At 41.9% G+C, this 70424-nt stretch overlaps 2 protein-coding genes across 13 annotated transcripts in view; both read left to right on the top strand.

The window, feature by feature from the left end:
* UBR5 (ubiquitin protein ligase E3 component n-recognin 5) overlaps positions 1–22663 on the top strand; it is an 84664-nt gene extending 62001 nt beyond the window's left edge. For 10 of the 11 annotated variants that reach the window (XM_014879320.2, XM_014879319.2, XM_014879313.2 and 7 more), the window contains 31 exons: positions 464–610; positions 709–827; positions 925–1051; positions 1151–1280; positions 1504–1664; positions 2105–2344; positions 2497–2620; positions 3172–3283; positions 4271–4402; positions 5039–5296; positions 5637–5905; positions 7873–8084; positions 8450–8680; positions 10434–10507; positions 11090–11262; positions 11362–11475; positions 12023–12243; positions 12879–12999; positions 13105–13203; positions 13470–13713; positions 14266–14377; positions 14897–15041; positions 15336–15466; positions 16348–16408; positions 16697–16872; positions 17246–17330; positions 18228–18383; positions 18762–18875; positions 20131–20275; positions 20868–20953; positions 22043–22663. In XM_014879320.2, the coding sequence (XP_014734806.1) occupies positions 464–610; positions 709–827; positions 925–1051; positions 1151–1280; positions 1504–1664; positions 2105–2344; positions 2497–2620; positions 3172–3283; positions 4271–4402; positions 5039–5296; positions 5637–5905; positions 7873–8084; positions 8450–8680; positions 10434–10507; positions 11090–11262; positions 11362–11475; positions 12023–12243; positions 12879–12999; positions 13105–13203; positions 13470–13713; positions 14266–14377; positions 14897–15041; positions 15336–15466; positions 16348–16408; positions 16697–16872; positions 17246–17330; positions 18228–18383; positions 18762–18875; positions 20131–20275; positions 20868–20953; positions 22043–22255 (4732 nt within the window). In that variant the 3' untranslated portion in view covers positions 22256–22663. The remainder of the gene's footprint in view (positions 1–463; positions 611–708; positions 828–924; positions 1052–1150; positions 1281–1503; positions 1665–2104; positions 2345–2496; positions 2621–3171; positions 3284–4270; positions 4403–5038; positions 5297–5636; positions 5906–7872; positions 8085–8449; positions 8681–10433; positions 10508–11089; positions 11263–11361; positions 11476–12022; positions 12244–12878; positions 13000–13104; positions 13204–13469; positions 13714–14265; positions 14378–14896; positions 15042–15335; positions 15467–16347; positions 16409–16696; positions 16873–17245; positions 17331–18227; positions 18384–18761; positions 18876–20130; positions 20276–20867; positions 20954–22042) is intronic. The other variant, XM_088155128.1, reaches the window with a different exon arrangement.
* Positions 22664–28061: 5398 nt separating this feature from the next.
* Positions 28062–47741, top strand: RRM2B (ribonucleotide reductase regulatory TP53 inducible subunit M2B). Of its 2 annotated transcripts, none has more exons than XM_014879810.2 (9): positions 28062–28346; positions 32877–33032; positions 34551–34667; positions 35599–35732; positions 36230–36324; positions 38270–38403; positions 43691–43795; positions 44882–44995; positions 45469–47741. In XM_014879810.2, exons 1-9 carry the CDS (start codon positions 28239–28241, stop codon positions 45619–45621), a joined length of 1116 nt encoding a protein of 371 aa, XP_014735296.1. In that variant the 5' UTR covers positions 28062–28238; the 3' UTR covers positions 45622–47741. The 2 variants fall into 2 exon arrangements, with proteins under 2 accessions (XP_014735296.1, XP_088011316.1); XM_088155190.1 differs by lacking the exon at positions 28062–28346 and adding an exon at positions 29432–32771.
* Positions 47742–70424: the final 22683 nt, after the last annotated feature.

The following is a 70424-nucleotide window of genomic DNA, read 5'->3' as shown; positions in this document are numbered from 1 at the left end:
GAAGCTGCAAGTGTTCTGTGCTGCTGTTACAGGATGTAAAAGTTACAGAATTAATTCCTAACTATAGTAAGCTAACAAATACAATTATAAAGATATTCTCAGCACCGTAACAGTTACTGAGATTTTACTGCATGTTATGAGTATTTTCAGTTTAACTTTCTTGGATGGAGGCTGTTTTAGGGAAGAATAAATGATCTTGAATGAGTTTCACTAAGACAGTATGAAAGGATCTATAGTGAAACTCTCTCCTTAAGATGAGTGTAGAAAACATGGATGACAAATGTCTCATGCTGCACATAAAAAACCTGTATTTCTCTTTTTTAAGCTAGGTTTTAGCTAACTATCAGGAACAAAAAACTACAGAAGGAATCTTAAGCATGTATGCTAACACCCTCAGCTTATGTAGAAAAGATTTGGTATGTTACTGAGCAGTGTTGCAGTTCACCTTTTCTATTTCTTGTAGGCTCAAACGAACATCCCCAACAGCCTACTGTGATTGCTGGGAAAAGTGCAAGTGTAAAACACTAATTGCTGGACAAAAGTCTGCTCGCCTTGATCTCCTTTACCGCCTGCTTACTACCACAAATCTTGTTACCATGCCAAATAGCAGGCAAGTTCATATTAGCATTGACTAGGGCAGAATTTTTAAAATTATTTTGTAAATATATGTGATGTATTGTCTTTCCACTAAAATTTTTTTCATTACAGGGGAGAACATCTGCTGTTGTTTTTAGTACAGACAGTTGCTAGGCAAACTGTAGAACACTGCCAGTACAGACCACCTAGAATCAGGGAAGATCGTAATCGTAAAACTGCAAATCCTGAAGGTAAGAGCTGTTTCAGTGAAATAAATGGCAAATTTCATATTTCAGTACCTCTTCCTTATGCTTTTTTTTAATATTTGTTTTGTTTTTGTATTTCTAGATTCTGATATGCCTGATCATGATTTAGAACCTCCTCGTTTTGCCCAGCTAGCACTGGAGCGTGTTTTACAAGACTGGAACGCACTGAAGTCCATGATCATGTTTGGCTCCCAGGAAAATAAAGACCCGTGTGTATCTACACATAGTTGTTGATGTAAAGTTTGATCTGATATTTGACACCTGCTGACTTACATAAATTTATTTCCTTTATTTTTGTTTTTTCCAAGTCTTAGTGCAAGCAGTAGAATAGGTCATCTTTTGCCTGAAGAGCAAGTTTACCTTAATCAGCAAAGTGGAACTATTCGCTTGGACTGTTTTACACACTGCCTTATTGTCAAATGTACAGCAGACATTTTGGTAAGCACTCAGCCATGTTTTACATAGGTTTTCTGAATAATATGATATTATAAGGTATCTCAGGTCATATGCTTGGAAACTAATTTGAAAGTAACTTCAAGTTAATCTTGGTTTTATGAATGTATATTGCTATGACTGTGATCTCCCTTTGAGTCCTAATCTCTCTTATTTCATGCTTCAAGATTGCATGCAGTTAATGAATTATAATGACCTCTTTCTTCAGCTGTTAGATACTTTGCTGGGTACTCTGGTAAAGGAATTACAAAACAAGTATACGCCAGGACGCAGAGAAGAAGCTATTGCTGTTACAATGAGATTCCTGCGTTCTGTGGCAAGAGTGTTTGTCATTCTTAGTGTGGAGATGGCTTCCTCCAAAAAGAAAAAGTAAGTGGTGAAGATGTGTGTTGATTGTGGTGTTTTTTTCATTTATTTAATTTTTTTCCTTATAAAGTGAGTTTATAAAGATCAACAATAGACAGAAACATCTGAATTATTTTGTATTCTGTAGACAGATTTGGAAAGATGCACAGTAGCTGCTGGTATGTCATGTAACTTCTTATTAGGGTTTTTTAAACATATTAAAATTACAGTGTATGGTTGTTTGTCAGTAGTCGATTCAGATATCAAGCCTTAGTCTTTAATTATTGAATGATAAATGTTTTTCACTGACTTGAATAAGTGCATATTGTTTCTATACATGCAAATGCATGCATCTCTTAAAGATTATTTTTTGAGAAAAAAATTAGGACAATTAATATTACCATGAAGTTTTTTGGGGAAAAAAATATGTATTTGACATTTATCTTTCTGTATTTTTCCTCCAGCAATTTTATTCCACAGCCAATTGGAAAATGTAAACGTGTATTCCAGGCATTATTGCCCTATGCTGTTGAAGAGTTGTGCAATGTAGCAGAATCTCTAATTATTCCAGTCAGGATGGGAATTGCACGTCCTACAGCACCCTTTACCCTTGCTAGCACTAGTATAGATGCCATGCAGGGAAGTGAAGAACTGTTTTCTGTGGAGCCTCTGCCACCTAGACCATCATCTGACCAGTCTAGCAGGTAAAACTTGTTAAAGCTTACTATCTGATCTTTTTAAATACTTCTTAAAGGTGGTTTTATTTTGGAGTTTTTGTTAGCTTGCCATTAAGTGATATCCAGAGCTCCAAATCTACTTTTTTTGAGGATTTATTTTTATATATTTTTCTTTTAAGTTCTAGTCAATCTCAGTCATCTTACATAATAAGGAACCCTCAGCAAAGACGAATCAGCCAGTCACAGCCAGTTCGTGGCAGGGATGAAGAACAAGATGATATCGTTTCAGCTGATGTAGAAGAGGTCAGTTTTCTTTTTTGTTTTTTCTTCTCAGTATGGCACACCTAATGTATTTGCCCATGCTTTAACATCTGAACCTGAAATCCATGCATCTGATTTGAAAATGATGTTAGGTAGTACTACATGAAATCTTATCGTGCAGTAAGCATTTTTATTAGAACTTTATAATTGTTGTTTTCTATTTTATTTTTCCCTGTTAAAAATGTTTTAAAGTCTTTCAGCACATGGCAGGTTCTGTTACAAAGCTAGAGGGTTTTTCAGCAGATGATACCTCTTCAGTATTTAGGAGCTAATTATTGGTTTTGTAGACAATTTTATCCTTATAGCATTAAAAACTAATGTCCGAGGCTGTTTTATTTGTGTATGTGATTTTTTTTCCCCTGCAACACTATAAACTATATAGCCATGTACAGTAACTACTGTGGCTGTAAATTAATTTTTTGTTCACATCTGTTCAATTTTGAAGTAATCTTTCTAATATGCACTCTGATTTGGAAAACACGTAGATTCTCTTATATTGAAGAGTCTGGCCTAATATTACAAACTCTTTCCAGGTTGAGGTGGTTGAGGGGGTGGCTGGTGAGGAAGACCATCATGATGAACAGGAAGAACATGGTGAAGAAAATGCTGAAGCAGAAGGGCAGCATGATGAGCATGATGAGGATGGTATGTATAATGTACAGCCTGCACATTTACTGGTTGAGTGAGAAAACTATGCATCAAAAAGAAAAGCATCTTTAGAGCCACCAGTGATAATCTTATAGAAGGAGATGTGTAAAATTAGAGATAACATGTAGTAGTCAAATACATTAAGTTTTTCTGGTTGAGGAGAAATTACTAAGTTCTGAAAGGTAGCAGATGTCATTATATTCTTGGTTAACAATGTATTTTACCTTTTGTATTTGCTACTGTAAAATATTGTTGAGGGTTGGGCCAGTGTCAAGCCAGGAAAATGGTAGATGTGTTCTCAAATGCGATTTGAATCTTGGCAAGCTACTTCTCAAACTAATGACAAGATACTAAATTATAGTTCAGTATTTTGTAGACACAATCGATCAATCCTGTATGAAAATCTTTGAAATTAATATGACTTGTCTGGTATTACTTAGTTTGGGATTAGATGACTCAAAGCTATGATTTTAAAAAAAGTTATCTTTCTGACTGCTTTGTGTTTCCAGTCAATCAATTTACAGTACAGTAAATGTTTACTGATTTGCTGAATATTCAAACATTTCATTCATAAAGCTTAAAACTGGAATAGAACCTGTATATTTATTAAAGTTTTTTTTAAGTTTTCAAGTATGCATTAAATACTAGTTGACACAGCATATGGTAAATTGTCCTAGTACATGTCTATAAAGAGTTATGGAGTCTTTTGGCTGGAGCGACTTATTTTGAATCCTAAAAGCGTTTATTTTCACTGTGTGTTGAATGTACAATGCAGAATGAGAGTGGGTGGCTAATTGCTGGAAAATAAGAAAACATGCTCCTGGTGTTGTTGGGTGTCTGCACTGCTTTTATGACCCTCCTGCATATCCATTAACTTCTGCTCTAGTAAGAATGTCTGGCGTTTGTTTCTGTCTTACTTGAATCACTACAGTAATTATAATTTTGTCTTCTAAACATGAGATATTTTGTCCACTGTTTTTATAGGCAGTGATATGGAGTTGGATTTGCTAGCTGCTGCTGAAACAGAAAGTGACAGTGAGAGTAACCACAGTAACCAGGACAATGCCAGTGGGCGCAGAAGCGTTGTCACTGCAGCTACTGCTGGGTCAGAAGCAGGTACACCACATCTTTTTGGGTCTAATCTAGCTGGTAAAACTTAGATACTAGGAGTAAGTACCCTCCTCCTTCTCCAGATTTCCTGTTTTTCCTTTGCTCTAATAGTAAGGTATTGTGCAGACTCTTTGGACAAGGAAATGCATTAAGATGTGACCTACATTTTTCACTCTTACGGAGCATCTGCATGTGTTAGAAATGACCTTGTGCTCTTGTGTAGTGAAGTGAAATGTTCTCACATAATTTTAAGTGTAGAAGTTTAAAACAATCATTTATGGTTTAAATCAATACACAAAACCTGAGCACTCATTGTACAGGTTTTTGAGAACAACTGCCTTACTATCCAATTTGGAAACGTAATTTTTAGAATTCTTTTCCTAGGGGTAGAATCAGTAAAGAATTTTTAATCAAATTACTTCGTGATTTATATTTTGAAGTGTAAGTAATCATACTGCTTTTTCATTACACCTGTGGAGAATTAGCAGTATGTTATAAGGATAATTTATTGAACATTTTCAATAGTTGTACTTGAACCTTTTTAGTATAGTGTAGTCTCTCATGGAAGAAATCTGCTATGCAAGATACATATATACATGCACAGGTGTGGAGCTGTCAGTTATTGCTTATTTTTCTCAACAGGAGCTAGCAGTGTTCCAGCATTTTTTTCTGAAGATGACTCTCAATCGAATGATTCCAGTGACTCTGATAGCAGCAGCAGTCAGAGTGATGACATAGAGCAGGAGACCTTCATGCTTGATGAGCCTCTGGAGCGAACCACAAATAGCTCCCATGCCAATGGTGCTGCCCAGGCTCCCCGTTCCATGCAGTGGGCTGTACGGAATACCCAAAACCAGAGGACTACCAGCACAGCTCCCTCTAGTACGTCAACCCCAGCAGGCAAGTCTGAGTGAATTGCATGCATGAATGCCCGCTAGCTCTGGCTTTGTTCCTTCCTCTGCTTTTGTTTATTCTCTTAAGGATGAAACCTGAACTCTTTGTCACAGTGCTGACCTACCTTGACTGTTCAAGTTCTAGTTTTGAATTTAAAGGAAAAGATTTATTGCAGTTAAGATCTGAGTATGCTTACTGTAGTTAGTAATTATTTGCTAGTTGCAGTTGTGATGCCAGTAATATTTACAAGTTCATTTCTGTAAATCTTCACGAAGTCAATCCATATACAAACGACATATCAAAGATTAAATTAGTTCATTAATGTCATCTCTTCTTTTGTGTTTAGCAAGTTCAGCGGGCTTGATTTATATTGATCCCTCAAACCTACGTCGGAGTGGTACCATCAGTACGAGTGCTGCAGCAGCTGCTGCAGCACTTGAAGCCAGCAATGCAAGCAGCTATTTAACATCTGCAAGCAGCTTAGCAAGAGCATACAGTATTGTGATAAGGCAGATATCTGACCTGATGGGTCTGATTCCCAAATACAATCACTTAGTATACTCCCAGATCCCTGCTGCGGTGAAGCTGACTTATCAAGATGCAGTTAACTTGCAGGTAAGAACATGGAAATTTTCATAGAAAAACATAATTTCAGTACAGCTGGCATTTTCTAGGTAAAATTATAGAATTGTTGAGATTGAATGTGACTTCTGCATATTGGCTAGTCTAAATTTCTTTGAGGGTCAGGCTGCTCAGGATTGTATGGTTAGGTTTTGAATATCTCCAAGGATGGAGATTCCACAGGTGCTCTGAACAACCTGCTAAATAGCTCTCACAATGAAAGAGGATTTTTCTTGAGTTTAAAGGGACTTAGCAAGGATTTCAATTTGTACCTGTTGCCCAATTTGTACCCTGTTATTCACGGGGTATCACTAAGAAGGTCTGGCTTTGTATACTTCATACCTTTTTATCAGGTATTTGTACACACTAATAAGATCCTCCTGAGTTTGTTTCTTCAGTCTAAAGTGTCCCAGCATTCTCAGCCTCTTATGTAAAGAGAGAGTGTGGGCTAGAGTAACTGGTTACTTACTTCATTAAATTGGTAGTATTTAATATACATATATTCTTTAAAAAAAAACCCTTAAGTTGATTTTTTTTAAACAATGTCTAACTGGTACATAATTAGTTAAGTCAGAATTGACTAGGGATTTCTGCTAGACATCTATTGCCATATTCAATTTGACATGAACTATTGAGTCTATATAAGAAGAAAGTTAGTAAGGGCCAAGTAATTTAATGAGATAAAAGATTTGTACAGGTAAATGTACTGTTCACTGTCCCTTCCTTCAGGGACATGGTCATCCTTCCCATGTTATGCATATATTTTTTATACAGTGCTCTTGTCTGTTTTTTAAAGTTTATGTAAAATGCATCTGTAGAGAAAATATGTGTCAGACAGCAGTCTTCCCCTTCATGTATAGACATTAGTTTCAGAGACTGACAAGGCAGGAGGGATTCCAGAGTGTTCAGAAAGTATGTATCAACTTATACCTGGGCATAGTGTATAGGATAAAATGATATGTACTGAATTTAGTACAGAAGTCAGCTGTCAGAATAACTCAGCTGCTCTGTGGAGGCAGGAAATCAAGGGATGCTGTTTTCTGTTAGTAGTGCTGTGTAGGGATGTGGAAACCTGCTGACAGTATATTTACTTGTAATTGAGCCACATGGCTCTGCACAGTGTGATGGAAGGAAAAGACTTCTGATTTGGGAGAGAAAGGTTAGAAAGCTATTTTGGGATCAAACACTGGGATAAACAAACAGGAAAAGAAATAAGAGTGTAGTTTTGTTATGGAGGAGACTAAAATAATTTTCTGTTCAGGAGATTCTTAACAGGAAAAATGAAGAAGAGATCTGTCCAGCTGAGGCAGCAAAGCTGAACAGTGGAGGTTTTGTTAGGACACAGAAATGGGGTTTACAAGGCATTTTGTTAGTGCATTAGAAGTGTGAGGGATGTTTTTGAAGACCAGAATGCAGAGGAATGAAGAAAGCAGACTGATGTTGGATCAAAAAATCCCAACAAGTCAATGGAGTTTGCAGATGGCAAGAAAAGCAAGCTGCAGAGCCAGTAGTGGGAACAGGTGAAGCAAAGATGAGACGAGGAGGTGAGACTTGTATGCAGACATAGTTCTCTGTGCAAGTCTTAACTTTGTTGTCTTCACTGAGTAATTTGCAAGGGGTGAAGAATGGTGAAAGATCTGGCTGAAGAATTGCACAGCAGGATAAGGGCTATTAGAGCTGATAGAAAGTCAGGGATTAAGCTAGAATCACCAAGTTGTGAGCACCTGGGAGACACTGAGTGGTCATAAGGGGAGGAGTAGAAGAGATGCCCAAAAGAGAGAGAGAGATGGTGAGAACGCTTTATAGATATTAAAGTATTAAGTGATGAGAGCTGCGTACCACCATGGTAAATCAGCATTCTCAATGATCCGAAACTGATCATTGGTAGGGGATCAGGAAGATTTCATTCTCGTCATCTACTTCTATTGTTTGCAAAACCAGTTAAATCTCATTTTCTGTAGAATTACGTGGAAGAAAAGCTTATTCCTACTTGGAATTGGATGGTCAGTATCATGGACTCTACTGAAGCTCAGCTGCGTTATGGTTCAGCATTATCATCTGCTGGTGATCCTGGGCATCCAAATCATCCTCTCCATGCTTCTCAGAACTCAGCTAGAAGGGAAAGGATGACAGCCCGTGAGGAAGCCAGCTTGAGAACACTTGAGGGAAGAAGGTATGAAAATAGTTTGATTACTGCATGCAGTATGAATTATCAGTTTTATAGTCAAATCTTATTCACAGACATCTTAGGAATCTAATTTTGCAGCAGTGGAATGTTAGTGTTTTGATTTAAGTTGTTTTCCCGTGCTGTTGCTACTATTTGGTTTACTCTGACACACTAGATTCATCTTGAGCATTAACTGTTTACAATGTACTGCATCTGAACTGCCTGTTCTATGCTTGTAGCTTGTTATCACTATTTTTGTGTGGAGTTCACTGAGGTTTTACATCCAGATTTCAAATATAAGGCTCATAAATAAAGTGTGTGTTCTCCTGTGATGCCTGATGTCTCTGTGTTCAATCCTTTTCCTTCACTAGACGTGCCACTTTACTCAGTGCCCGTCAGGGAATGATGTCAGCACGTGGTGATTTCCTGAACTACGCACTGTCCTTGATGCGTTCTCACAACGACGAGCACTCGGATGTTCTTCCTGTTCTGGATGTCTGCTCACTAAAGCACGTGGCTTATGTTTTTCAAGCCCTTATTTACTGGATTAAAGCAATGAATCAACAAACAACGTTGGATACACCTCAGCTGGAAAGGAAAAGGTATTGAGGTTGACTCCTAGAAACAAAACTGAAGTAAAAGTTGAATAAGCTCTTTTTTTTCAGTCATTGGCATTGTTCCTCAGTAACTTTTGTAAATATATGCATTAATCTGTATGTATGTGTGTGGGTGTGTGTAGTAACATACATATTATAAAAAGAATTTCTCTGATGGTTTATAATGTACCTGTGCTTGATAAGCCTGTTGCAGTACTCTGTTCACTTATTTTTATGCTGTAAAATGTTTTCTTATTGTTGAAACTTGAGTTGGATTTTAACTCTGTAGCAGAGCCGCTAAAAGACACACTCAGGACTGTTTATCAGTTAATGACGAGAGACATGCACTTGACATGATTACAACTTACTTATCTGTCAAACATGTTAGAGATGACATTGGAGAAAATGTCATTGTTTGATATAATGGACTTTGTGGTTTTGTTTTCCATTTGGTTATGTGCATTTGAGACTCACCTGATACTTAAAGCACAGCAGGGAGATCAGTAGCTGAAAATCCTTGAGTTGAAAAACTGCTGTTTCAACTATGGCATTTATTAATTTTTAAGATGTTTTAGGATTTCTTTTTATATTTTTTTCATTTCAAATGCCAATTAATGCTAATAGAAATGTCCACATATTGGTAGTCTACACCATCTGTTCTTATTTCTTATTAAGTTTTTAGGTAATGTTCTCAAGCAGTCCTAGTCACCAGTTAAATGCAGATCTTTGCTCCTTTCTGCTCCAAATTTTCAATACTGCAGGTCAAGCTTAACTTTCGATTTTCTCTACAAATTTAGTAACTGTAAAATATGAGATATTGATATTTTAGATATATATTGGACTGCTACTTCAGTTGCAATACTACGTTCTGTTTATCTTGGTAATGTAAGGTTTGTTATGACCTCAAAGGTGTACCAGAGGAGGGGGGGTGTTATCAACAGTAGTTTCCTCAGAAGTAAGAATGATATAACGCAATAATCAACTTCTTGCAGTGTCTGACTTGAGTAGTTATAGCCACAGCTTTAGCCCTTTTCCAGGCAATAACATAGTTCCAGAAACTGCTTTTTAAAAAAAAATTCGCATAGGGAAATCTGTCAGATAACTAACTGTTCATTAAAGAATTGTGAAATTTGCATGAAATGCATTTAAAACTATGAAGGCCTAGACCTTTGGAATTAAAACTGAGTGGTTCAAACAGTTGCTTCTGTTAGATGACATAGTAATAGACTGAGTGAACTTTTATCAGTCTTCATCTGGTTTCAGAACATGTTTCCCAATACATAAACTGCCAGAAGTGAATACTAATCAAAGTTCTTGACAGAACAGTACTATAATACAGTGAAATCAAGGTTTTTAATGTGCAGCTTGCAGACTTACCTTCTGAAATTACATCAGTGAGATTATTTTTAAATTTTGGAATAGTATTCACTTGCATATTTCTTCCACTAATGCAGGGTTCCTAGGATTTTATATTGATACAGCATTTAAAACCAAGCACTACTGCCCAAAGCTGTAACTTTAAAAACCAAAATTGGTAGGTGGCCAAATGGCTCTAAGGGTAACTTTGTGATTGATGTAGTGAGTATGGAATGAGAAGTTCTCTACAGTGCTTCAGATTGAGTTTTATTTTTGTTACGTATAACTCTTAAGTACGCTTCCTGATTATGCTACAGATATAGATGTTTTGCATAATAATTTCTTCAAGATGATTGACTCTTTTTTTCTTTTCTTTTGTTGTTGTTTTGGGTGTTTTGTTAAGAACTCGGGAGCTTTTGGAACTGGGTCTTGACAACGAAGATTCTGAACATGAAAATGATGATGATACCAATCAAAGTTAGTATACAAAAATTGACATAGCATACCAAAATGCCAGACTTCCTTAGTGCTTTTACTCCTTCAGCTAGCTGAGACTTTGAATAAATTTTGCTGCTTGTATATGTAAAGTTTGATTTTGGTAAGATTTTCTTAGCATTGTTACTTTACCAAGTTTCTTCTGCCATTGCCTATTTCATTGCCTCTCATTTTGGGGCTGTCCTCTCATCTCTTTTCTCACTAAACTGCAGCATTTCTGCTCTTACCTACCATTCTACATTAAAATTTGAATCCTAGTTAAACTGATTTTTTGGATCTGATGAAATTGTGCTGAAAATGGAACACTACATACAATGTGGGAGTGCCTGTTCAGTAAAACTAGGTATCGTTAAAAAGAATAAAAATTATAACTAAGCAAATTAATAAGGATGCAAATTAATAAGGATAATACAGCATTTGCAGAAACATCCTGTAGAAGTATTAAATTTGCAGAGATTCTCCTTTAGTCAGGTAGCTCAGAGTGAGGAAAGATAATAATTTTTGACATTTTATATCCTTTGCTTTTATAACTGTGAAGACTGATTTGAAATCTCTGATATTTAGGTGCTACACTCAACGACAAAGATGATGACACCCTCCCAGCAGAGACTGGCCAAAACCATCCATTTTTCAGACGGTCAGACTCCATGACGTTCCTTGGCTGCATTCCACCCAATCCTTTCGAGGTTCCTCTGGCAGAGGCCATCCCCTTGGCAGACCAGCCACATCTATTACAGGTGACATCAGAGAGGGTGTTCTGGAAGAAAATTGCAGTTTGCTTTTTCATTCCTCACCGAAGTATATTATTGACCCAGAACACTTTTGTTGCTTTTCAGCCAAATGCTCGCAAAGAAGATCTGTTTGGCCGACCCAGTCAGGGTCTGTACTCATCTTCTGCCAACAGTGGCAAGTGCTTAGTGGAAGTTACAGTGGATAGAAACTGCCTCGAGGTAAATGTTGAGTTTTATGATTTGAAACAATATGGTCATTTAAACTAGAACCTTCATTCCTTAAAAAGACACTTTAATGTTTTTAGGGGGAATTTTATGTAGTTTTAGAATGATAATTTGAAAACCTGGTGCCTGTGAAAACTTGAGATCTTTATGAAAAGTATGCTTAATGTCGAAACTTGATGATTATTGATTTATAGCAGCTTTCAGGTAATATTATTAAATGTAGCAGTACAATTCTGAGTTAATTTTGGAATGCTAATTATAGAATTACTTTTGATAAAAAGATTTAACTCTTCCTATAGTCCAGTAGATTTGACTTGCCTTCAGACTGAACATTAATTGGCAAGCATATGAAATGCAAACATACAGTGGGGAAAATAATATTTTTTCTATATTTCTTGAAATGATTGAGGGCAGTGTTTTGTAACAGGTCAATTACAGTGTTTGCTTCTGTGTGATTTAAAATATACATCTATGAATATATGTACTGAAAAAGCATTCTTGGCTGCTTTGAAAGTGCAATTAAATTTTACTTCTCCTTCAGGTTCTTCCAACTAAAATGTCTTATGCAGCCAACTTGAAAAATGTTATGAGCATGCAAAATCGGCAAAAGAAGGAAGGTGAAGAACAAAATGTGCCAACAGAAGAATCTGAGAGTTCAAAACCAGGGCCTTCAGCTCACGATCTTGCAGCACAACTGAAAAGCAGCTTGTTGGCAGAGATAGGATTGACAGAAAGTGAAGGGCCACCCCTCACATCTTTCAGGTAGCTGAGTTAAAAATTACCCTTTGAAATGTTGTTGCTGAATATTACTACTGAAATATTACTGATAAATGGGTGTTTGGGACTCTGGAAAGTCTTTAAATTAAAATGGGTAGCCTAATTTAGTTTGCATTTCTAGTTTGTGATTAGTAGCTTCTAAAGTGAATAGTTCAAGAGTCTTCAAAGAGGTCTGTGCAAACTGTAGACAAAGTCCTTTACTCCCTGACTTCCTGTTGCAGACCTACTGTGATGTGCTGGGTAGCCAAGCCGAATAGTTGAAATCAACAGCTTGCCATCTATGTCTGGTGGTGCTGCCCACACTTAATGTGGCTATGGAGTGAACTGCCCTCCTTTCAAATTACAGCTATTTTAAAAGAAATCAAGTTCTTGGTTGATGGGAGAGTAACAGTGAATTCCACATAGCAGCAGAAGTTACATGTTTTGGAGTAATTACCCTTTGGAAGCAAGACTAAGCAGCTTCACGTGCTTTTGTCCACAGACTTAGTGTACTGTGTCATTTTTTATAGGAATAAAAAACTTAGTTAAAGGCAGAGGGTAAGAAAAAGCCGAAGTACACAAAATTAGTCTGAAATTTAACTTGATTCCACATATCTGTCACTTTTTCTTCTTTCTGTCAGGCCGCAGTGTAGCTTCATGGGCATGGTTATTTCTCATGACATGTTGCTGGGGCGTTGGCGCCTTTCTTTGGAGTTGTTTGGTAGAGTATTCATGGAAGATGTTGGAGCAGAGCCGGGATCGGTATGTATTTCTCAGTGTAAGGACATTTCCTCTTACAAATAAATTGTGATTCCCTCTGATTATTCTGATTTTGGGGTTTGTGTTTGTTTCTTTTAATTATTTTAGATCTTGACTGAATTAGGTGGCTTTGAAGTAAAGGAATCAAAATTCCGCAGGGAGATGGAAAAACTTAGAAACCAGCAATCAAGGGATTTAACACTGGAGGTAAAAAATGTTAGTTTACCTTTGAATAAACTTTAATTAAAAGTTGAATTATTACAGTAACTTGATAGGAGAAGTTGAATTTCATAGTCTGCAAGCAGGTGTCTTAAATCATACTTAGTGACTTACGTTGCAATTACTCTGTAGTTTTTCCCAGTCTGATTGGTATTTTTTGAATCTGTGCAGCAGTATCCAGAAATCATTTGTGAAGCTGAAAGTCTCTCAGTATGATAATTGGTAAAGAAAGAATTTTTTGTATTTTTTACTAGGTTGATCGAGACAGAGACCTTCTAATTCAGCAGACCATGAGGCAGCTCAACAATCATTTTGGTCGCAGGTGTGCTACCACTCCAATGGCTGTACACAGAGTGAAAGTTACTTTTAAGGATGAGCCCGGAGAAGGCAGTGGTGTAGCACGAAGCTTTTATACTGCTATTGCACAGGCTTTTCTGTCAAATGAGAAACTGCCAAATCTGGATTGCATTCAGAATGCCAACAAGGGTACCCATACAAGTAAGTGATGCACAGAAGCTAATGTACAGAAAATATTCATAAAAACCTTGGGTGCTTTTGTTAATAGAAGTACTTGGTCTTGTGCCAGAGACATCTCTTGTTAGCTTAGCCCAGAATCCATAAAAATTATGTGTTAGTTCTCTGGAGCAAGGAAATGGCTTCCCCATGCCACGTTTTCAGAAACAGGAGCTTCTTGTTTTTCTCGCAACAAGGATCTGCTTTACATGTGCTCAGATTTTTTGAGCATCCTTCTCTTGAGCAGGTAATAATTGTCAAGATTTTAGGTATTAAGAGTTTATACATTTTAATATGGCTGCTCCATCTGACTTGCCACAAATACATTTTAATGTTTTTGAAAGTATATATGAACTCTTGAAATACTTTGCCATTTTTAAGTTGGTACAAACACTTCAGTAGCACTTTCTTAAGTGAAGTGGTTCTTTCTCATTGATGTCTTTCAAGCTCTTCCAAAACTTAGACTTCTTTACACTGAAACTTAGGTAGGAGAGAGAAATATAAAGATGTTTAAGTTTATGTGTTTTTGCCCTTCAGGTCTGATGCAGAGATTGCGAAATAGGGGAGAGAGAGATCGGGAAAGGGAGCGAGAGAGAGAAATGCGGAGAAGTAGTGGCTTGCGAACTGGTTCTCGGAGAGACAGGGATAGGTAAGTGATAAACCTTTGACTTGATAAAGATATTTTGTCAAATAATTTCCTTGGATGTCATCAGGAAAAGATACTTCTAACACCTCCAGTTAAAGGGGTCTTTTTCAGGAAAAATTTGCAGGGTAATTTCTTGAAATTCAGTCTTTAGCTTTAATTATTTAAAGAATTACTAAGTTTACTTTAGCATTAATAGGTTATGTCTCCATCACAGGCCATCAGTCTCTTCTGTGAAAACAATAACAAAAACTTGTGTACTAGAATAAAATTGTGAGGTGGTTTAGAAACAACAATGCCATTGGTGGCATGTCTGACTGCTGTATCAAAAACAAGGGCAATACTAAAATCTCTGGTTCATTTTGATTCTCTTTCTGATTCATTCTCTTCAAGCAGCTATGAGCAACACTACTATTCCAGCAGTAAAGCTAATGCTAATTTGAATCTGTGTGCAAATAATATTATTCCAGAGGATCTTTGCATTTTTCCTCTGAAATGAGTACAAACTGCTCTGATTATCTTAAGGGACTTCAGAAGACAACTGTCCATTGACACACGGCCTTTTAGACCAGCATCAGAAGGAAATCCTAGTGATGACCCTGATCCTCTCCCAGCACACAGACAAGCCCTTGGAGAGCGGCTCTACCCTCGAGTGCAAGCAATGCAACCAGTAAGAATTCCCTAATACACTTAATGATTATTCTTGTCATCTTGTAATGTAAAAATTTATTTCCTTATCCACAATTGAAATGATTGAAACATAATTGAAAGTATTTGTACATGTGAGACTGATTTTATTTTCTTTTTAATTTTGTTAAGATTTTGTTTCTCTAGTTTATTGTTTAGCTTAGGAAGTATCTTGTTTTGTAATCTCTATTTAAAATACCAAAACTTTCATAAGATCATATTTGAAAATGAGAGAACTGGAGGAGAATAGTAAGACCTATCACTCCTTTATCCCCAGGCATTTGCAAGTAAAATCACAGGAATGTTGTTGGAATTGTCGCCTGCTCAGCTGCTTCTGTTACTAGCTAGTGAAGATTCCCTTAGAGCAAGAGTTGATGAAGCAATGGAACTCATTATTGCACATGGCAGGTAAAGTATCAAAAGTGAGAATTGATTTTGTGGCCAAAGAACTTGTACTGTTCTACATCTAACTCCAATATAGGCGTCTTATTCCTTGATAGTCTAGATATTTTTCTTTGGACAAGTAACCTTTTGGCTTTGGTTTAATCTATTCTGACTGGTTTCAGAATATGACAGTTCCTTATTGAGAGCAGCCCTGCTGAGAAGGACTTGATAGGTGCTGGTGGATGAGAAACTGGACATGAGCTGGCAATGTGCCAGATGTGTTCTGGGCTACACCAAAAACAGTGTGGCCAGCAGGTTGAGGGAGAGGATTCTGCTCCTCTGGTGAGACCCCCACCTGCAGTGCTGCATCCAGTTCTAGGGTCCCCAGCACAGGAAGGATATGGACCTGTTGGAGCAAGACCAGAGGAGGTCACCAAGATGGTCAGAGGAATGGAGTACCTGTCTTATGAAAAAAGGATGAGAGAATTGGAGTTGTTGAGCGTGGAAAAGAGAAAGCTTATGGGTGAACTAAGTGTGACTTTCCAGTCCCTGAAGGGAGCCAGCAAAAAGATGGAGAGGGACTTTATACAAGAGCTTGTAGTAACAATTCAAGGGGAATGGCTTCAAACTGAGAGTAGGTTTAGATTAGATAACAAGAAGAAATTCTTTACTGTGAGGATAGTAAAGCACTGGAACAGGTTACCCAGAGAAGCTGTAGATCCCTGAAGGCGTTCAAGGCCAGGTTGATGGGGCTCTGAGCACCTTGGTCTAGAGGAAAGTGTCCCTGTCCACAGAAATGGGGTTGGAATGATGATCTTCAAGGTCCCTTTCTAACCCAAACCATTCTATCATTCTGTGAGTCTATGATGGTGAAATTAAATCTGCCTTTTTATTCCCTTCTCAAGGGAGAATGGTGCTGACAGTATATTGGATCTTGGATTGCTAGACTCTTCAGATAAAGTGCAGGTAATGACCTGTTGCACAAAAATTATGTAAGATTCAGTTTTATCAGTTAATTTTAAAACCGGGAGCAATTGGAAGCTTTCTTTATCATGCAAGACAATGTTCTGTTTAATAATTTTCTTTTGAAAGGATTAACAGTAATTAGTCAAAAGTATACAATGTCATCATTAGAGAATATCACAGGAATTTTTAACCAATGGAACCTGAATCTTTGGGACTAGTAGCAATAGCTTGATGTGTGTCAGTAACTAGAACTAAGTGTGTTAATTGCTGTTTTGACTTTCAAAACAGGAAAATCGAAAGCGACATGGATCCAGCCGCAGTGTAGTAGATATGGAGTTGGATGATACAGATGATGGGGATGATAATGCACCGCTTTTCTACCAACCTGGAAAACGAGGTTTTTATACACCAAGACCTGGTAAAAACACAGAAGCAAGGCTGAATTGTTTCCGAAACATTGGCAGGTATGCTACCATTAACTTTTTATAGTCTGAAAAAATGTAAAAGACAATCATACACAACACATGGGAGAGTACCAATGATCCAGGCTGGACAAACAATTTTTTATTTTTTGTGGTCTCTATTTCTCACACTGAGCCTAAATAGTGGGGAATTTGCATATGTCAACTTGAGGTTTCTTTTCCTGTTAAATTTTTAAGTTTTTACCCTTCTTTTTTTAATTATGTATGTCCATGATTTTCATTTGTGACCAATAAATTTAGAAAGCTAGCTCCAGCTTAATTCTTAGAATATTTGAACTCTTAAATGTGAGTTTGTTGAAAGATCTCTAGTGTAATTTCTGCTGTACCAAAACAAACTCCAAATATATTTTTTCAGAATCCTAGGATTGTGCTTGTTGCAGAATGAACTATGTCCCATCACGTTAAATAGACATGTAATCAAAGTTCTACTTGGCAGAAAGGTAAGTTGAATATAAAAACTTAAATTTCTTGAAATTACTTATCATCTATAAAACTGTGTTTTTCCCCCAGGTACATATGTATTAATTAGCCGAGTTGATACTGGAACTGTATGGAGGTCTTTAATTTGAGGACTGTTAATTTTTTTCATTTCCTAGATTTTGAACAGAGTAGATGTAGTAGAAGTCAGGTATTTGACTAAGATGTAATGATTTGTAATAGGTTAGCTTTCAACTCTCTTCAGAAACTTCATAGTATCTCCTTTTTTTCTTCCTGAGACTCAGAAATGATAGTGTTAGACAATGCTAGGAAATAGCTTACATAAAAGCTTTTTTTTGGATATTTGAGAGAGCTCATGGAATTAATTTGTAACTAAAATTTTGTCTCAGGTGTAGGTATAATTTAATTGAGAGCAATAATTACCTAAACTTTTGACCAAAACTTCTACCCTGGCCCAGTAAAACCTGATAATGTACAGCACTTTTCATGCATTAGTCAACGGCATTGTAAGTTCTGTCTGATCCAACAAACTTAAACCAGGGTTTGTTACTGCTGGTCTTTCTTTAAATTCAGTTTTGATCACATAATCAATTATCCAACATGGTATAATCTTTAATGAAAAAGAGTTAATGGCAGAAACGACCTTTAAATACCCCTTGGTGACTTCAAGAGCAATTGTCTTGTAATTCTTCTCTTCAGGTTTTTTTTGTTGAATATGTATTCCTTCCACTATGCTAATGTACCTTCTAAAGCAGACTGAAAGTAGGAGTTTAACTGCATTTATTTCTGTGTGTTTGTATCCTTTGTTGCTAGTGCATAGATCTGGCACAGATCACATAATTTTGAACACATTCTTAAAAACACCCGTTATGTTTCAAACTTCTCTGCTATTTTTATAGGTGAACTGGCACGACTTTGCTTTTTTTGATCCAGTTATGTATGAAAGCCTTCGGCAACTCATCCTCGCTTCCCAGAGTGCAGATGCTGATGCTGTGTTTGCAGCAATGGATTTAGCCTTTGCAATAGACCTGTGTAAGGAGGAGGGTGGAGGGCAGGTAAGCATGGCTGAATCTGTGCTCTGTAGTTTTGAGTTCGACAGCTGATGCAGGTTGTAGTGTACACATAATCCATGCTCTTCTCACATGGCAGATAGAACATTTTACTCTTCCTGGAATCAGTGCAGTGTTCTTAGACACTGAAGCCTGGATTTTTTTCTTTGAAAATGATATAGAGCCTACCATAGACCCTAGCAACTGTAGTCAATCCTAGGGAATCTTTAAAACTAAGCTGTAGTAGTAAATTTTGCTTGGGTTTGGAGGTATATTAAGCAATAAATCACTCTGCAGCATACTGTGATGGTTGTAATAATCTCATTTCCTTTATATTCCTATTCTTCTCCCCCCTTTTAAATGTTCCTTATTTCTTTGCCATAGGTTGAACTTATTTCCAACGGTGTAAATATACCAGTCACTCCTCAGAATGTATATGAGTATGTCCGGAAATATGCAGAACACCGAATGTTGGTAGTAGCAGAGCAGCCTCTACATGTAAGTCTTTAGTGGTGTTTTTTTAAAAAAGAAGAAAAAAATCTGTAATACTTCAGCCAGTTAGTTATTCTCCTCATTGTGGTGTTGCTAATCAGGTTTCTTTAAAGTCTTGACAGCTTGATTAAAAGTATTTATTTTTTTTTAAATTGTATAGCTGTTTATGCAGTACTGTGAAGACCGAGTACTTTGAGTAATTTCTTTTATAGTGGGTCTCATTGGTTAAATATATATGTTCATTTCTTGAGTTCAAATGGCACAAATCCTCTTGGAACTTTGGCTTTGTATTTGGCAGATACTTTGTTCTAATAATTTATTACTTTTGATTTGTTTGCATCCTTGTTCTAAGGAAAAATCATTTATAAAACCACTTCTACTAGCCTGGCAAGAAACGTAAAAATTGACTAGAAAACCATATTAAAAATTATTTGCATTTTTTTAAGCCCTTGTCAAATAACACATATGGAATAAATGTTAGGAATTATATTTTTGTAGACAGTTGATGAAGGCCAGAGTCACATGATGCTACATCTAAATTTTATTGCTTGTGCTCATTGTGGTTTCCTGCTGCACATCTGAGATAGGGGAACAGGCTGCCAGATTACTTCTGTGCAGCTGAGGTCAAAATTCTCACAGAAAGAACATGTTCCTGGAATTAAGATACTTGATCTCCATGTCTGCATATATTAATAGTTTGACTCTTGTTTATTTTAAGAGTTGAAAACCCTTACACTTGAATTCATTTTGGAATTATCTAAAGCAACTTGATTCATAGTATTCCATTTTGAATATGGAATTTCCTTTCTTCTCAGGATGCTACTTACTTACATAGAATATAAGAGTCTGTGTGTGTGTGTAATATTTTTGAAGCAGAGTTGGTATGTGTCTAAAGAAGCAAAGTGAAATAACATGCCAGATGCGTTTTTTTAAATTCTGATCAGATTCAGCGCAGCTTAGCAAAATACCTGAACATTTTAGCATTAAAAGACTGCATGTGCTTCTGATCCTGGTGAAATACTAGCTCAAACCATTACTGCTTTCTTTTGCTCTAGTAGGTAGGGTGTAAAAAATAGTGCAGTTCCTTGTTTCAGAAGATTTGCATCTCAGATGATAAAGCTTCAAAAGAAAAGAACAGCTCAGGGAATAATGAATCTTGAGTTAAAAGGGATTTCACACGAAACTTTTCAGTAATGCATTTAAAGTCAGTCTTAAAAGTTACAGGGTTACAATTTTGTGCATTTTGTGGTTTTCATTTAAGGCAATGAGGAAGGGGCTCCTGGATGTACTTCCAAAGAACTCATTAGAAGATTTGACAGCAGAGGATTTCAGACTTTTGGTTAATGGTTGTGGTGAAGTAAATGTGCAAATGCTAATCAGCTTTACCTCTTTCAATGATGAATCAGGTATGAAATAGCTTACTTATAAATAGAGTTGCAGGGATAACTTAACATTGTTTTTTCTGTGTGGAGTAGTTACCTAGTTCAGCATTAAACTGAACTATCTCTTCAAATCTGGCATTAGTTAATACGCCAGTTATTAAAAGCTATAGTAAAGTTATTATTTGGGATTTTTTTACATTCCTTTGAAAATACTTACCTTCAGTTAAGGAAGGGTGGAGAAAGCATGTTTTCCAACTCTCTTGTTACTAGATTTTAAATACATGGATTGTATTATTGGTGTTATATCTTTCTTGTGAAAATTCTTTAGAACTATAAATTTGATGAATGCAAGTTTAATACTTCTTGCATAGTTTTTAAACTGCATTTAGCTGCAGTTGGGCCTTTTGGTAAGGAGGGAATAGAGGGAGTGGTACTGAGTTATATCAGTGTTAGCCTTGCATTCAAAGCTATTAGTTCTGAAATTACTGGTCTCCAATATCAGAACTTAATGAATGCGTTTGTCGCTGAGATCCAACTTGCAGCACACATAAAACAGGTCTCTTAATGTTACTGTCCAGTTTAGCAGCTGAATTGTATACCTTTTTATTTCACACAGGAGAAAATGCTGAGAAGCTTTTGCAATTCAAGCGTTGGTTTTGGTCCATAGTTGAGAAGATGAGCATGACAGAAAGACAAGATCTGGTAAGTTGTCCATTCCCATTGGAAACATGCAGAAGAATTGAAATAACTGGTGTCGATAGTAATCTTAACTGTGTCTGCCTGCAGAGACTTTGTGAAGAGCAGGGTAGTAGGGTTGGGTGTAAGACTGTTGGTTCTGGAAACAACGGGTGTGAATCCTAGACCTTCTTGTAACTGCCAGTAAGCGTGGTGTGTCCTTCCCTCTGTTCATAGGTCTCTTACAGAGCACAGTTTCACTCTGCACAGTTGCTCTTAAGATGAGTAACTGTGGTTTCTCATCTGTGGTGTGGGATGGTAGGGTTTTGAGGTCGAGTTCTCTTCATGGATCATCTACTCACCTGTCTTCTTTGTATCGTGAGGGCAGTATATGTGTCCTCTCTGTAAGATGTCAGTAATGATACCATATTCTTCTCAAAGCCCTTTAGGACTAACTGATGAGAAGCATGAAATAATATGATATTGTTCAGGGGATTTAATTTTAAAAACCTGCCTGTAAATTTTATTTGTTACACACTTAGTAAAACTGTTTTTAACGTCCTACTCTTGAAGGTACTGTCTCTCCCTTACAGTCTACTAAAAGGAAACAAAGTACTCTGAAAAGTGGAAACCGTAGAGCACATTTTTCAAGGAGTGTCTATGGTTACACCTTGGTGGTGACTCAGTATTTCACAACTGAGATAATAAACCAAATATTCTCTGTTGCTGCCTTTTGTCTGTACTAGTACTACATTCTGTAGTCTCTTAACTGGTTTGTGAGAGATTCCTGATTCAATTTGTATTGATGGCTATCACCGCCTTCCCAGATGGATCTGGGGACATGCTGTTTACTGAGGATTTGTGGATACAGGATAATTTTGAGTGCTGCTTTTATCAGTTTTATGAATAAGCAGTTGACAAAGGGAAGTGAAGAAGCTATTACAGAAGCAAGTAGCATGACTGTGGAGTTTAGTTTGGAATATTGAAGAGAACATAGTATGATCAAACTTGCTGTGACTGAGCAGTTCTTTTTTAATCTATCCCTGCACAAATTTGTAGGCAGTATGAATCTCAGCCTTGTAAATCATAATTTTAAATGCTGTCTTTTTTTTTCAGGTTTACTTTTGGACCTCAAGTCCATCATTGCCTGCCAGTGAGGAGGGATTCCAGCCTATGCCATCCATCACAATAAGGCCACCAGATGACCAACATCTTCCAACAGCAAACACTTGCATTTCTCGCCTTTATGTCCCACTCTATTCCTCTAAGCAGATTTTGAAACAAAAATTGTTACTCGCCATTAAGACCAAGAATTTTGGTTTTGTGTAGAGTATAAAAAGTGTGTATTGCTGTGTAATATTACTAGCTAAGTTTTGTAGATTTTTCCATTTGTCTATAAAAGTTTATGAAAGTTAATGCTGTCATACCCCTGGTGGTACTTCAAAGATTTAAATGCAAACATTCCTGTACTAAATTTGTAACATAAAGGCCTAAGGAGCACTAGCAATATGTGACTGCAACAGTTTGCTAGTTAATGACTCCTTTGCCTAACCCCAGCCAAAGATGACAGCAGAACAATATAATTTACACTGTGATTTATCTTTTTGCTGAGGGAAAATATGTAAAATGTTCTGAAAATTCACTGCTGCCTTTGTGGAAAGTGTTTCAGCAAAGGTTCTTGTATAGAGGGAGTAGGGAATTTCGAAATAAAAAATTAAGTATGTTCTGTGTTTTTAACTTTTTTTTAATGGTGTTTAATTTGTGGTTGGCTGCAGTTGTGTAGCATGTATATTGAACTTGTAAAAAGTTCCTGACAGCTCAGATCCCAGAGTTGGGATTGTTCACTTATGAAACCACTTCCATTGCAATTTTTGTTCTATTGCATTGAACTCTGGCACATCAGATACCATCACTAATATTTTGCATGTAATCTGTACCTTTAGTGGTTTTTTTTCCCTGTACATATATGATGAGGCCAATGCACAGTATTTCATGGTTCACAATCAACATTTTTGTATCCTTGTAACAGTGAACAGACAGTCAGGAGATTGTTCCACTACCAGTTCTAACCCAACACTTGTACTACATTATCTAACTATGTAAACTCAGCCTGGGCACTTTCTGGTAACTGTAAAATGTTTATAAGATCATGATTATTGAAGATACACTTTTTGGAAAACTTTAATGTTCGTGAGCTGCTTAACTTCTTTTGTATCTAGCCTTTTTTAAAGTATCTTGTTACAGTTTTTTAATAAAGAAATTACACACAAAATACCAAGTCATACTGAAGAAACAATAGTTTTTATTTATTAAGCCATTTATACTTTAGCTAACAGTGTACACTAAACATAGTTGTTCATTAAAAATCTGAATTTTGTAGCTGAAAAATTGACATGCAGAAGACATTTAGTCCACATTTTACAGTTAGCAGAGACTCCTGAAAGAAACGGGCCAGGCAACCTCTCCTTTTAAGAGAATTGGTTTGAAGGAAAAGTGGCTTGTTCTGAAAAATCTCAAGGCAATTAGGTTAGAATAAAATTCTCGAACTTCATTGTAGTGAGTTCTACTGTATGTTCACTTTTGAAGTGGTTGGTTGCTTTTGGGGAGGGCAGTCTTTGACCATAATCTAGGACTTATTTTCCCTAAGGCTTGAGAGATTTTTGAGAGTTAGGAATTGGTTAATGAAGAAAGGAACTACTTTTTCTGTGTCAAAATAAATTTATGAAACCTTAGCAGACTGAAGTATTGAGGTATAAGGGCTTTTGTGGTAGTGATGTTCTTCTTTCTTACTTCTCCAACCCCATTAGTCCATGTTGATGATTTTTTTTTCTCCCTTTTTTTTCGGGAAGAGCTGAAGTATTGTTACATCCAAATCCCAGTGGAACTCATCTTTGCCGGAGTTCTTTTGGGTTTTCCTTTCTGTCAGTTAGATTTAGGATGACTAAAAGTTACCTACATCTGATTTTCAAAAAAGCCTCTGTTTTCATCATTTATTTAGTTGCTAAAGGTATGGAGTACAGTTGATACCACAAATTCTGATCACCAGTTGCCAAACTGATGCTGAAAATCCTGTTTTCTAAATAAGGCAGACTGTTTCAGGCTTGTGTAGTTAAACTGCAGATAAATAGATATGGAATTATTTCTGCAGGTACTAACAGTTCCTCTGAATCGATCATCCTAGAAAAGGATAGTTTCAATGTACAAAGATTTGAGTGTGGTCTAGATTTCCTGTTGTGACCTCCAGCACATCTTAATTTCAAAACTGTATTAGATTTTGCTCTGCTAAAAGATAAAAAACAGTACAGCCTCACAAATCTAGATAGAGGCATTTTAGTATAGAGAAAATTCATGCTGGTATGGCTGTTCTCTTGTACTAAGGAGGCTAAGTTGCAAAGGTACAAAGCAACATCTACCTTATGCCTGGCTATCGAACTGCTGTGATTATTTCCTCTACCCAAACTGCCTCTAACTGATATGTGCAAAGTTAGTAGAAAGCAACAAAAGAAACTGTTTAGAACAGGCATCAGAGCTCCAGTCTGTAAAATAAAACTTTGTCCCTCACAAAGCTTTGTGAGGCTTGATGTACTAACGAGTATCCAAGGTCCTTGGATGAAAGGCCATATATACATGTAAAGTACTGTGTAAATATATATATGTATTGTGTGTATATGTATATAAGTGTATGTGTATGTATAACATATAAATATATGTTATATGTATATATATTTCTGTATATAGCTTAAACATTTTTTAAGTCCTGTAATGTATAGTTAGACAAAAGTTATGCAGATAGCACAGTAGCTCACCATATATACACACACAAGGCATTCTGATAAGCAGAGAGGGGATTTAGAATGATATATGCTGTCGTCATTGACTTGAAATATGTATGTAGCTTTATAAATAGCTTTTTTTCCTCTGTATGGTATATTTAAACTATATCAAGATTTTAATAAGAAAAATGTTTATTAAAATCATACACCTCCTCTCCCTTTGACTTAAGCCCTTCTGTTAGTTCACTTAAAATGTCGTAGAGAAATTAGTTAAATTCTGTAATGTTTACACTTTTTAAATACTTTTAAGTCCTTAGCTCTTCACCATTGCTAAAAGAGGAGATAAAGGTAGCTGCTAATAAAATGTTATGGCTAACTACTAGAGTAGGTCCTAATCTGAATCTATGGAAAACTGATTCTTTAGTGCTAATTTTTGGCTTTGGTTTCTTTTCCTTAGATAGCTGTATCCACAAGGTAAATCGATTGCTCCAGCTTTGATAATTTTCCAGGAATGAAAAATTGCCATCAAGTGGTCATTTCTACCTGTATGGTTTGGAAGTGATCCTTCTTTTCTGCAAGTTAGTAATTTGGTCACTAGATAACAAGCAGTGATAAAGCTGTGAACTGGCAAACTTGTGAATCCAAACCAATGCCCTAGCACAGCAGCATTCAGGGAGGCAGAGGAAAGGACATTTTCCTCAACTCTTAAACAATGTTTATTTTTGTATGCAATTGTGCAAATCGTACAGACCTGCTGTTTTTCAAAAATTTACTTCCATGCATCTGAAGAGAAGTGTGTAGGGAGCAAGGCTGCAGCTCTCCGTGGTAGTTGGTGTGCAGGTGGGTAAAGTTCCCCAGCCACCATCAGCCACCTGTGTGGTTGCTTCTCAGGAAGAGCTGGAATTCAGCACAGCTCCTGGTCACCCTTAACACCATGTGAAAGATGGTTCACTAACCAGGAGGTTAATAAAACCTCCTTTCCATGCTTGCTACTATGCCCTAACTCCTCCTTTACAGGGCCCCATAGCCTGTGGATCATGTCTCTGTGCATCTCTAAATGCCATTCTGAGCTGCTGCTCTGTCTGTGCTCTTCACTTCACTGACATTTGAATTTTTCTGGTTTCCTCTCTGTAAGGCAAACTGGATACCTCACTCTTATTCCCTTCCTCTTTTCAAACTTTGTAGGATTTGACCTTTTTCCTGAACTCATCACTTTGCACTTTTAGTAACAGGTCTGCTAAAATCAAATAGAAAATTCTGCATGTCCAGGTTAACTGGATTTCAGCACGTGTGGCATTAGCTTATTCGGAGGTAGCATGTATGTCCCCACGTTACAATGCATAGGTGAATGGGTCATGTGAAAGCTTCAGGGACTACCTGGAACTCACACTGCTGGACATTTCCACGTGGTCTCCATGGGGAGGACATGAACAGGCTTCAAAACTGGTATGTAGCCTCTATCACAGTGCAGTTGTTGCCCATCAGGACTTCTGACTTCATCAGGAGCTCCGATGGATCCTTTGCTAGTTGGAAATTGCTTTTGTGGCTTTCATTTGCAGCTGTTTCAGATTTGCTGAATTGAGAAGCATGGAGGGCTTTTAATTTTTTAGGTATTTTTAATGGATTTTTTGTGGAGTTGTCTAAGAGGATAACTTCATGTCTTGCTTGAAACACAGTCCTGTGACAGACTCTTTTCCCCCTTTGTCAATGGCTTAATATAAAAGTATTTTTTGTCTATTATCACCACAGACTATTATAGTAATAGATTATTTAGTATAACAAGAGGCATTTGGTTGCTCCCAGATGTTTCAGGACTTCTCCATAATGGTGAAAGTTCAGTATCCCTTTGTCCAGTGGCAGCTAACCAGATGAGTATGCTTGAATACTGTAGGCATGTAAACCTATTGGAAAATAGATTGTTGCCACAATCTGTGGTGAGGTTTCTCTGTAAGGAGACTTAAAGAAATTTTAGGCTTTAGACATACTGAAATTATTTACAAATTGGTTTTCTGAGAGTGAACAGTGCTAAGCTGAAAAGCAGGTTTCAGTTTAATTTATAAATGAAAAGTCTTCAATTTACCTGAAACGGCACTTTCATATACAAAAGTGGACATCTAACCTATATTAAAAGGCAGAGATGACTACGTTTGCCAGAGCAGGACACCTGCTGCAGCAGTGAGGAACTAAGGGAAGAATAGAGCTTCCACCACCTGTCAGGGAGCTTGTTCTAAATAGGATATTGTAGGTACAGCTGAGTAAACTGAAATCTTGCAAAATTGTGCATAATGCGGTATTTAATTTGTATGCGCTTGTATTTCAGTGTTGTGTACATGATTTAATTTATATAAAACAAAGCTAACAGAAGTTGGCATATTTTTGTGGAGGTGCAAGAACAACCACATGCTGTTTGGCTAATCCTTTCCAGTATTTTTCTTTTTTTGTGCATCTTTAGGTACCATGTAAATAGACACTTGCTGTGCATAACTTCTTAAAACACCTGCCCTTATTATCTCCAAATACTTGAACATTTTTCTATTGCTGATTATATTAATTTATGGTAGATCTTTATCCTCGTCAGGACATGGCACTTCCTTATTTAGGGAGCTCTGAAACAGTAGCCAGGACAATCAGATTTGTGGTCTGGTAGACCACAACCACAAGACAACTGGTAGGCAAGTCAATCTCATTTAATACTAATAGTAGGCTGCTTGTTGGTTTTGGTCCAGAAACTCATGCATTTTCCCCTTAAACCACCAGCAAACTTTGTATTGCACACATCAATATAATTTGTTTGTAAATGAGTCGATTTGATTTGCTCTACATCAGTCAGCGTTCCTCTAATTGCTTTGGACAAAAATCTGGAATCCCTGGTAGTCCATATGCTTGATATGAGTGGAGCTGTTGCTGGACGTAAAGATTAAGCAGCTTGTGCAGTTATCTCTGGGAAATCAAACTTCAAGAATGTCTCAGAAATAACAGTACTCAGGTACCAGCAGATATTGTTACTGTGAATCCATCTTTTCTCATTTACTGTTTGTTCCTGCTGTGCTTTTCAGTCACTTGCTTCTCAGGCACGTGTTTCTGCTCCTCAGAAAACTCCATGAAAGAAAACCAGAGCTGGTGATACTCACAGATCTCACCACGGAACTTTTCTTATCCCCTGCCCTGGTGAGGCTTGAGCGTCTCTCACAAGGCATTAAAAAGCCGCAGGAAACGGAGAAGCCCAGCTGGCCTGACTCCCCCTTCCCATGCTTGGGAATGGAGACAGGGGCGGTCCCAGTCACTCTGGCAGCCAGGTGCCTTTAAAAAAAAAATACCCAGAATTCTTAAAGACGCACGAATTCTTAAAGCAGCATCGCAAGTTACCTTTCTGGAAAGCGAACACTTGAATCTTTTGAAGCTCTCTCTGCTTCCAAGAAAAGAGAGAAATATCAATCGCACATTCACTGACAGGCCGTTGGCGAGCGCCTCCAAGCGCTGCAACGCCGTGTGTGTTATATAATTCCTGAGTCCTCCCCGGGGGAGGAGCGGCCTTGGCGATGGCCGTTCCCCCTTCCTCCGCCGCCGCCCCTCGCCGTGCAGTCCCGCCGGCCATGGGCGAGCGCCGGGGGCCGGCGGTGCCGGAGGAGACGGCGGGCCCGGAGCGGGTAAGGCCTGGCGGGGCGGGGAGCGAGGCGGGGCGGGGAGCGGGGCTGGCCCGGGCGGGGGCTCCGGGAGTGGCGCGGCCGCGGCAGCGCAGCCCTGCCCGGCCGGGCCCCGCGGCCTCCCCGCCCCGCCGGGCGCTGCGCTGCCTCTGGGGGGATCCCGGGCACCCCGGACCTGCTGCTTCCGACAGCCCTGGAAAGGGCACGGGCTCGTCCCCCCGCGCTCGGGGAGCGCTGGCAGCACCTGCGGGGGATGCGGGCCTCAGAGCGGAGGCCGCGGGGTTCGGGCAGCGCCGCCCCGGCTGCCCCGCGAGTTCTGCACCTGCCGGGCCGGGAGGGTAGAGCTCGTCCTCTCTGCCCCGAGCTGCCATAGAGGCAGGTGTGGGTGTTGGTGATGTTCCTGGCTTCCCAGGCCCTGTAGACCAGGAAAGCCTGCCCCTGGAAGGCGTCTGAGCTACGTTCTGGTGTCCCCCAGTATAACCGTGCTAAGCTAGGCTGAGGTGTTCGAGGAGAAAGGATCATCATGGCAGAGAAACCCAAGTGGTCTTCCTGAACCCTTGTGTTTCATCAAGTATCCAAAACCAGGTGTGCTGTATTAAATTCAAGTGTAAGAAACCACCTTACTATTTCCCCCTGAGCAGTGACACGCTGTACCCATAGTGAAGTGCATGGTAGTCCTGTGATTCCCTCAAGCATGTGGAACCAGCCGGTGTTGTGCTCCTCAGATGCTGTGCAGTGCATTCCTCTCTCCCAGGAATGGTGATGGTGTTCCCAATCCCACTGCTGTGCTGCCTAGGGCTGGCCTGAAAGCTTTGGGAGCTCGTGGGATGCAACTACAAGGATGTGTGAGGGTTCATGGTCACATACCATTGCGTGTGTGTTCCACATCACAGTGCTGGCTCTGCCAGCACCTTTAGCTTTTTCCTTGGCTACAGCTGATGTAGGGCATGTAACTGTGATACTTGCACATGTAGCCCAACAGCTGTAGCTGTGGGGTGATGGTTATATGTGTGTATATATGTTAATTATTTTCTAGTTTGCAGAATTTGAAATTAATGGAAGGCGTTTCAGTACCCCAAGGAGTTTTTGTTGTCCATTTGGTTTATTGTCATCACCAGAAGAGCTTGTCTCTCGCAGTTGCAGAATAACTGGGATATGATGTATTGGAGTGTGTCCAGCAAAGGGCTGGTGATTAAGAGACTGCAGCATCCGTCGTACAAAGAGAGGCCGTGAGTGCTGGGACTGTTCAGCCTGGAGAAGACTCCAGGGAATTTTGTGAGTGTGTGAAAATACCTAGTGGAGGGAATAAAGGAGACAGAACTAGGCTCTTCTCAGTGGTGCCCCATGGTGGGACTAGGGGCATTGGTCATACACTGAAGTACAAGAGGTTGCATTTACATGTAAGAAAACACTATTTTTTCTGAAGGTGGTCAGATGCTGGCACAGGCTGCTCACAGAGGTTGTGTGGTCTCCATCCTTGGAGATACTGAAGCCTCATCTGGATGTGGTGCTGGGAAGTCTGCTCTGGTTGACCCTGCTGGAACTGGTGGCCTGTGCCCGCCAGCTTCATCTCTTATATGCATTTGGATCACGTCGTCTGAACAGAACGAAGCACATACACATTATAAACTGGGTGCTCTTTGTCATTATGGTGAATGTTGACTGTTTTATGCACTATCATAGCATTAAGAGAAAGATCTGGGGTGCAGATCTAAGGTAGATCTACCTCTCCTGCCCCTCACACTCCTGTCAGTATCCCGTGTCCCTGGATCCAGGAAGGCAAGGCAGGGAATTCAATTTGCTCCTTCAGCACAAGGTGCTGACTGCTCAGAAGCTTCAGCAGTGATCAGAATGTGCCACACACTTGAAACTGAGTTAGAGAAGATGGGATTGTCTTGTAGCCACTAGCTGCATGCCTGCCTGCCAATTTAGAGCCTGTCTGTGAAAGGCTCCTTTCACAGCAGCCTGCCTGTGAAACCCCTCTGCACCCCTGAGAGTGATAAGGGAGGTGGGATATATAGGTTGAGCAGGAGGTTCCTGTATGGTATAGTCTCTGTGGTATAGTATGGTGTAGTCTCTGTGACTGACCTTTCCTTTTTTAAAATTAATAAAACCCAAACATCCAAAACCATCTGTTTAACAAAATACTGGTACAGTTTTTAAAACCACAGGCCAGTCAGCCTCACCTGAATCCCTGGAAAGATGATGAGACAGCTCACCCTGCAGTCTGTCTCTAAGCACATGGAAGTCAATCATCAGGAGTAGTCACCATGGATTCACCAAAGAGAACTCATACTTAACCAATCTGATTACCTTCTGTGATGGGACAATTGGCTGAATAGACAAGGGAGAGCTGTGGATTTTGTCTACATGGGCTTTAGCTAATGTCTCTCATGGTACTCTCATAGGCAAGTTCAGAAAGTGTGAGCTGGGTGAGTGGATGATGAGGTGGATTGAGCACTGCTGAATGGCAGAACTTGAAGGATCAAGTTCTGTGGATGTGGTCAGCATCACAGGTTTTGGTTTCAGGCTTGTCACTGGTTATGTCCCCCAGGGTTCAGTGCTGGGCCCAGTTTTGTTTAACTTATCCATCACTAACTTGGATGAAAGGGGCAAATGACTCCTCAGCAAGTTCGCTGATGGCACAATGCTGGGAGGAGCAGCTGATACCCCAGAGGGCTGTGCAGCCCTTCAGAAGGACCTCAGCAGGCTGGAGACATGGGCAGAGAAGAACCATCTGAAACTCAAAGGCAAAAGCAGGTCCTGCACCTGGGGAGGAATAACCCCAGGGACCAGTACAGGATGGGGCTGACCTGCTGGGAAGGCAGCTCTGTGGGGAAGGATCTGGGGGTCCTGGAAGACAGCAAACTGTCCATGAGCCAGCAGTGCCTGGGCTAACAGGGAACACTTTTGCAGTGTTTCCATTTTCAAGGATGTCAGCTGGTGCAGAAGCAGATGGAGTTGTTGGCTGGATGCCAGGCCCTGAGAAAGTATGTGCTGAGACAAGGTGCCCAACCTGCCAACCCCAAATTCTCCCAATTCCAGTGAGTTATTGTAACCATCTCAATGTCCTGGGAAGTAAAAAAGGTCTTCAGCAGAGACTCTGCAAGATGGTGTTGGGAAATCTGTCTCCTGTAATTGAGTAATATTTAAAAATAGAATAAAGTGGTAGAATTGTAACCCAGAATGTGATTCAGTGATTTATTCACTGGGCATCTATGGTATCTGCCAGCTATGCAATGTGAATGTATGTTTGGATTTTGTTTGTTTTTTTAAATGTGAATGGCATTATCTGTTTGAGAATATTTTCCAAACTGAAGTAAAGAATAATTTTTATTATGTGAGTAGTTACAAGCAGACTGGGTAGGGAAAGGACTTTGGCACCTCCAGGAAGGTAGAAATGGTGTTCAAAACCTTCAGCTCCCCTTCTCTGCTGTATTATATGGAACACCTTGCATACTGCCTGTGGTTAGTTATCCTCTACAGTAGTGTCAGTGGGATCTTGGAACCAGTTCATAAAGGCATCCTGCTGGCTGAACTTCTGATCAGTGAGTCACCAGCCCTTCTGCAGAGGTTGCTGCGTGCTGACTTGGCAGCTCCTCACAGCAGTTGTTTCTCGTAGGTGCTTGGTGACATGTCTGCAGGGATGCAGGGATTGATCCTGGGAGCAGATGTCCCTAGCTAGAGGTGGGGTGAAGGCTCTGCTCAGAGTGGCCTCTTGCTGTTTTCACTAGCCTGTTTCCTAAATATCAGCTGTCCCCACCTCCCCAGCTTGGCTGGGCTGGAACTCTCTGAGGCAGAGCTGTGCACAGAGCTGTTCTGGGAGTCCACACAGAAGGATCAGTGTGGAGATGGGTGACTCCAGGCAGAGGTTCTCCTGCTGCCAGCTGCTGGGAAGAGGCCCATTGGCTTCATATTGGCACTTGAGGGAGAGCCTCCATAGCAGCCTCCAGACTCGCACTGTTGTGTGGGCTGCCCTCACAGATTGCATACACAAACCTCCATGCTGAGACTGACTCGCTGTGGCACAGGGCTGTTCTCTGTCACTTGGCATTAGTTCCTGTGGTCTCAGGGCTTCCTCAAGGCAGTCCATTCAGGTCCTAAAGGCTGAACATATGGCAGATGTCTGGGAGGAAGCAGGGCAGTGAGCCTGATGGAGCTGTGCTGGTTGCAGGCTGCAGCACTGAGCTGTGACCTCTCATATATCTCCCCATGTGTGGTACCACAGTAGCTGGTATCTCCCATGGCAGATTTCCCCTCCGTGCTGCAAAAGGCTTTGTCTTTGGCACACAGGTGTTGGCACTTCCTGCCACTGGCACAGCTGGGAGGGGGTGTTGGTATGAGCTGTGCTGGGTAGAGCCGGGCAGACAGGCAGTGCTGCCGGGAGCACCGATGGAGGGCGAGGGGACACGGACCCCAGGGGGCCAGGTGAGTGCTTGTGACACAGGTGAACTTTCAAACACACCTTTGGGATAGTGTGAGGAGGAGGAATAAATAGTGGTAACTTGAACCAGAACTGTGCTTTATTTTCAGAGCTCGAAGTCGAGTGCTGCTGAAAATGGCTCTGACCTCGATGAAGAGCCTCTACTCAGAAAAAATCACCGCCGGTTTGTCATCTTCCCCATCCAGTACCCCGACATATGGAAGATGTATAAGCAGGCTCAGGCCTCCTTTTGGACAGCAGAAGAGGTGAGCCCTGGGCCAGTGGGTTTTGGCAAAAGGCAGTCAGACCACTGGGGTCCTGCCTCATCTTTCCTAGCTCTGCTGCTGGCTTCTGTGTTGCAAAGGTTGGCATTAACTGCATCAAACATCAGGTACCAACACCAAAGCAAAACTCCCTTCATTGGCAGTGGAAAGCAAGCTGCTTCCACAGGGTGATTCAGCAAAGCTGTTTTAGTTGCTTAGTTTAGGATGAAGTGGAATTATGTCTTGGGGTGCTTCTCTGGTTACAGAGAAATCCTAAGTCAGATTGCTCTGATTCGTGGTCAGATAGCTCCTGTGGTCTTTGCAACTAACTCCTTGCCCATTAGGATGCTCTGAAAAATTTCATGCTGTTTCTTAATATTAGGTACCTAAATTTCCAGACAGACAGTGTTAATCAGGATCACTTGCTAAAAATACCTGACTCCTGATTGCCCTAGTGAGATGCTTGCCCCATGTTAGTGCAAGCTCTAAGTTCTTTCCCAAGGTTGCTGGTTAGCTAGACCTGAACAGTGCTTGCTATGCTTGCAGCCGTGCCAGCCTCTGAACACTGCTCTGCTTTGGAGAAATCACCTGCCAGGGGAGCTGGTTGTTCTAACTCAGAGCTTATGCACCCTTTGCTCGTTTGTGGGCAGTGGTCTGCAACTGCAGAAGAGTGAGATGAAAGCACTGGCAGCCTCTAAATAGACCAGAAAGCTTCATGGGATGATGAGGAGCAGCTGTTTGTGGAGGTGGTATTTCATTGCCTGCCTGGGAAGCTTGCTGCCTTGTTGCAGCAGATCTTCATTTAAACCATTAAAGAAAAAGCATTTGAACTCCTGCCTTACCAGAATTTCCCTTTTGCTGTATTACTGGTTCCTTCTTACACTGTACTACTTTCTGTGGGTCCCCTGCATTTTTCACATCTGACTCCACTTTAGTGCTCTTTTGGTTCAGAAATCCTACAAACAAAAAAGGCTCATGTGAAGGAAGCTATGGTTTTCTCTCATGGCTGGGGTTTGGTCTGATGGACAAGAGCAGTTGCACAGCATTTGGTCCATACCATTCTTTGACAACATGGAGGCTGAACACCTGCCAAAGGCAGAAGTCCCTTCAGTCCATCTTTTGACATGCTTGGATATAGCTTTCTTGGAGTTTCAGCATTTATTCAAGTCAAGTTTAGGTGTCTCAGAATGAACTCTGGTTACTGGTGTATGTTCATATTTGTGACAAAAAGATACTAAAGCTTTTCAAAATCTCATTTGTTTATTCAATAGACACCGATTTTTATTCCAGATTACAAAAGTGTTAACTGAAGCAAGTACATGTTGTTACTGTTGCAGAGAGAGACAACAATACTGCAGTGTCTCTGTTGTCTTTTACAGTCACAAGTATTTAAATTCCCTACAAGTGAAGATTTGAAAGCAAATACCAAAACTCTGCCTCAGTCACTTGACTGGGCTGCTTGTTTTTACAGAACGACAGATGCAGAAGGACAATAATGTTTTCCTTTTTTCTTTTCATTAGGTTGATTTGTCAAAGGACCTTCCTCACTGGAACAAGCTGAAAGCAGATGAAAAATACTTTATCTCTCACGTTCTGGCGTTTTTTGCAGCCAGTGATGGAATTGTAAATGAAAACCTGGTGAGAAAGACTTAAAGGGGGCTTAGAATACTTAGTCATGTCATTGTCTTATTAACTTTACATTTTGGCTTTTTCACATTAATTCATAGGTGTATTAAGTGTGAACTTTTTTTTTTCCTTTCCATCTCACCTTTGTCAAGTGGAATAAGCAGCTTGTTTGTCTGGTAACAGTGTTTGAGTTAAATTGGGTCAGCTGTGGTCATCAGGGCTCCAAATCACATCACTCTGGGACACTGTTTTTAAGTTCAGCCCTGCTTGGCTGTGGGATGTGCATTAATGAATAAATTATTATAACCCCATATTTTTCCTGTACTCATGTTAATTGAAAAATAGGGAATACAGACCATGGCTGTGCCATGTGTTCTTCATTTTGGCAAAATCCGTTTTGTTCTCACTGAACGGCATCCTGGAATCTCTTAGAACTGTAGGTGGGTGCTGCTAAAAAGGTGGGGAATTTTTCCTTGATGATATCTGTCCTGAGCTGGAGAATATCTCATCCACTGGTTAGCAGTGGTATCTGTCTGCAAATGACCAAATTAAATCTCAAATGTTTGAATGTTTATAACATGTATTATATATGTGCATATATTGCATGAACATGCCTTATGTCATTCTGTTTATATTTTTAATTATGAACAAAATGTCTGAGGCTTTGTTCAGTAAGTGTTTAGTACTGCATTATTTTGCTGTTCTTCTCCTGTGTATGTGTGCCTTCATGCTTCAGCTCTTAGATATATTTACTTCTGGCTAGCTTGCTTTATTTTCCTCTGCACCACAGCTATCATATCGATATGTCTGTGAACAAAGTAGGACCAAACGGCTCCCATCCTGTCTCTGTAGCAGAGATCTGTTGTCTCTCCTGTTGAGGTCAGAGTAGTGTCATGCAGGACTGTCTTATTGTACTCATTGCCGTATTTTCTGCTTTTGGTAGGTGGCACGTTTTAGTCAGGAGGTGCAGATCCCAGAAGCTCGTTGTTTCTATGGCTTTCAGATTCTCATTGAGAATGTTCACTCAGAGATGTACAGCTTGCTCATAGACACCTACATCAAAGATCCCAAGAAAAGGTAAACCTCTGGATGTGCTACAAACCTGTGGGAAATCTGTCACTGAAGCCAGTTCCAAAGAAGCGGCCCCTGGCCAGCTTTCCCCTGGTTTATATTCTGAGCCTGACATCCCCTTTGGCCACCTGTGGTCTGCTGTCCTGGCTGTGTTCCCTCCCAGCTTCCTGTTCCCCCCAGCCTGCTCACTCGTGGGGTGGAGTTAGAAGCTGAAGAGTGCTGTAAACACTGCTTAGCCACAACTAAAACATCAGCACGTTATCAACATAATTCTCATTCTAAATATAAAACACAGCACTGCACAAGCAACTAGGAAGAAAATTAACTCTATCCCACACAAAAGCAGCACAGATCATCACCTCCTTTGGGTGGGAATGGTCTCTTTCTTGGGTTAGTTCAGAGCCTTGCATAATGGGATCCTGTCTAGTGGAGCTAGAAGGGACAGCCAGGGCAGATTTACATAAATCACTATTTTGATGTTTTGTCTCTGTTTTCTTCTGTAGGGATTTCTTATTTAATGCTATTGAAACAATGCCTTGTGTTAAGAAGAAAGCAGACTGGGCTTTGAAGTGGATTGAAGACCGAGAATCCACTTTTGGTGTGTAGCTTCTTAAAAACTTGTTCCTATTGCATATCATAAACTGACCTACTGTGAGTAAGCTGCACCCCTGGAACATGAAATGAAATTCTCCACAGATGTAGTGACTTCTGGGTCTCTGGTTTAACTAAAGAACTAGAAGTAACTTCTGGTGAGCTTGTATGTTTTTATCTTCAGCTAGAGAAATAAAGTAATGGCAGTGCCCCCTGCAATCATGTCATGAAAAATACTCTGTCTCTTTTTTGTCTTTGTACTGAGTAACCCAGGTTTCCTTAGTTTTTGCTTGTAGACCTTCTAGTTTTGATTATTTTGATTATTTCTTCTAGTTGGTTCTTTTTTTGTACTCAGTGTTCAGAACTGAACAGCTGAAGTTTTCATGTCCAGGTATTTTCTGTGTTCATGTTCCTATAGAGAAATCCATGGGTTTTTTTTGTAACTGAGGCATGACTGAGCCTGGGCAAAAAAGATTCAAGAACCATCTATTTCTGGTGTGTCTGGTTTGCTGTTGGGATCAGGTTTCTAGTTTTTGTATCTCATTTCAGAGCTGGGACAGTGGCTAAACTTCCATCAGCATGGTGCATCCTTAGCAGTGTTCTGCATTCTTACAGTGTTGAATTTGAAGGGTTTGCTGTAGCTGAAATCCATAATGGGTGCACTCCGGTGAATTTTTTAAAGCAAACATCCTCTGTATTTTGATAAAGTGTAGGAGATGGAGAGATTCAGCCTGGTGAACAAAATAAATCTGAACATCATTCTTTTGTGGCATCTGTTCACAGATCTTGTTTGAGATAGGTTCTTTTTTGTAGCTGTACATTGTTCTGTCTGGCGCTCCCACTGCCTCCCAGTCTGGCTTTGCTGTCTGTGTGTGGAGCCCCTTCATCATCCCTTTCTTTGGCTCCCAGCAGTGTGGGGTGTGCCAGGAATCAGAAGGTTTCCTAACTCCAAAAGCAGTGTGCTCCCTGCCCCCAAACTTCATGCATTTTATCCAAATACATTATCAGTCTTATGCTTCATTAAACCTATATTTTATAAGCAGCCTTTCTCCATTCCTCTATAGAAGTAACCTACGAGATTTTTAGTGTTGCTAGAGAAATTCTTTGCTTAATAACTTCTGTGATACTTCTAAGTTGGTATTGCTCTCTGTGCTTTTTTCCCCAATTTGAATTTTTTCACATGAGCCAGCAATTGGCATTTGTATCTCACAGAGGAAGTGGGACATCTGGCTACTTTGGGTTAATTTTTAAACAAAATTATGTGCAGTTCTTATTGGGAAAAGGCACCAGAACTTAGTGCCAAAGCTCTTCATGCTGGAACATACACAGTGAGCCTGGGAAGTTGTTTGAAGTAGTGTCCATGGAATGATGTGGCCCCAGTAAAGAGTCAGATGGTCTTGTAGTCTGAAGAAATATATTTGTGTAGAGAACAGGGGGAGCTGGGAGCAATAATGCCTTGCTTTCCTTGGATTAAAGATGGGATAACACAAATAGTATTTGTGTCTTGACTTACGTTCTGTAGTCTTTCACTCTTGTAAGAATATGATTTTATGTAGATTCCCAACAAGAAGAAATTGTAGTGTAGAGTTTTTTGTTTAATTTATAAGAGATTGGCCCTTTTCTCAGTTTTGGCTGTCAGTTACACAGCTGCTTTCCTGCCTTTCAGGAGAAATAGATAATGGAGTACTAATGTCTTGGCCACTTTGGACCTGTGGCAGTTTCAGTGTGTGCCTAGTTCTTCAGCTCTGGTGTGTTGCCTATGGCTGAGTGCTGTGGGGTGTGTAGACCCTCTGTGTGCCAGGATCTGCAGATGGATATGGTCAAAGACAGCATTTGGTGCTGCAAAGGGGATTGCTCCTCTCCAGCATCACTCTGTCTGGTGCAAATGGTGGATCTTGCTGATGAGCAATACAGCAATTTGTGTGTAACAAAAAATGTGTTATGTTAAACAGGTGAGAGAGTGGTCGCCTTTGCTGCAGTAGAAGGCATCTTCTTTTCGGGTTCCTTTGCTGCTATATTTTGGCTGAAGAAGAGGGGCCTGATGCCTGGATTGACTTTCTCCAACGAACTTATTAGCAGAGATGAGGTAATGTGGCATGTCCTACACACTGTTTGGGAAGAAAAGTGAGTTTCCAGGGGAAGGGTAGAATTATATTCCTGAAGAGCCTATAGTCTTTACAGAGGAAGGGGAAAGAAGCAGACTTTTGCCAATACTTACAGAATCATAGAATCATTTAGATTGGAAAAGACTTAAGATCACAGAATCAAACTGTTAACCTGCTACTGCCAAGTCCACCCCCAAACCATGCCCCTAAGTGCCAGATTCGTATGTCTTTTAAATACCTTCAGGGATAGTAACTCAACCACTTCCCTGGACAGACTATTCTAATGCTTGACAGCAGTTTCCATTATTTTTTTTGTAATATCCAATCTAATCCCTTGCTTGATGCAACTTGAGGCTATTTCCTCTTGTCCTGTCGCTTGGGAGAAGAGACTGACCCACACCTCACTGCAGCCTTCTCTCAGGTAGTTGTAAAGAGCTCAGGTCTCCCCTGAGCCTCCTTTTCTCCAGCCTAAACGCCCCCATCTCCCTCAGCCAATCCTCATAAGACTGGTGTTCCAGACCCTTCACTGGTTTTGTTGTACTTCCCCGGATAGGCTACAGCACCTCAATGTTCTTTTTGTAGTGAGAGGCCCAGAACTGGACACAGCACTTGAGGTGTGGCCTCCCCAGTGCCCAGTACAGGGGGACAGTCACTGCCCTGATCCTGCTAGCCACACTATTCCTGACACAAGCCAGGATGCCACTCCAGGTCTTTTTCCACTGGGCTGATTTCCAGCCACTCTGCCTAAGCCTGTAGCATTGCAGGGGTTGCTGTGGCACAAGTGCAGGACCTGGCATTTGGCCTTGTGGAACCTCATACTATTGTCTTCAGTCCACTCATCTAGCCTGTCTAGATCTCTCTGCCTTCCTAGCCTCCAGCAGATGAACATTCCTACTAAACTTAGTGTCTTCTGCAAACTGACTGAGGATGCACTCAGTGCACTTTACCACCGATAAAGATATTAAACAGGACTGGCCACTCGGGCCAATGAACACACACACATATATATATAGCATACATAGCATAACTGAGCTGTGGGGAGCACTTCCTGTGGTCAGCTACCAACTGGATTTAATTCTAACCACTCTTTTTGGGCTGGCCATCCAGCTGGTTTTATACCCAGCAAACAGCACTGATGAACATAAAGCCTGACTGCCCCTGGGTCCCTCAGCAGAAATACCTGTTTTTAAAGGGAGTAAACATAAATGCTGATGTCCCAATTGTGATTTAACCCCAGCTAGAAATCAAGCCCTATGCAACCACTCTCACTTCCCACCAGTAGGATCAGGGAGAGAATTGGAAGGGTAAAAGATAGAAAACTCGTAGGTTGGTATGAAGACTGTTTAATAGGGAAACCAAAAGTTACACACACAAACAAATCAAAACAAGTAATTAATTCACTGTGTTCCATGGTCAGGCAGGTGTTCAACCACTTCCAGGAGAGCAGGGCCCCATCAAGTGCAGTGGTGACTTGGGAAGGCAAATGGCATTACTCCAAATGTCCCCCCCATTCTTTCTTCTTCCCTCCACTTTATATGCTGAATGTCACATGGTCTGGAATATCCTTTTGGTCTGTTTGGGTCACCTGTCCCATCTCAGGACAGGGGTTGTGTCCCCTCCCAACCTCCCATGCACCCCCAACTTCCTCACCAGGGTGGCAGTACAGGAAGCAGAAAATGCCCTGGTTCTGTGTAAGCCCTGCTCAGCAATAGCAAAAACATGTCTGTGTGATGAGCCCTGTGCTCAGCACAAATCCAAAACACAGTCCCATCCCATACTTGAAGAAAATCAGCCCTACCCTGAAACAGCACACCAGCCAAAAGCAGCACACCAATGTATGTCATATTATCAAAAAGATGGATTTTTTTACATTGAAGGGGATGTTTGTTTTCCTGTGCTGTGAAGGGAAGCAAAGGCACAGCTGCTCAAGGAGTGGGGTGGAATTGCATGGTCCCCAGCTGCACGGGGAGCTGGCTGGAGCAAGGACCTGGATAGTGTGACTCTGGGACTTGCTATGCTTCAGGCAGGTTCAGGTGGGCTTGAAGTACCACTCCCCACCTGTCCCTGGCTGTGGGTCCCAGAGAGAGCCACCTGCATCCATCACCGAGGCTGCTGTGGCAGGTTGCTGCAGAACAACTTCTGCCATGGTCTTGTGTTGCTGCACAGCAATAGAATCTCCTGGGAGGGGGCAACTAGAGATCTGCCTTTGAGGAGAATGCTTCCTAACTTAAGATGTGAGGTGTCTGAGGGGCTGCCTGTCACCACACTGAATATGATAGACCATGTGCTTACAAGTGGCCCTTCTTTTCACTGCTTCCTTCTTTTCTTTTTCCTTGCTCCCTGCAAGCTGGCAGCTGTTGTTCATGGCTGGGGACTGTCCACTGCGCTACTTATGTTGCTGTCAGCACTGAAAAAGTAGAAAGACCAGTTTTGTATGCAGTGTAAACATGCTAGTGGTTGTAACTTAGCAGAGTTGGTCTTAATGTGTAAAGAGCTTTTTTATAATGGAAGTCATTTTCATGGGTTAGATAAATTGCTTTGAAATGAGACATCTTACAATATGTCTTTAAAAGATGATGAGTAAGGAAAAACAAATAGTTCTTCAGCCTTCACCTTCCATATGTCTTCTGTGAGTCATCATGAACTGATCCATTTGAGCAAGGCAGGATTTGTTTGTTGCAAGGATCACTTGCAGGTGAGTGAATGTAAGTGTACTTCTCTGCAGAGTCCAGCACCAAAAGACTAAAATTTTCTGGAGCTCTGCTGGCATAATTCCAATTGCAGTGCTGTTATGAAGATTAAAACTTGGTGCACAGAGCACCTGCATTGAAACCTAGTGGCTGTAAAAACAATCCACAATGGAAAACTACAAAGTGTTTTCTGATGCACCTGGACAGATAAATGATTAACGCTCAGTGTGGTTTTTGTGCTGTTGGCTCTGTTCCCAGGCTGTTCTTGGGCTGGTGCATCTCTGATACTTAAAGGTGCAAAGCTGGTGGGAGCACTAGTCAGCAGAGCACACGGGTTCATGGGGGAAGTCAGGCACGTCCTGCATCCTGCTGGTGATGTTGCTCTGGATAAGACCATGGGAAACCTTGCAGCAGGAAGCTAATGCAGTTACTAGAGAAGTGGATATTTCCCAAATTACGTTATTTCAGGCTGTTTCATGACCTTAATCACTAGAATTTTATAGCCTTTCCAAAAAGGTTTTCACAGAATTGTTAAGGTTGGAAGGGTCAACAGAGTCACCTGAAGCAGGTGACACAGGAATGTGTCCAGGTGGGTTTGGAATGTCTCCAGAGAAGGAGACTGCAATCGCCCTGGGCAGCCTGTTCCAGTGCTCTGTCACACTTGACGTAAAGAAGTTCTTCCTCATGTTGAGGTGAAACTTCTTGTGTTTTAGTTTACAACCATTGCTCCTCGTCCTGTTGCTGGTGACCACTGAAAAGAGTCTGGCACCATCCTCTTGGCACCTATCTGTCCTGGCTTCAGCCAAAGACAGGTTAATTTTTTACAGTATCTGTGAGGGGGTAGAGCCTGGAGTTGTGTGGCGTGGCTAAGACCTAATGTTACTGGGTGCCATTTCAGGTCATTGACCTGAGGGCAGGGGTGGGGGAAAGGGACTGCCTCTCCTGCTTTTGAGAAGAAGGGTGTTCCTTCCAGTGGGAAAAAATGTAATTGGGAAGAGCAGGTCGGTATTTGTCATGGGTTTTCCATGTAAAGAGCTTCTTTGTCTTACACATTTTGTGGTTCATATTGCTGTTACTGTTCCTTTTGTTACCTCGTTGTTTCCAGTATATTGTTCTTATCCATCCTGTGATTTTCACCTCTTGTGTCTCCATTCACAGAGCAGGAAAGGGCAAGGGGAAGCTGGAGGTGTCTTGGTGGGGGCAGGGAGCGAGCAAGTGGCATCTGGTTTGGGAGAGCTTTGGTGCAGGCACTGAACTGGGGAGTACCATTCCTAAAGCAGGACACCACCTTTGAGATAACTGCATGCATTAATGAGATCCCCTCTCAGTGTTCTTTTCTCCAGACTAAACAGGCCCAGCTCCTGCAGTCTCTCCTCATAAAAAAGATGCTCCAGACCCCTCATCATTTTTGTGACCTCTGCTGGACCCTCTCCACTAGCTCCTTGTCTCTTTTGTACTGAGGATCCTAGAACTGGACACAGCAGTCCAGATGTGACTTCACCAGTGATGGGCAGAGGGAGAGGATTACCTCCCTTGTCCTGCTGGCCACACTCTTCCCAATGCACCCCCAGATACCCTTGGCCCTTCTAGTCACAAGGGCACTGCTGGCTCAGTCAACTTGTTACCCACTGAGACTCCCAAGTCTTTTGCAGCAGAACAGCTCTCTATTAGGTCAGCCCCCAGGTTTTGTTTTGACCCTTGTTAATGATAATATTGGATTGTCTCGTAACCCAAGTCTGCCAAATTCTTTCTGATTGGTTTTCACTCTGGATGTGCCCTCTTGGTGTTTATTTGCTGTGATCACCACCTTGCAGTTGAGAGGAGAAATGGTAGCACAGTGCTACTTCAGTGTGGCTGGCAGTGGTGACTGTGGCTGAAGCCAGACCATCAAGCTGTACCCAGGCAAACCAAAGAGCAGCTGAGGTGCCTCTTGGAGCAGCTGTCTGGGGTTGCTTGTCTCCTGGTGTTTTCTTACCTTGGTGGGAGACTTTTCTGGAAATGCTGGAAAGAAATGCTGGAAAGGAACACAGTTTACTAGGCGCTGTGTAGGATAGCTGGTGAAATGAGAAGGAGGGTTTAGTTGGGGCAGAGATGAGTTGTTAATCTTGGGTGACTTTAATCTGGATCTGCCTTTCTGAAAATGCTTTTGGGAGAAGCAAGGGAAGAAATACTACTGAAAGAATTGAAATATCTCAAAGCGAAGAGCAGGCAAACAGCCTGTTTTAACTCACAAGTAGTTTTGCGGATCTTGATGTAGAAGTCTCTCAGCAAAATCATCCCTGATAGGAGGCAGAGACAAGCAAGACTCTGTAGGATCACTCACAATAGAGCAGCCCTCAGAAAAATTTTACCTGAGAAACATGGGTGCTGAACATTATTTTGGCATAGGTGGCATGTGCTAGATTCGAGATGTTACTGGGTTGTAAACTACAAGTCCACACTACATGTGATAACATTAAGGCTTTCTTAAAAGCAGGAGGTTGGGAAACTTCAACCCAAATGAGACTGCCTGAAAATAACAGCGAACTATGTGCAAGAGGGGAAAACTGACTGTTCTTTCATTGTTCTCTTATTTCAGGGTTTACACTGTGATTTTGCTTGTCTAATGTTCCATTATTTAGTGAACAAACCATCAGAAGAGCGAGTCCGTGAGATCATCGTTAATGCTGTAGAAATTGAGCAGGTAATCTTGGCTGTAACAACATTGTGGGCAGCACAAGCCCAGTCTGAGGTGTGAAAATAAATTAACTTCTGATTTTCTGGATTCCATGTTTGATACTTGGCTCAGGCTTGATCCCTGATGCATTATACTATTCTTTTCCTCCTCCTTAATGGTCACAGTAAGAGTCAGACTTTCTGTTTCAGTTGTTAAGCAACTGGGGATAGCTGAAGCTGGCAGCTGATATTCTCCTTAATGACAGAAAGGAAGAAAAGCTGTCTTATTTGATATTGATTAGACTAGTTCCAGTTGGAAGGGGCCTGCAGTAATCATCTAGTCCTACTGCAGCTATCTCTTAGAAAGGAGTTTGTTTATGTCTGTCCTTTCAGGATCTTTGTCTCTCCCTATTGTATTCACATCTCTGCTTGTCATCAGGAGAAGGAAGGGTCTGTTCTGCCACAAGTATCATGCTGTCTTCTGGCTTTTCCCGAGGTTGATGTCAGGTTCTTTCATGTGAAGTGCTGCCCTTCTGCAGACACAAGTTTCTGCATGGCTGAGTGTTTGGCAGGATTCTAGTTTTGTTTTCTTTCCTGTTGTCATGTAACTGCTGTGATGATGACAAATGCTCCTGCTTTGTCTCACAACACTGACAGATATGCATTGGTGCCTAAACATACACGACTGGGTTCAGCACCCATGTATATCACTGCCCTCTGATCTGTCATTCTCTAGTGGCTGGAAGCCAGGAAAACTGGTGATTTCTTGATCTATCCCTGCTCCCACTAGTGTGGTCTGTAGGTTTATTGAAGTTGGAGCTTAAGCTTACAGTGAAGCTTATGCTGGGGGATTGGAGAAAGGCAGATTAGAGGGGCAGCAATAAAAATCTTGTGCCTTTAGCCTTTAGTAATAGGCTAAAAATAAAGGAGGATACAAACAGTTACTGAAAACAGAAGATACTTGTTGAATTTAGCGATGCAAGTTATTTATTCAGACAACTTCCTGGGGAGCCTGGAACATCACAAAGTGTGTTACAGTGAAACACAGGTGTCTTCTCTCCTTTTTCTTCTTAAATTTAATTTCTCTAAATGTCATCTGTATTTTAACTTCTAGGAGTTTCTAACTGAGGCATTACCCGTGGGTCTGATTGGAATGAATTGCACACTGATGAAACGATACATTGAATTTGTTGCAGACCGGTTACTAATGGAGCTTGGGTTCTCAAAGGTAAGAGATGCAATTGCCCCAAATGCTGGCCTGCCAGTGCAGCCCACGAGAACTGTCAGCACAAAGCACTCCCTTGTCATTCTGAGCAGCAGGTCATATTTAGCACATGGACTTCCTGTGAGTGACAGCTGAAACTACAGCATTCATACCTGTGCTTCACTGTAAAAGAGCAAGAACAATTTAGGCCTTTGTTTCCCTTCAGCTGCTCAGCAGGTTTGTAATGGGAAATGTAAGCTGTGCTCAGATGCTGCAGTGCTTGAAGAATAACAAGCACCTTGCACAAGTGAACTTCACCACAGACCAGACTCCTGGGAGTGGCAGTGCTGAATTTGCTTAGATAGGTGTCCATAGATCCTACTGGATATTGCAACCAGAGGTGGTCTAGTTTGAAAGGGTTTGACAGGTTTTTTTGTTGTGGGGTTTTTAAAGCATTATTTCCCTTTGAGAATCACCAGTGTGTTTTCCTTCCTCAGGTCTTTAATGCAGAAAATCCTTTTGATTTCATGGAGAATATTTCTCTGGAAGGAAAAACAAATTTCTTTGAGAAGCGGGTTTCAGAATATCAACGTTTTGCTGTTATGGCAGAAACAATGGACAATGTCTTCACTCTGGATGCAGATTTTTGACAAACTGGCAAATGAATGGTGACTGTTTCCCTCTCCTCATCTCCCTTTATGCTGGGAAGTTGACTTAATTTCCTCTTATGGAAATCAGAGTCTACTGGGATATTTTTCCTAGATTTTCATGTTGTTTGTCAGAGGGGTAAATATATTTCTCTCTGTGGTATTTGACGAAAAAAAGGGGGATCATTTGTAAAAGATTTATATGGCTTTGTAAAAGGATGGCCTTTTTAAGATTCCCTTGACTCATCCGCTGTCAATGCTGTCTTTAAAGATGACATGGATGCTACTACTTTTTAAAGACTTCAGTAGTGTTTTAAGAAAACAAACTGCATATTTACCTCATGTTGTGGTATTTTAATCTGAAAACCAGATAAGGTATCACTCCATGTAAAAACATTGCTACAAATTATTTTCCTGTCTTCTGTTTTCATGTTTATAGATTTGGCCTACAGTAAAGTCTCTTCTGTTTTATCCTATTGCAGATACAGTAGTAATTGAATGTGGGAAGACCTTAATGAAATCTGAACTATGGAATAGTATTAAACTCAGGAATTAAGTGTAATCTCCCCTGGGTTCTGTCTGAAAAAAATGTTACTCTACTTGGAAAACTGATGGGTCTTGGTAGGCATTTAATTCAAATACATGTGAAAGAATCACAGCTTTACAGCTGTTACTGAATAGGTCAGTGGACTTTGAATGGTCCTTGAAAAGGCACACCTGTTAACAGTGGAGAAAAACCATATCCTGTAGTTCTTTGGCTTGTGCTGCCTGTTTTTCCTTGCTTCACTGATCAAGTGCCTTATTAAGCAGTCTGTACTCGTGTGTGTTATCATCTGACACTGAAACAGCCAGCTCTGGGTGTTGTCCATCTCCCCCTGTCATGCTGGGCTGTTTGATATTCTCCCCTTCCTGGTTGCACCTGTGGATGGAAGGGGTGAGAAGACGTTATTCCAAGGGCTTGTTCCTTGAGATGCTACAAATAGACTACTTGGGCTGTAAGGAAGCACCCAATAACATATGAAGGTACATCAAGTTGTGTTTGATGCCAAGCATTGGAACTATTGTCACAGAAAAGCTTCTGAAAGAAGGTATTTAACATTTCAAAAACAAACCCAGAAGTAGTATGGACTAGCAGCATCTTACAAAGATGGTTTTTGATTGTCTACCTGAAAACTGTGATTTTTTTGATACCACACACAGAGAATGGAGTGATTGAAGAGTAGCTAATGTACTGCAGTGGTACTTGGGGTGGAAGGGATGCTATTCAGCTATTGGTTTATTTGCAAATAGATAGGCTCTTTTTTTTCCAAGATGAAGTGAGTGTACCAGAGCTAGACAAAGGGTTTTGCTTTATTAAACCCAAGCATTTTTCACAATGTTCAGCATTTTGTGAAAGAGCTTTTGTAAGTCTTACTGTTGCAAACATCTTGTGCTGCTTTTGGTACACCTGCCATGAGCCAAACTGACAGCCCAGGGTTATCAGTGATGGGGTGGTGTAAATGTTATTTCCCTGCCAGCCCAGATCAGCCCAGATAGTCCTGAGTACTGGAATTCCATGAAAAAGGTCCACTGCCTTAGCATAGTTCCTAGTGGACAACTGTCCATGCTGTAAAAATAAGCAGCAAAATCGACTCTGTTCTTTTAGTCTCTGTAGAAGATCAGTATGTACTGAGCATGGAAATGGAACAGCTTTTTTTTTCCTAGAGAAGAGCCTACATAATTTGACATAAGGCTCTTGGAAGAGGGCAGAGGGGAACGTTGAGAATACAGAGAAAAGCTGGAGCTGGTGGCCCTCACTAACATCCTGGAGCTGGAAGAGAACTGAACTCAAAGGGAAAACCCAGTGCCTTTTGGAAATACTGAGTTGATAGGAGAGAAAGAGAAAAATATTGTAAATGGGTCTTTTGTTGGAACCTATTATACTACTGAAAGTACTGAAAAGCATTTATTTTGAGTCTTGTGAGTTATGATGAGAGTATAGAGAGTATTCTAATGTGAAACTGCAATGTGCTCAGGTTCTGTAAATGTATATGAGATACCAAAGTCTGGTACAACAGCTCCCACTCAATTTGTGTGTAAAATATGTGTGTAGTTTCAATAAAATTTGAGTGTGGGGAAGCCAATGCCTTCATTTACGAGTTACATGCTTCCTTGTGAAATCCAAAGTCATAAAATTGGGATGTGACAGAGCAAGTCAGAATTCACAGCTCTTGGGTTGTGGGAGAAAGTTATGAGTGCTCCATATATCGTCTTGCACTTTTTGGAGCTCCTGACTTGCTCTTTCTTGTTCCTGGAAATAGGTTTTACAGTCTAGTGAGCAAACAAGTGGATTTGGTGTTTTGTTTTGAATTAGGATTTTCTGGGTCAAGGAGAAATCTTTTGAGAGTCCGTAAGATTCAATGAACACTCCAAAAATGTATTTTCAATGGATGATAGGTGATATATCAAGGGCATCATGCCCTTGGGGCAGGCACCCTGACTGCCTGGGCACAGCATCATCGGGTTCAGGCCCTGAGCTGGGGCCAGCCAGGCACTGCCTGAAGCCAAGCACTGGTCACCTGGGGCTGAGCTGGCACAGCTTCACACCTGCTTGTGTAGGCACTCTCAGGACTGTCATTTCAATAATCATGTCACTGCAGCCTCTTTGTCCTTCCTTGAGAGAGGCATGAAGGGCAGAGAGTGCCTTCTTCCACCAGTGCTGGGCACTGGGCAGAAACCCAATGGGCCTCTGAGGGCTCTGTGTGTCTCACATTGTGGTCATCAAGCTTAAAAAAGCCTGATGGGTGTGTGTGTGTGGGAGAGAAGGTACAAAGCGTCCCTTCAGTGTACATGGTCTGTGTGCTCCGAGTTGGAATAAGGCTGGTGTGTGACTTTGCTGTAGCCAGTGCGACAGAGGAGGTGCTTCCTGGAGGTGTTTGTCTCGTGGTGAACAACAGATGAGTAGAAACCTCTCTTTGGTGGCTGCAGTAGGAGCTGAGGCTCCTAGGAAGAATACCCCTTTTAAATTCCAAAGTGGCCTCTGTAGTGGCATTGTTCCCATTCAAGCAGACATGTGCCTCCTGGCAAATCCCATGAGTTGGTGATCAGGAGCCACAAGCAGACACTGCACTGTGCTGTGGCTGTGAAACCACTGCTGAGTGCAGTAGGTCAGTGAGTATTCCCAGCCCTTGCTGGGAAATAAAAATGGGTGAAGGCAGGGCAGTTACCAACCTTTCTTAGTGTTTCTGGACTGGTAAGATTTTTCCAGCAGACGAGGATGCTGTGTGTATGTCAGCACCCTCGGAGCTGCAGCCAGCCCCTGGCTGGCGCTGTGCTGATCCATCACATTTCTTATCCTTGTCTTTGAATGATGAAAGCTTTGAAAGAGCAAGCGTGGCCTCTCTGCCGGTCACCCAGCCTGCCAGAGGAGCATCTTCCTTCTGGCCTTCCTAAAGGGATGATCTGGGCTGGTTTTTCCTCCTGGTGGAGCCCTTGAGTCAGAAAATATTAATGTTTCTGTCACTGTTATCTAGAGCTCCTTCTGGGAGTCAGTCACTGGCGATGCTGATGGGTTAACATTTCGTGTAGCCGAGTTTGTGTTTGCCAGGAGGATGTTTGTGTGCCTGGGGCTGGCACTGCACGGTGCGGGAATGCTGACGTGTGTGTACAGACTGCATTTGTGCATACGGTGTGCACGCCTGGCACACATCCCTTGTGCATACACACCAGCAGAGCTGAGGGGAGAAGCTGTTGGGTGTCAGGTTTTAGCAAACCCTCTCCCTGGAGCAGAAGGGCAAGGTGGACACTAATATTGCTATTAAGATGCTATTCCTGGTTTGCTGGCAGCTGCTGCCCTGCCCTGCTTCCCGCAGCCTGGACACAGACGGGCAGTGGTCCCATCCCATTGTACCTAATCTGGCTGTAGGAACCAGGGCTGCCCTGAGGATAGAACTGTGCTCTGCTAACTTTAGCTAAAGTTTTTTCAGCTTGAAATGCAGGTATATCTCGGGAATGGCTGGTTTTGGCCAGTGTGGAGCACACATTTCTGCTTTGAACAGTAACTTTGGCATTTGGCTGTTTGAGTGTATGCTCATGTGGGCAGGCTGGGGAATTCCCTGTTGAATTTTGACCCTTCCAATGAAATAAAAGGATTTGTGAGTGACAGACATGAGATATCCATGACAGGCAGCAGTGCTGCCAATATCTCAGCTTCTTGTGCGGTGCAGCTGACCAGGGGCTCCCACCCTGCAGATCCTTTTTTGCAAATATGCTTGAAGGGCTTACCTGGGAAATGTCCTCCTCCTTCTGTTGCTTTGGCCAGCACCATTCATCACTGCATTGGCTCCAGTGTGGCTGCTGATGGGTTCACAGGAGCAAATTGGTCTCATCAATCCCTTTCTGTGCTGTAGTTCAGTGTTTGGTTGCTGTTACTCTGGGAATGGCCTCCCATAACTGCTGCAGCATCTCTAGTGAGCTTGTAGGAGAGCTGTCACAGGGAACTGCCTGGATCAGCCTGGCACTAAGGGTGAGGTGTTCACTCCTGCCACAGGGACAGGCCATTTTTGGGGCTTGTTCCAAGGCCTTGCCCATTCCTGTAGGAAGTGCCTCTTGCTGCAGAGGCTGGGGGAGGTCCTCACCAGCAGATAATGAAAAAAGATCAACAGACTGATGGAAAGTTATTTTGGATTCTTCTGTGATTTCACCAGCAGGGACTGACTTTGGATGCTGTCCCTCTGGTGCCTAGTGAATGACAGAAAAAAATCTGTGCCAGCACAGTGACAGCTGAATGTGATCTGCTCAAAGGCTCTCTTGAAAGTCTCTCCTAAATGTTGTATCCTGCTCCTGCTCCTACTCCTACCAAAATTAGGCCACTGGGATGCCATGAGGAGCTCTGCTGGTGGCTGCTCTGCCCACTCTGTGTGATGGCTGGCAGGGTGCTGCTGTGCCCTTTCAGCTGCAGCTCAGGCTGAAGTCCTGCCTGGCTTGGACTTGGCTCTTGCTGATGCCTGTGTGCAGTGCTAGTGTCAGAGGAAAAGCCTGCAGTGAAGCACTGCCCTGTTAGATTGGGGCAGATGCTGACCAGAGACAGGTTTGCTTACCCCAGCCTGGGCTCAGAGTGGGCTGCATGCTCGTGAGGCTGGTGTGGTTTTTATAAGCCCCTCAAATAAGGTCCTCTTTTAGGTCATCCATAAGTTACTTCTTTTAGTGATGAGGCTCCCAAAATCACACTGGAGGTTCTGGAGGATAAAAAAATCACACTGGATACCATAGGAGTTGGTGGGATTTTTTTTTTTTCTTTTTTTCTTGTCAATTGGCAGATCCAAGAGAAGTGTTAAGAAAAAGTCTCAACATCCAAATACCTTTTACTGATCTGACAAAAGCCTCTGGCAGTGCAGCCTAAGCTGAATTTGATACTCCAGAGAAGGTCTGCCTCCCCATCACTATTCCTTAGCCCACAGACATGGTTCTGAAGAGATTATACTTGGGTTGTTTTATGAGGAAATGCAAGAATCCTTTTCCCAGCTGGTGGCCTTACCATGCAGGCAGTTATCCAGGCTCTGCAGCTGTGCTGTGTCTGCAGACCTGTTAACAAGCAGCCTGTCCAGGGTATATTGTGTGTTGATGATGGTCACCACTGCTGGCCTCTGCCATGGGGGGTCTCCAGAATGGGATGGCTGTTTGCTGCTTCACTGGCAGTTTTAAAAGATTAATTGAACACAGACTGAGGTGGCACATCAGTCACCTCCTGAGAGACTGAGAACGCTCAGGGAAGGGCTGAGGAATCCTGAAGGCAGTGACTTGCCTTGGGTAGGAAAAGCGTGACAAGCAAAAACCGTGCTGGTGCAGTGGGAGTGACAGCCCATTCGCTCCTCATTGCTTAGATGCCAGCAGCAGTGCCAGAAAAGTGATCATCATACACAGACTCGTGGGGTCACTCATGTCCTGCCAAAGCTTCCCTGAGGGCTTCATCACCCCAGTTCTGGGGAACTGAACCCAATGGTGAGCAGCACCAATACTAACTAATAAATATCTAATAATAGTACTGAATAATAACACTGGTGCTACCATCTGCTCACTTGGAAGTCATGGCAGAAGTAGCTTTGGGGGGCCTGGAAAATCACAAGCACCAGGAATATTTGCTGCCAGTGTTAAACATGAGGAGACCTGAGCCCAGAAGGTTTCAGCCCCACCATGGCTGTTGCCATTCTGACCTTGGCAGCAGCAATGCTAAGGACTGAGATTCCTCTGCTCTGAGCCACAGCCCCTCAGTGCAGAGATCCTCTTTCCCCAAAGCAGGACCTGTGGATGTGGGCAAGATACAGGACACAGGAAACGTTAGATTTCTTTGAAGAGGTCATTTACAGCTTTGGAACAAGTATGATTCTTTACTAAACTGATGTTTCATTATTAGGTTTCTAGCATTTGGAAACATTTTTATGGGCCTTTACTAGTTTATTTGCTACTGGGTTAACTTTTTCTGAGCTCAGGCTTGCTCTGATCCTCACAGTATGGAGCAGGACTTGGGGTGTCCTTTGGAAAAGTAGCAGCTGTGGAGCTGCTCCTCCAGGCCAGACCTGAATCCAGGTACATCTAAACCATCTTTTGATGCACAGAAACTCCTCCAATACCTGCTTCTCTCTCAGACATCTCAGCTCTCCAGGTGGGAGGAAATCCGGGTTGCTGGGACTATAGGGGAGAATAGGCATTAAATGAAGCTCCAGGAAAGCAGGGAAGTGTCTTTAAAATTTACCTCAGCTATTGAGTTCCTCTTGGCTAGGCAACTATGGAGAAGAGTTTCCATTAATGAGTTTAAGCCAGGTTAGTGAATAAAGGCTGTTCCAATCTTGGTTACAGTCCCAGGGCAGTGATAAAACCCATGGTGCAGAGGAGTACCAGTTTAGAGTTGTTATAGCAAGCATTTCTGCCCCGTGAAAAGAGGCTTGCCTATCAATTATTGATTTCTTTTTTCTTTCAATTTGAAGGAAAATAGAGTTAGATTACAGCTTATTAGGCTGACTGGAGAACTGAATGTTTTTATTAAATTACTCCATTCACAGTGTGGAAGTGCTGGCTTCAGAGACAGGTGTTATGATAAGCCCTGACAGAGCTGCCTTGCTCCCTGCTCAGTCATCCCCCTGTCTCCTGCTTAGTCATCCCTCTGTGGGCTAATGAGATGGTGTCTGGAGGGATCCTACAGCCACTACCATGTGTACCTCATCATCATGGAAAAAAAAAGCATTGCTTGGTTCACTTCTCCAGATTCTTGTTCTTAGAAGCCCCTTCCATGTAGTTGGTCCAGTTTGATTAATTCCTCATTAGCAGAGCAGTGTGTAAAGCCAAAAAATATTTTCCCAGCTTCTCCCACACTGAGCAGAGGTTGAGGGCAGAGTGAGGATGTCACCTGCCTTTGGAGCACCTTTGGAAGGCCAATGCCACAAGCCCTGCACCCAGGCAGAGGGACAAAGTGATGAGTCTTCTCCCTTGTAAGCCCCAGTCCTCTTGAGCTATAAAGCTGTAAGGTAGTGGCCACAGCCATGGGATGCACATCCTGCATCTGGTGCAGGCAGGATGTTCTATGGCTCCTGATAGGCTGCTGAGGCCAGACAAACTCATGGGGAAACTCTGTGTGCTGCTGAGATAAATGCAGGGCTCCTCACAGTAGGACATGCTCTACTGCAGTGCCTGTTTGCAACACTAAGTCACTGGATAAGAATTCCTCTGTAAAATTAGAAAATAATTGTAATTTTAGCTGTCTTGATTTTTTCTCTTCCCCCCCACCCTCATGGCTGATTTTATTCACCTTGGGCCCATTAGATTTGCATACTTTAAAAACATGAGGTTTTTGAGAGGTCTGTTAAAGCTCTTCTGTTTCTTAGAATATTAACCTACATTTGTTCTTGGTGTTGCTGTACTTTGTGGTATGGTATCTGCATAAGTAAATCTTTCTCTTCCACATCCATTAGATGGAAGTAGCAGTATTGGCACATGCTGACTGTATTTTAAGCTCAAATGGCTTACTCATAAAACAGAGACCCATTGCTGCCACTTCTGTTTCATTTGTGTCATGCTAATTCATTTCCCTGTTATTGCTGAGTGTAGGTCCAAATTAACAGGGTCTGGTTAGTCTCACATCAACCACACAAAAAGTCAATTTTTTGGTCAGAAGTTGGAAAGGCAATTTTTTCCTCCAAACAGGTACTTTTGCTTGTGAGGGTGAAAAATGGAAGTTTACCACAATTGCACGTGCATCAATGATGTTCAGCACAAATACTGCTTTGTGTAGATGGATGGCTGTGGCTGGGGTAAGAAGCATTTTCCATAGACCTTGAAGATGGGAAGGCAGATCCTTACACAGGATACTGGTGAGTACAGAAACACAGAAGCACAGAATAGTTTGGGTTGGAAGGGATCTTAAGGATAATCTAGCTCTAATTCCCCTGCTATGGGCTGGGACACTTTCCACTAAACCAGATGGCTCAAAGCCTCATCCAGCCTGGCCTTGAACATTTCCAGGTTGCTTCTCTTGGCAACCTGTTCCAGTGCCTCACCACCCTCATAGCAAACAACTTCTTCCTAATATCCAATTCAAGACTACTCTCTTTCAGTATCATTGGAAGCCCCTGGAAACATTGGACCTAGTCAGTGCCTGATAGATGTGAGACTGGAATTGTTTCTTTGGTGTGCTAAGCACCTATGAAGTCCCATTCTCTGCTCTTTCTCCATAAAGTAATACTTAACACACAGGTGAGGTGGAGGGTAAGTTGGAATGAAGGTGGAGTTTGTGCCATGCTGGACAGGTATTTGCCTTCCCTGAGAGCCAGCAGCATTTTAGACTACACTAGAACAAACATCCATTTAAAATCAACCCAGAAACCTGTGAAGCTGCAGTCCATTGGCAGAACGTTCCAGCCCTTGTGCAGTGCAGGGCAGTGCTGTGCAGACCTGTGCAGTGCTGTACAGTGAGTGCTGTGCAGACCTGTGCAGTGCTGTACGTGCTGTGCTTGCTGCCCTGCAAGCAGAAGCTGCTGGGGCCCCTTGCTTGAGTGCCTGGTGCCTGCTGGCAAAGTGAGGTCTGGCAGAGATTGCCAGGGGGACTTTACAGTGCTTAAACAGTCATTTATTTCCCAATGGCCACCCTGAAGACCTTATCTGAAGCTGATTAATTGTCAGCAGCAGCTGTCCTAGTATCACAACTGCCTGGCTTTTGCAATGAAAGGTTAGAACATAAGATCATGAGACGGTGGTAGGTTTTGTTTCAGGGGCAGAAAATACCTCCAGGGCAGTGTCCATCCATGTAGGACACCCCAGCTGGTCTGAGTGCCACCACAGCAGTCATGGGCTGAAGGCAGCTGGTGATGTTTGTAGCCAGGAGCTCAGCCTCCCTGCTTCACAGCTACCCTTCCTACAGCCCCTTGGAGCAGCCTGCACCACATCCCAGCACTCCTCCTGTTAGAAAGCTGTGGTACAGCTCACACAGGTCATCCTTGGCTCCTGGGGCCATTTCGTGGCAGGGAGCATTTACAGGCTCATAAACTTTATTTGAGAGCCCTTGTAGATTAGCCAATAAACTTTCCAGGAGTGAAATATGATTCTACCCAGGAAGGGGTTTTGCATCCAGAGTTTTTCCTCAGTGGCCAAATGTGTGGTGGTCTGGGACCCTACTGTGCATGAATCTGTGAGCCAAGATAAGCAGCATGGGCTGAAAAGTGCCTGTGGGGCTGCCCTGCAGATTCTCCTGACCTTGCCCTGGGGTGTGAGGAAAAAGAAGACGTCTCTGTGAAATGCAGGTGGGTCTGTGAGACAGCTACAGCAAACACTGCAGCAGCTCCGAGCTGTGGCTCAGTGTGTTGGGACCTGAATGTGCCATTTACTGTCTCTTTATTTACATGTGCTGGGAGAGGAAGAATGAGAGGATCATGTGGAAGGCAAATATACTTTACAAAATTAAAAATAAACCACAGCCCCCTGCTCAGCTGTTCTTTGGCATCTACTCCTACATAGTAGGAGCATCTCCTGTGTCTCTCCATTAGCAATTGATGAGTTATTTTTCCCAGGGCCACTGGCCTGCATGATGTGGCATCCTCCCACGTGGAAGTGGATGCCAGCTGCTTCAGGGTTCCAGCGGCTCCTCCGGCTCAGAGGCTGGCATGGCCAGTGATGAGATGTGCCCATGGGAGGGAAATGCCACCAAGAAACCTGGCATCTCCTTCCCTCCCTTCATCCCCTTGAGCAGGGCTTTCTGCTCCTGTCCTGGATGAAAATCAACCCCTTGTCCTGATGGCCCCTGGGGTGGGTTCTGACCAATCCTTCCTGCTTTTGTGCCACTGAAACACTTGCATTTTGCCCAGAGAAGCTTCCTGAGGGGCCTGGTGCCGTAGCATTGGGGTGTTTTATGCTTTTGGTTTTGCAGGGACACTGGGCTATGAGGTAGAATAGAGCATCTCTGCTGGGCACTCATCCTGTAATGCACTAAAATTGTATTTGTATTTCTGCCTGCACATTAGCATGAATCTTGCTTTAGGAGTCTAATTAGTATAAGTTATGAGCTGGGGTGCTTGAGGGAGAAGCTGAAGTGGAAGCCAACTCTGCAAGCACCGGAAGAAGTAAATTAGAATAATCTTGATGTGACCTGGTTTAATTTACACCTTTCTCACATCCTCACAGCTCTCTTCCAAACCTGCAGAGTGTCAGCCACACAAGTTTAGGCTGCTGATTAAGAAAATTCATGGGATCTGTTACGTGAAGAAATCAGAGGAAGATTGCACTTAATTAAGTGTGTTCCCTTGGGATACATAATATCCTTCTGGACTTCTGGTAACATCCAGACTGCTGTTCCAGATGATGTTCATTGCACAGGACTCTAGACCCAAGCTAAGAAAAATGTCACAGAGACGGGGACATTGATGGATGCACAGCAAGTTTGACTCTATAAATTTCCTGGTTTTGGTGCAAGACCTATGTTGTCCAACACTAAAGTCAGAAGAAAGGAGAAGCTGTTGAGTTTTCAGAGTCCTCGAGGTCCCCTGGGTAAACTTTGCCATTCCTGAAAATGGCCTGAGGGAGCAGTTCAGTCACTTTCTGTATTAGAAGCTCCAGGGGTGAATCATGAAAGGTTTCCCAAGCACACTGCTGGGTAGGAACTGCAGGCATGAAGTGCAACAGGTAACTACAGTCACGGCTGCTTTGTAGCCACTGCATCACCATCATTGGTTTAGCATGTGCGTTCTCCTTCTCTTCTGAGGTCATGAGACAACCTGGCTTGTGCCCATGTGCCACAGTCTTCTCCTCTGCACCCCACAAACCATGGGGGTTTGTCAGTCTCTACCTGGCAGGCTCTGGTCCAGAGCAGCAGCTAGAAAGCTGCTGGTGTGCCTAACAGGAACTGGATCCATGCTGGATGGTTAAACTCTGCACATGGATGCAGGACAGTGCTCGAAGTTGTTTCATCCCCTGTACCTATAGGGACATACAACCTGTATGTCTGGCATTGGCTCAGCACCAAATCTTGCCTTTCAACCTGTGAAAGTGGCTTTCTGAGGAACAATTTGGGTTAAGCCACTAAACCACAAGATACTAGACCTGATTTGAGACCTCCTGGGAGAGATTTTGGCTAGTCATACTGGAAATTGGAGCAGATGATGAATTCCTGTCATGGAAATTATCAGTTCATGATGAAGAACCTCCAAAAGCAGAAATGGTTCATGATGATGATTCCAAGGCTGTCACAGCTGATAAAACACTTGGTAGATGTAAGGGATAAAATAATGTTTTTCTTCAGCCATTGTAACTAGCCATAAGAACACGTGCTCCTGTCACCTGTGCAAAGGTGTGACTATCACAACGCCAGGCATTGTGAGTGTGAGGGGCAGGAAAAGGGGACCAAACCCATGCTGGCTGCTGGGGAGAGAAGGGGGGAGAGGAAGGAGGTGTTGGTTTGAGCACAGTAGGCAGCTGGAAAGAATGGGAATTCCTGAGTACTCAGCCCAAGGGAAAAAGGGATCGAGACCCCCACAGGCCAGGGAAGGGCATAAAAGTTTGTGCATTTTAAGGGGAGGTGAGATGCACCTAACTCAGCTGACTCATTTCTATTCATGAATAGTCTTGCTTTGATGTCTTCATCTTTTTTCAACTTTACTGGTGAGTATTTCTCACAGCAGATCCCCAGCTGCAGGTCCCTTCTGAGGAGCACCAGATCCCGAGTGCAGCCTCATGTCTCTCAGGGACCAGTACCTGGAGGAAGCAATTTTATACTGTACTTGTCTCATCGCTTTTCTTGGGAGGTAGATGATTGTTCTGGAGAAGGGTTTGTCCCCTCTGCCCTGCAAAGCAAAGGATGCTTTTCAAGAAAGAAGAAAACCAAACCAGCATGAAACCTTTTTGGTTTTCTAAGCCAGGCCTCACTCTCCAGTTGCCAGCTTCACATCTTGGTTCATTAGCTCTGTCATATCTGCCTTATCTGGTCTGTCCAACCAACATCTTGGGGTGACAGATTTGCCTCTGCTTGGTGGAAAGTGCTCAGGAATTGATTTTTAGCTTACATGGGCTTCAATGCCAAGAAGCCTGAAGTATCTGATCTCTCATGTACCAAGTGTGTCTCACACTGTGGTGTTAGGAACAGCTCTTATTGATCTTGATCTTTCTCCCTGCATTTTAGCATGGCTTCTTCAGTGCCTCCCGTGTTCTGGTTTGCTGCTCTGGGGCTGGGAGGGGAGCTGGCACACCCTCTGCAAGTGACGAGTTAGCTATCCCTATTTCATATTGTCACGTCCAGCTAAGGAAAAAAACTCCAAATCCTCCCACCTTCTTGGAAGGTGGAGATGTTAGTGTATGATGTACTATAGCAGGAGACTATAAATGCATGTAAGAGACATCAGCTGGGACCTGGTAACCTTTTGTACACCAGTGTAAGCTGGGGGAGAAGGTGATGGATGCTGGGGATGTTACTGGAAGGGATTGATTTCTTCCACCTGGAGCTCCCATTCATATTAAAAAAAAAATCAATCCCAGCTTTTTTAAAAAACTGCATTCATTACTACAGAGTCATATCATCAAACTGCAAATTTAGTGATGTATTTGAATTCTCAGATGTTTGTTGTTACAGTCTCGGTGTACCTTCTATTCATCTGTGTCCCTTTTCCTTCCCTGCTCCACTCCTTGCTCCTAGCATTGCTGCCTGGTGTAGTAAGCACTGGAAGACACCATGGGCAGGCACAGATACTCTGATGTTGTTGGGATGTTTGCAGGTGTGAATTTACTTTAGTAAATTGAAAAGGCTCTCAGGTAAGTGAAAGGTGTCTCTAACAGTGAGGAATTGGCTGCCTCAGGTGGTTGTTTCCTCACTGCCTGTAGGCTGGGACAAGGCAGTTCAGTTTTGCTTTTAGAGTCAGTCATCCTTGTTACCATTCACATAGGGAAGCTATGTGAAAAATATATTAGGTAAAATAAAGTGTATCAAAGAGCTGTAGTTCTTTTCATGGTGGGTTTTAAGGTAGCGAAACCACTGTAACTTACAGCATTAATCTCTATTTAATTTTTAATAAATAACATCCAATTTTAAAAATTCAATGCCTGTTTTTGATTAAGTTTTGAAGAACTGTGTGTACTGGATAACAAGATGGAATTGCATTAACATCCATAATTTAATTCCTCATCAGACTTCAAAAGAATTTTCTGCTCACGTGAAGCAAATTTCAAAGTTGTTATGGTTCATCTTCCAAGAGTTCCATCTTTTTGAGGTTAGTGTAAAAATGTATGCACAGACCATGGGACAAGCAAAGTATGAAGTAATTTTCTTCAGCATCTTTCTTAAAAAGCCATAAAATTTTGATTTGTTTGTGAACAAACATATGCCTAAAGGAAAATCTTTTGGTCAACCTGAGCAAAAATGTTTATTTATATTATCCCTTTTACCTAGGTTGTTTCAAAATATATTGCAAACAGGCAAAAAAAGAGGTATTTTGAAATAAAACTATGTTAGTTGAAATGTAACTTCATCAGTAAATAGGACAAAAATATTGAAATTCTCCAGAAATGTAGTTCAACAGTTTAGTGTTGGTTCTGAGCTTTAGTTGCTGTCAGGAAATTTAAAGAGGTTCAGGAAGGAAGACCTCAGATACAATTTCAAAGGATTAAATCTAGGTTTCCCTGGTTTTACCAAGTTTCCAATGGGTCTGTAACAGCCCTGCTGGATAAGAATGTGTCATTGCTGATACTGTTGTGCCCAAAACTAATAATTCTGTGGTTGTATTATATTAAAGGTCTTATCTGTCAATTGCTACCTTAAAAAACAAAAGTTTTTTGTTCTCAGCAATGTTCTGAGGTGCAAATAGATGACAGGAAAGATAAACAGTCTTGGACTGCAATAAAATACTGTGAAAAAGAAGAAAAAATTAGATATTGTATTTTGAAGGAAATGAGTGGGAAGAAATACATAAAAGAAAATAATTTTGAACACATTTGTAGGGTTATCACTGCAATTTGCTAATATATTATTCAATAGCTTAGTCTGAAGGCAATGTCCAAACCCATAAAATCTGTAATTGGAATTTGTGGGTTGATTGAGACCTATTTTAATCTGTAAGTGTGAACTGCTCTTGTTGCATAGAGAAGATAAGATTATTTGAGAACTCCTAACAAGAAGACTCATTAAGATAATTCTAACTGGCTCTAAATATCCAAGAAAACTAGTCAAGACAATTCTAGCTGGCTCTAAATAACCAGGGGTGTGCCAGTTACTTTGCTAATAAGTGTCATGACCATGAAGACTTCCATAAACTTCAATGGAGTGAGTCACCGAACATTAAATTTTCATTACGAGGAGGTTTGTGCCTCCTAAAAGAAATCATGCAGTGAGTCGAATTTCAGCTTTGTGTGCACAGGCAGTCTGTGCACATGCAGCATGGGGCAGCCACTGGTGCTGCAGCGTGCTGGTGTGGAGAGGATGTTTAGCTGAGAGCCAAGGTGTGCTGTTACCACATGGAGCAGGGTGACAGCAGCCACGGGGATGCTCTTCAAATGCATCAGCAGAAGGTAAATAATCAAAACCCTGGTCCTCGTGGTATAAAGAGTGTGTGTTTTGAAGTCTTTAGTGTTTGCTTCATTTCAAGTCCAGTGAAACCTGCTTGCTGCAAGATTTCATTTGTCTTGAAAGCCTTATTTGATTTTCTAGACACATTATGTTTAACTGCTTGGGATAATCACAAAAATTCTCAATTTTCTTGACCCTGTGGTGGACATTTTTCACTGTGCTGCTGTATAAATCTTTTGGTTTTGTGAAGCTTACTCGTTCCATCTTAGACTTCCAGGCCACACCTACAGTACTAAATTAAATGTGCCCATGTTTTTTTGCTGTTCCAAGATCAAGTTGAATGGGGCAGCCTGGTCTTGCACTGTTATCATCTCATCCACAGCACCTGCTGGGACAGCACTAACTCCCACATTTGGGGCTTGTCTGGGAGAGTATGGCATGGTGTGGGCCAAGACCCTGCTAGGGACTCCTAAAATACTTAACATCCCATATAGTGTTCACAAGGCATCCCTCATGAAAGAGTCTTGACATTGTTTCAATTTCCAAATAAAGCAGAAGCCTGTCAGTTTGAAAGAGAGTGGTCTGGAGCAAGGTGCAGATCAAAGAATGGTCAAACCTTCTGAGGAGAAGTGAAGCCCAACTCTTGCAGTGTTGCATCAATGGTGTTTTCAGTTGCTGCTTAATGAAGGTCAGTTTTGTATGGTATTTAAGGCATTCCTCCCACCCCTCATGTTTTATGTATTTGTGTATTTGCATATGTGTTTGTGCCCTTTTTAAAAAATTTGTTGCCTATCAGATGCTTTCTGATGTCTTCCATGTGACTGGAATAAAAAAAAAGTATTTATAGCATTTTTTCTTTAATCTTTTTAAGTCTTCATCACTGCACATCTTCCCCAGATGTTTTGATTGGTTTAGCACATTACTTAAACATAAGAAAAAATAAATTTTGTTAATAAAGATATGAGAAAGAATAGCTCAGCTGGACATGGTGCAGGGCATTCTGCTCTGGATGGTCCAAGCAGGGTCTCGGACCAGGTGACTTCCAGAGGTGCCTTCCTACCTCAGCCATTCTGTGAGGGCATGTGTGTGGGGATTACACTTCATTATTGCTCCCCAGATTTGTCATGGCTGATGAAGGTCATGGATTGACATGTCCTGGGGAGAGGATCTTGGAAAGTGTTGGAAGTAGCCCAGTTCCCATCAGGCTTATCCCATGCTGACCCCAAGTGCTGTTGTGGGTCAAATCCTGTCTTCCTGGTAGGGACACATGGCTTCACTGCCCACTCATTGCCAAAAATGCAGCAGGGCTTGGCCTCATCTGACAGCCTTGTGGGTGATTATACTATATATATATGTATATGATTGTGTGAATAAGGACTGTCTCCAGGTTTTGTTTTGCTCTGGACTGCAATCTGCTTCCAGTGTGTAACAATATTCTTCTACATATGGACATATTCCTATAAATACCTTGCTGCAAGTCTTTTCTGCAGTTCAAATACAGCAGAGTCCTACTGGTATGCTGGCCAGCCTGTGATCAGCAGAGGCTTGATTTTAATGCAGTTCCGATATGGCACAGAGAAATATGGCATCTTAAGGTCAATATTCAAGAGTAGGATTGTCATTACTTTAACTGGGCAAAAGGGAGAGAAATAACAATTGTGAGACACAAAAGAATAGCACTGGTAGGGTCCTCGAGAGACCACCCCAGTCATTCCTGGCTAAGGCAGCAGGAATTACACGTCTGTCAATCCTTATATAGAGCCAAGCCTGTACTTGACAGGATAATCCAGACTCCAGTGCTGGATCCCACCATCATCCCAGGCTGTGAAATCCAGTGCCTCACCTTAGCCAGTCTCATACAAGCCTTTCTTCATAACATTTAAAAATTCCTTTACTTTCTCTTCACCGGGAATGCAAAACAAATCCCCACAATCATAAGAAGTTGCCATGACTCGTTGCCACTGTGTGTTTTGTGTTTGAAGAACATTCTGAATAAGCTGTCCAGCCTTGTCTTTCTTGCCTTCCCCCCCTTGGGTGAATGACCTAGCTGCCTCAGCAGTCCTTCCTAGTCCCCTGGCTATGCCTGTCAGTGTTTGGTACATCACACACATGAGTCTTAGGGATAAATGTCACAGATGGCATTGCTCAAGACATCTGGCTCCTTTCATCAGCCCCAGCAGTGCTCTGCACCACATGCTCTGGCCGTGGTGGTTGGGAACCATTCTCTGTTGGCCATTACCAGGAGAAAAGGACAGGTAATTTTCCACATAAAGCAATGAAAAAGACAAAAAATCAACAGGGACAGAGGAGAAAAAGCATCTCAAATTTAGACTGCCTAGAATGAGTTTCTCCATAATTACAAGTGGGCTAATACTGGTCCTAGGGGAGCACCTGCCACCTTGTGCTGATTTTCTCGAAAATATGTGATTTTCTGGGGAAGGGAGTCAGCTTCAAGTGCCCTCTGCTGAGATTCTGTTTGGGAATTGAGGGCATTTAGACTGTTTCAGACAGAAATTACCATCCTGTTATTGGCTGCTCACCATTAACTTGCTTCTCTTAAAGCTGACTCAAGCCATTGGTACCTCACAAACGGAACATGACTAGTTTTCTGGAAAACCTAATTTCAGGTATTTTTCTGGAAGGATTTCTGAAGGAAACTTCCCAAAGGTCTTCCTCTGTTCCCTCTCTGCACCTTGCACAAGGACACTAAGGTAACCTTAAGTTCTGTCTTCTGCCACTTTTACCAAAACACCCTGGTTACTGATTAGAGTCAGGCCGGGTTCCCTCTGACGTGCAGGTATTCCTGCTGAATTCGGCTGGAGCTGCAAGGCATCTCTGCATTCCTTCCCTGCTCTTCCTGTCTGCTTCGCGCAGTTTCCTCCTGCACAGATGGCACAGTGCCACATGTGGCCACTGCCACCACACTGCCGTGGTGGCTCAAGGATGCTGCTCCGGGGGGAGGCCATGCTGCAGGTGGTTTGCCAGCAGCTTTTGGAGAGGGCTCTCAGGAAAAGCACCATGTGAACACGCCTGGTGCTGCTCCGTGGGGTGTGCCACTCACAGCTGCTTTGTTTTGTCATTCTAGGGACATCATTGGAAATGACATTCATTGTAATGTGCTTATCCTGTGGATTTAATTAGAAACATTCAGCTTTAATTAAGTGTTTGTTTTGCAGTCCCAGTAGTTCTATTTTGATAAGGCTCTGTCATGCAAATGCTAAATGAAGCTGAGGAAGTAGATTACTGCATGTCATTGTTACTGAGTAACGATTAAAGACAATGCAGTGTGAGATACAGTTGCTGAGAGTGGGAGGAAACTCTGCTTTTCTTCAAGTGTTTACTTCATGCTTTCCAGGAATTTTCCTGTACTATTAGTTCTCTGTGTCCTCAGACTCATTCTTTGCTTTCCAGCATCCTGCTCCCATGAGTTTTTCAGGGACTGACAGGGTTGCAGTGGGGACAGGGAGGGTTGTGCTGTGACACTGACTCCTCCATCCTTCCACCCAGGACAGGGAGAGCAGGAGCAAAACAGAGCTCCATGCCAAAACTCCAGGCCTCTTCTTCTCTCTTCTTTTCTCAATAAATCTGCAATTTTCCCTTTTTATACAGAGTTTGGGTGCCAATGCTCCAGCTGTCTGACTTGCCCATGCATGGGCCACTCCTTATATATAAAAAAGCTGCATATTCGGTAGCTGCTGCCTCTGTTAATGGTTTTCTCTACTTACCTACAAACCTTTACTGCTTGAAGTGTAATTTGAAGCTTAGCAGAGAAATAGGTTCCAGTTATAATTAACAAATAGGGAACTGACTAAGCAAGAGCTTTCCACAAAGTCATACTAATGCATAAACACTTGCTTTACAGCTGAAAGAGAGATGAAAGATGTTTTTCACATCAAACATCATAAATAATAGTTTGGGGTTTTTTTGAGAGTGTAACAATGAGTAGAGAAAAGAATTCCATGCCTCAGACCCAGGAACATAAATCAACTCTGACTGAGAAATTTCTACCTGTGAAGATCCATACCCCTCCATGATGAGTCTTTCTCTCCCTTGATTAGGTCATCATCAAAATTAACAACCCTTTATTGTTGGCCTGGTGTCCTCTCCCTCTGGAAGTTCAGTCCTAAAGGAGATGAAAGATTATCAAAGGAAGACAAATCCTGACTCACACAGATTTTGCAGTCAGACTGTGATTTGTGAGTGGATGAAGCAGCTTTGTGCAGAGCTTCTGAACCTCTGGAGATCCCTTTTCTGGGGAGACAGAGCAGGGTTGAGCACCCAGGGCAAGACACCTTCCCCAGGGCAGTGTCCTGCAGCTAGAGCTTGGCCTTCCCTTCAAAGTCCCTCTGCCTCTGGATAGGTACACAGGCAGATTGTGATTTGCCTTCTCTGCTCTGTCTTTTCTGTGCTAACAGCCTCTCACCCAGTCTTCCTCCTTTCCACTCTCACCTTGTCTTTGAATCTCTTCATTTTGGTCTTGGAAGTTTTTCTGCTTTCCTTCTGTCCTTTCGCTTTTGCAGCTTGATTTTCCCAAGGTGATCTACTTTCTGTAAACAGCTGCTGAGCTCAAGAACCTGCTGTTGTTTCTGGCAGAGACATCCCAAATAAACCACAGCCAGGTCAGAGCAGACCTGCATATATCAAGATACTCATGCAAAAACTATAGTTTAATATGTGAAATGTTAGTAGTATTTACATTTTATGCCATAGCATGAAAGAATTTGCATTTTAAGAAATGCAAACTGCCTTCTTTGGGTTTATTGCATCTTCTGTCTTCCAACAATCCATCATGAGAAGCTGACATGACAAACAGTCACAGAAGTTCCCATGGTGTTTTGAAGCCTGCTAAATACACCACTCACAGCAACAGAAGCCTTTAGAATTCAGCTTTGTCTCCAGATTTAAAGTGTCCCTTAGTCACATAGGGAACACCTGTCACCAGCCCCTCTGGAAAGCAGCCTGATGTGGGTTGAATGCAGGAGCCAAGCAATAGCTCCTCCTATTGCAAAATATGGTGCAAAGAGAGAATCTGCACACATGGGGTGTTGAGATGAACACATGGGCTGTGGACCATCCCCACCTCACCAAAACTCATGCCAGGAAAGGAGCAGATCTTCTTGCCTTGGCTGTGGCTTCCCTCCTCACAGGCACCCATTGAGAAACAAACCACACTTTGTCTCTAAGGTAGGAAGAAGTGAGAGAGAATGCTTTGAAAAGTGGGAAGTGAGGACTATCACACAGTTGCTCTGCCAGCTCAAAAAATGTTTCAGTGTGATGATAACAACACCCTTGGAGTGAAGCCTTTCCCTGATGGAGCCTGAAGCAACTGTGCAGCTGTTTGGGGAAATGGAGGAAGGATGTAGGACTGGGCAAGGACCTGGGCAGGAGTACCTCCTTCCTTCTCACAGGAAAGGTGATGCTGCAAACCTCCCTGGTGGAAGTGTTGAAGTTTTATGAGGGTGCACCATGGTGCGTTCAGGAGTCACAAAGAGCAGGTGAGGCACAGGAGGGGACCTTTGTCACAGGGCAGATCACACCCCTGCTACTCAGAGCAGTGAAATGGTAGGGGACCTGCATGGAGAATGTGGCACAGCTGAAGAATGTGCCACCCAAAGCACATGAAACAGTCATCTTTTCCCACCTCTTTCCACTACTTTGGAGGATGAGTGCTTGGGCATCACCCTTAGGAGAGGCACAGACTGTGTGGCACTGCAGTTCCAGAATCTGAAACCCTGAACTTAACAGTGAGGGCAAGTAAGACCTTTCTAAATAATATTTGTTGTCTGGAGCTGACAAGTGATCTGAAAAAACATGAAGCCTTATATAACTCCATCTGGGTAGGTGAAAGTTTTCTCCTAACTCCAGCCTAAAGCAAATTGCTTGCCATTTAATTTCTTTTTGGCTTGACAAAGTAGTTGTTATTAAAAGCAGATCTTAACCATGAAGAAATGCCCTTTGCACAGTTGTCTACCCCTTCCCATGCTGCAGAAGCTGGATGGGATTTCAACAGCGTGTTTTGGGATTTTGGGGCACTGGTAATGTAAACCCGTCTCTCCCTCCTCACACTGCCTTCTTCTGCTTGTCTGTGGGATACACTTTCCATAGCACTTCTTCCCACACACTTCAGATTTGCTCTCCCAGCATTGTAGCAGTGATTTATGTGTTTCTGTGCTAGCAGCCCACCACTGTATTGGTAGGATTACATAAAGATGGGTGACAGGGAGACTCTTAATCACTACATGGAAAAAGTATTTAACTGTTGCCTGTCTAGCAATGAAGAGCAGTGCTTTTAAAGTCCTTGTGACATTTCCATGCTTCAAGCTCAGAATTTTATTTTAAATCTGTCATCACATATGAGCTTTGACAATTGTACAGGAATTAAAAATATTTATGTATCAACTTTCAGGGAAAGAACATGCAGAGTGTTAATGGCCTTTTGAGTTCAGGTTTTGGTGCCCATTCTGAGTTCCTATTCTCATTTTCCTTTGATAAGCACATAGATACACAAAAACACCAAAAAGCAGCTTGCAGAAATGCGCCTGTTTAGGAAACCCATTTCTCAAAACCGTTCTGGAATAACTTCCTCTGTTAGCTTTTATTCCAAAACAGTGTTTATACCAGTGGATTATAACCAAACAGCAAAAATACAGCAGGGTGTTCTTTCCCCTCATGACAAGACTTAAATATGCTCCCATTCTGTTCCCAGTGTGATTTATCGTATGCCTAAATGTACAGCCTCCCCCCAAGGCAGACACCTCATCTTCTTTTGTGTCTGGAACACACAGCAGATGTTTAGGAAGTAGCAAATTTATAGTGTAACATAAAGAGCTAGAATATGAAGATATGTGACTGTAATAAATGTTGTGGTAACAGTATTAGATTTTTGTGGTTTGCAGTTTCAACTTTGACTTTCAGAAAGTGACATTTATATGCACTCTGGGAATGTGATAATAATCTTGGTACTCCGAAGTAGTTTTCCAGTTCGAACAATAATATAAAGCAAATTATTTTCTGTTCTTAGATTAAGCATCTCCCATTCCCTAGATGGTAATGAGTCAAAGCTACTATAATAAAATTTAATGTCTGCTGTCCTGTTTGTGAGGTTTTTCCTTTAGCTCATATGCATTCAGTAAAAATATAAATCCAGAACTGTTGATTAAAGGTCTTTCCATACAAAAGTAGCTCCTAATGTTGACCGTTCTGTGCACTCACAAATTAATTATAACTGTATGCAGTGTTTTAGAAACAAACCAAACTAAACCAAAGCAACAACAAACTTCATTGCGCCACATCTCTGTTTGCACAGACTCCACTTTTTCCCTTTAAAAATATTTACAAGGACATTTTCCATTCAGTATTTCCAGTGGAATACTGCCCAAGAAGTGGTGCAGAACCCAGTGGGTGTTGACTGCAGATGCTACTGAATTTGATGAAGGTGGAGGTCAAGGTAAATGCAAAGAAAACGGATAGGTGCATTATTGGCTGGAAATTGAAATTCCATTTGAAACACTGGTGTTCTTTAGCCTCTCATCGGACAATTTAAACCTGGAGCAGCAAAAGAGGTGACAAAAGTGCCCTGACAAAGTATCCAGATGATTATGTTAATAATCTGATCTTGGTTTCCAAGGAAGCCTTTTTTGTTTCAGTACAAAATGCTATCAGAAAGGACATCATAAAATTGTTGCTCCATTCTGGAATACAGTAGAAGTGTTCTGTCCTGGGGAGAAATTCAGAGGGGATGTCTTTAGTCTGGAGATTCTGTGGGGTAAGGATTGGTCCTAGAGGTGTGTGGACCTTGAGCTCTCCTAACAGGAGAAGCACAGATACATCTGAATATTTTCTAAGGTTGTCCCATAGACACACAGAGCCCTGTAATCCTGTGCTCACTTTGGGGCTGCTCACTACAAGAAAGACATTGAGGTGCTGGAGTGAGTCCAGAGAAGGCCAATGGAGCTGGTGAAGTGTGACCTTATCATTCTCTACAATGCCCTGAAAGGAGGCAGTAGCCAGGTGGGGATCTGTCTCTTCTCACAGGCACAGGCTGTAGGACAGGAGGAAATGGCCTCAAGTTGCACCAGGGAAGGTTGAGGGAGAAATTTCTTCATGGAAAATATTGCCAAGTGCTGGAACAGGCTGTTCAGGGGAGTGCTTGAGTCACCATCCCTTGAAGTATCCAAAAATGTGTGGAAATGGCATCTAGGGACATGATCTATTGGTAGATTCATCAGTGTTGGATTAACAGTTGTACTTGATGATCTTTAAGGTCTTTCCCAATCTAAATCATTCTATGATGACTGTGAAAATGAGCTACTTTGGACTGGGGGTTTGGCATTGTCTTTCTGATGTGCTTCCTAGTATAAAAAAACCTTATCAGCAGAAAGATGAATTTTGAGGGTATTTTATAGTCATGAAGCAGAAGCTTAGCTGCATTCATAAACACAAGTATCCTAGCCAAGACAAACAGGCAAAGCCTGGTGTTTTGTTACAAAGAAATAGCTGCCCTTCAAATATTTACAAAGAATGAAGGCAAATTCAAGAGCAGTTGGCAGAAGGACTGGAAGCAGTATTGAGGATCTTCCTGCAAGCTTATTTTTCTTGGGGTGAAAAAAAACTTAGACTTTGCAAGAATAGTTAAGCCCGAAATTATGAATGTAACTATGAAAAAAAAAAAAAGAAGAAGAATTTAAATACAACAAATGCCAAACAAGTTCTGGATCTGCAGTCACATTACTTGATATTACTTTCAGTTTCTTTGATTAAGGAAGATTATGTGCCTGAGGGAATAAGTCCTTGTGTTAGCAAATGTGAGTTACAAAGAGGTTAGGAATGTTCACACCTATCTGTGGACAAGGACAATGTGTGCTACACATTTTATTTAAAAAGGCATGGCAGGTAAGAAGAGAGGAATGTCTATTTACCTCAGCCTGGCTGAACAGGTTGAGTTTCCATGCCTGGGGATGGAAAGATGTGCCTCAGCTGGGGGGAGTGTGAATAATTTAGGACAGGGCAGAGAGGAGTGGAGAGAGTGAACTAACAGGGAGCTCACAGTGTGTGGATGGACCAAGGGACCTGGGGAAGAGAGGATTATATCTTGGTCTCTGAGATGATGAAAGGAGGGGACCTTCTTAGGGGACCATGTGGACTAAACTGCTGATGGACAGAAAATAGGACACTTCCTTCACCAAGCCAGAATGGACTGGGGGAAATTTGTTTTCTGGTCTTATTCAGCATTTTACTTCCAGCAATTCTGGTTATTTGCTTGTTGTTGTTTTTGTTTATACACAGCAACTGTTTGCCTGGCTCCAGTTCATGATTTTGCCTTGTGATGAGTCATTCCTGCAGAGGTCAGAGGCATTTCAGTGTGCCTGTTTGAAAGCACAGGTGAGCCAGGTCTGCCCTGAGGTACAAGGGCTCATTGTGGTGCTTTGGCCATGCTCTGCTACCCTGTGTGCAACTTGGAAAAGCAGGTGCTGTGTCTGCCAGTCTTACTGTGGGTGTCTTGTAGCTGTGTTCTCTTTCTAAGACTTTGCACCACGAATAAAGGGAGTGAGGGTTACCTGCTTTCCACCTCACATGTAGATTTTTCAGGGCTGTTTTTGTTCTGCTTGGAATGTGAGTGGAAAGTGCTTGGCCATCTCATGTGGGCTCAGGCTGAGCTTTTTTGTATGGTTGTGCCCACTGGGGAAATGTCTGCATCTGAGGGCTCTTCATGTTCTAAGCATGCAGAGCTGATGGCCACAGCCTCCTTCAGCTCTGCCTTGTGGCAGAGGAGCTGCCAGTGCATGCCAATTGTCAGAGA

Source organism: Sturnus vulgaris, chromosome 1, assembly GCF_052056855.1.
Source record: "Sturnus vulgaris isolate bStuVul1 chromosome 1, bStuVul1.hap1, whole genome shotgun sequence".
Taxonomy (NCBI): Eukaryota; Metazoa; Chordata; class Aves; order Passeriformes; family Sturnidae; genus Sturnus; species Sturnus vulgaris.
The sequence above is the reverse complement of the archived record's forward strand: the minus strand, read 5'-3'. Positions and strand labels throughout refer to the sequence as shown.

Bases quoted from the DNA above. Each gene is read 5' to 3' on its own strand.
- RRM2B (XM_088155190.1), top strand. From the start codon at position 32,556: ATGTGTGGTACCACAGTAGCTGGTATCTCCCATGGCAGATTTCCCCTC. The intron at 35,733-36,229 runs GTAAACCTCTGG...TTTCTTCTGTAG, and splicing joins ATCAAAGATCCCAAGAAAAG to GGATTTCTTATTTAATGCTA. The intron at 38,404-43,690 runs GTAATGTGGCAT...CTCTTATTTCAG, and splicing joins AACTTATTAGCAGAGATGAG to GGTTTACACTGTGATTTTGC.